The sequence below is a fragment of the Lolium perenne genome, chromosome 2 (genome assembly GCF_019359855.2).
Source record: "Lolium perenne isolate Kyuss_39 chromosome 2, Kyuss_2.0, whole genome shotgun sequence".
NCBI classification, from domain to species: Eukaryota; Viridiplantae; Streptophyta; class Magnoliopsida; order Poales; family Poaceae; genus Lolium; species Lolium perenne.
The window spans coordinates 79,885,054-79,957,142 of NC_067245.2; the positions used below are offsets into that span (position 1 = coordinate 79,885,054).

The 72,089-nt window shown below is 44.2% G+C and overlaps 1 protein-coding gene and 1 long non-coding RNA gene across 2 annotated transcripts; both read left to right on the forward strand.

Annotated features, from left to right (window-relative positions):
- The first annotated feature begins 25,235 nt into the window (after positions 1-25,235).
- LOC139835174 (uncharacterized) lies at positions 25,236-27,458 on the forward strand. The gene is made up of 4 exons (XR_011750907.1): positions 25,236-26,331; positions 26,423-26,504; positions 26,582-26,700; positions 27,133-27,458. It is a non-coding gene; the product is annotated as an uncharacterized lncRNA (long non-coding RNA).
- A 7,671-nt stretch (positions 27,459-35,129) lies between these two features.
- LOC127333064 (malvidin galactosylase UGT88C3-like) lies at positions 35,130-37,121 on the forward strand. Its single transcript, XM_051359383.2, has one exon. It carries the CDS (start codon positions 35,259-35,261, stop codon positions 36,702-36,704), a length of 1,446 nt encoding a protein of 481 aa, XP_051215343.1. The 5' UTR covers positions 35,130-35,258; the 3' UTR covers positions 36,705-37,121.
- The last annotated feature ends 34,968 nt before the right edge of the window (positions 37,122-72,089 follow it).

Here is a 72,089-nt window from a genome sequence, read left to right on the forward strand (position 1 = left end):
AAGCATCCGCAACTACAAGAAAGTAATTAAGATAAATCTAACCACAACCTTAAACTCTGAGATCCTGCTATCCCTCCTGCATCGATATACCAACGGGGGTTCAGGTTTCTGTCACTCCGGCAACCCCGCAATTAGCATACGAGTACAAGATGTATTCCCCTAGGCCCATAAAGGTGAAGTATCATGTAGTCGACGTTCACATGACACCACTACAAGAATAACACCACAACTTAAATATCATAACATTGAATATTACTCAACCATTATTCACTACTAACATTTAGACTTCACCCATGTCCTCAAGAACTAAACGAACTACTCACGAGACATCATATGAAACATGATCAGAGGTGATATGATGATGAATAACAATCTGAACATAAACCTTGGTTCAATGGTTTCACTCAATAGCATCAATAACAAGTAGAAATCAATACCGGGAGAGTTTCCCCTATCAAACAATCAAGATCCAACCCAAATTGTTACAGCGGTGACGATGTGCAGCGGTGGAGACGGCGGTGATGATGATGAAGATGATGGTGATGATGATGGACATGATCTCCATCTCGATGACGGTGACGATGGCGTCGATTTCCCCCTCCGGGAGGGAATTTCCCCGGCAGATTTCAGCCTGCCGGAGAGCTCTTTTCTCTCTGGTGTTTTCCACCCCGCAGAGGCGGCTGTGACTCTTCGCAACTATCCTCTGGAGCTTAGGTTTTCGGGACGAAGAAGTACGCGAAGGAGAGGAGGCCAGAGGGGGCTGTGGGCCCCCTCCCCAAAAGGCGGCGCGGCCAGGCCTGCGCCCGCGCCGACCTATGGGGGGGGGCATGGCGGCCCTCCTCGGCTCCTCCTTTTGGCTCTCTTCGTCTTCTGGAAAAATAGGATTTTTCATATAATTTCCGTCAATTGTTGATCTTCCGAAATATTGCATTCTGACGGCGCTTTTTCCAGCAGAATCCTGACTCCGGTGCGCGATCCTCCAATAATCATGAAACATGCAAAATAGATGAAATAACATAAGTATCACCTCTAAATATGAAATATATCAATGAATAACAGTAAATTATGATATAAAATAGTGATGCAAAATGGACGTACCATGCTTCCATTGTACTTTGCAGTTCTTGATTGTCCTATTCCTTAGCTTCTTCCAATTTTCTTCCAGTATCTTAGCTGGTTTTTCAACATAAGTTAAATCTTACTGCAGTTCTAATTCTTCATGTGAAAGTAGGTCATTTGGTGCTTTTAAACACTTCCTGAGTTGAGATACATGGAATACATTATGAATCAAGCTCAACTTCTCTAGTAACTCTAACTCAAAAGATGTCTCTCTGTTCTGATTGAGTATCTTGAATGGTCCTATATATCGAGGACTTAACTTTCCTTTCACTCCGAACCTCTTTAGTCCTTTCATCGGACTAACCTTCAAGTAAACCATATCTCCAACCTTAGGTTCCCATAACCTTCTTTTCTGGTCGGCATAACACTTTTGTCGACTCTGCGCTATTTTGAGTCTATCCCTGATAAACTCTATGACTCCTTGTCTTTCCTTGATATAATTCGGTGCTAACTCTTTATTTTCTCCGGTCTCAAACCAACAGATTGGGGATCTACACTTTCTTCCATAGAGTGCTTCATATGGTGCCATTTGAATACTACTTTGATAAATATTATTGTATGAAAACTATGCAAGTGGCAAATGGTCTTCCCATGAACCTCCGAAGTCTAGAACTCAAGCTCTAAGCATGTCTTCAAGTAGTTGATTCGTTCTTTCTGTCTGTCCTCCGGTTTTTGGATGATACGCCGTACTAAAATCCAACTTGGATCCTAGTGCTTATTGTAGTTGTTTCCAAAATGTCGATGTAAAGATTGAACCTCTATTTGAGACGATCTTCTTTGGTACTCTATGTTTGCTAACTATCTCCTTAATATAGATATCCACAAGCTTTTCCGAAGTATCCTTCTGATTAACTGCTAAGAAGTGTGCACTCTTGGTGAGTCTATCAATGATCACCCATATCATATCCTTTCTTTTACTGGTCATTGGTAGACCGGTAACAAAATCCATCCCAATGTCATCACATTTCCATTCTGGAATATCCAAGGGTTTAAGTAGTCCAGCAGGACTCTGATGTTCTGCCTTCACTCGTTGACATGTGTGGCATTCCAAAACATACTTGGCTATCTCTATTTTCATGTTGTTCCACCAGAACATTTCTTTCAGATCGATGTACATCTTGGTACTTCCCGGATGTATCGAATAAGGTGTCTCATGAGCTTTCTTGAGTATAATTGCCTTGACTACCAGATCATCTGGTACACACATCTTCTTCTGAAAGTACAATGAATCGAAGTCTCCCACTCAGAATTCAGATGGTTTTCCTTCCTCCATCCGCTTAAGTTCTTCTTGGATGAATGGATCATCTTCTTTTTTCTGGATAATCTCATACTTCAAATCAGAATACATCTCATCCATGATCCTCAAGGTTGCAATACTTCCTACTGTATCACCTTGAATGAGCAAAATTTGAGCTTCTTCTAGTTCTTTCCGAAGTTCCTTTGGAATTTCCCATTCCGTAGGTTGATTCTCTACACTCTTTCTACTCAAAGCTTCTTCTACCACATTGGCTTTGCCTGGTGTATAGTTGATTGTTAATTCATAATCCTTGATCAACTCTAACCATCTCTTCTGTCTCATGTTCAGATCCTTTTGAGTGAAGAAATATTTCAAGATTTTATGATCTGTATATAGCTCACACTTGGATCCATAAAGAAATTGCCTCCAACTCTTCAAAGCATAAACGACTGCTGCCAACTCCAAGTCATGTACTGGGTAATTGTGTTCATGTGGCTTCAGTTGTCTTGATCCATAAGCTATCACTTTACGGTCTTGCATCAGAACACATCCAAGTCGATTCTTGGAAGGGTCACAATATACCGTGTAATCCTTTCCTGGTTCAGGAACTGCTAGTACTGGTGCTGTGGTTAGTTTCTCTTTGAGCTTTTGAAAACTTGATTCACACTCATCAGTCCAAACAAATGGGGTGTTTTTCTTTAATAACTTAGTCATTGGTCCTGCAATCTTCGAAAATCCTTCGATGAATCTTTGATAACCTGCCATTCCAAGAAATCCTCTTATCTCCTTTGCATTCTTGGGTGAATTCCACTCCAAAACTGGCTGAACTTTACTTGGATTCACCGCTATACCCTCTTTGGTTATGACATGTCTGAGAAATTCTACACTGTCCAACCAAAACTTGCACTTGCTAAACTTAGCATACATCTGATGTTCTCTCAAGATTTGCAACTATCTTCAAATTCTTGGCATGTTCTTCTTTGTCTTTATACTATATCAAAATACCATCAATAAACACTATCAAAAACTTGTCCAAGTACTTCATGAATATCTTGTTCATCAAATTCATGAAATAGTTGGTGCATTTGTTAATCCAAATGGTACAACCAATTATTCATGGTGTCCATACCTCGAAACAAAAGCTATTTTCGGAACATCTTCCTTTTTGATCTTAGTCTGATGGTATCCTAACCTCAAATCTATCTTAGAGAAGACTCCTGATCCTTGAACTTGATCGAACAGGTCTTGAATTTTGGGTAAGTGGTATTTATTCTTGATGGTTACATTCTTGAGATTCCTATAATCTCCACACATCCTCTTGCCTCCATCTCTCTTATCCACAAAGATAACTGGAGTTCCCCATTGAAAGTTCAGAGATGGTAAACCTAGAGGGGGTGAATAGGTTTTTACAAATTTTAATTCTTTCTTTGCAATATTAGGCTTTGCGGAATATAAAGGTGAGCCTAATGCAAACTAGGTGAGGCAACCTATATGATGATACGGGTAATTAGAGCACGAAGGCTCTCACAGGCAATTATATCACAAGTAAGGAGTTCGGTTAGAGATAACCGATAGCACGTGAAGATGAGGGTTTATTCCCATGTTCCCTTCCTTTGCAAGAAGGTACGTCACGTTTGGAGGGGTGGAGGTCCCACGAAGGATTCCCCAACGCCACGAAGGCTCACCCTATTCTCTGGAGCCTATCCCACGAAGGAATAGCTCACTCACTTGTGGTATACTTTGAGGTAGCCTCCAAACCTTCACAATCTTGTCAGGAGCAAATCCACAACCCGGATGCTTCCGGACCTCTTTTGCGCACCTAGGGTTTCCAAGGAACCCTAGAGAGCAAGTATCTTGATGAATACAAATGGGAACAAGATTTGACTTGGTAGAACGGTAGATCAGGTCCTCCTCTATCTTTTCCCTAGAGGGATTTGAGTTTGGGTGGAGGAGGAGAGAGATCTAAGGCTTTTGGTGTTTCTAACAATGGAGTATGTGAGAGAGAGCTCAAGAACAGCTTGTAGTGTAGTGCCTAACTGTTCAGAGGTAGGAGAAGGGGTATATATAGTGTCACTTGAAATATGGTCGTTGATGACTTGCCACCTCAGCAACTTCTTCGAGGAACCCGATCAACCAAGCGTGGGACCAGGTCGGCCGGCGCAGGGACCGGTCAGACCGGGCTAGGGACCGGGCCATCCGGTCCAAATCGGAGCTGGCACTGGGCCTTGACCGGGGCAGGACATTGTCGTGCAGTAATGCCTCCGGATGTCATCAGCGTAGGAGTCGGTTGGCGTCGGGGCGTCCGGTCCACAACCCGGTTCGACCGGGCTCATGACCGGACCAGGCTGGTCCAAACCGTGCCAGCGACCGGGCCATGACTGGGAGGGTTCTGTGACTTACAGAAAATCCCCCGGTTGGCACCAGCCCAGGGGCTGGTCGGCGCCGGGCTGGCCGGTGCCAGGGCCGGTATGACCGGGCCTATGACCGGTGATACGTCTCCGACGTATCGATAATTTCTTATGTTCCATGCCACATTATTGATGATATCTACATGTTTTATGCACACTTTATGTCATATTCGTGCATTTTCTGGAACTAACCTATTAACAAGATGCCGAAGTGCCAGTTGCTGTTTTCTGCTGTTTTTGGTTTCAGAAATCCTAGTAAAGAAATATTCTCGGAATTGGACGAAACCAACGTCCAGGGTCCTATTTTGCCACGAAGCTTCCAGAAGACCGAAGAGTCAACGAAGTGGGGCCACGAGGTGGCCAGACTATAGGGCGGCGCGGCCCAAGCCCTGGCCGCGCCGACCTATGGTGTGGGCCCCTCGTGACGCCCCTTGACCTGCCCTTCCGCCTACAAATAGCCTTCGTCGCGAAACCCCCAGTACCGAGAGCCACGATACGGAAAACCTTCGAGAGACGCCGCCGCCGCCAATCCCATCTCGGGATTCGGGGAGATCGCCTCGGCACCTGCCGAGAGGGGAATCATCTCCGAGGACTCTACGCCGCCATGGTCGCCTCCGGAGTGATGTGTGAGTAGTCTACCCCTGAACTATGGGTCCATAGCAGTAGCTAGATGGTTGTCTTCTCCCCATTGTGCTTAATTGTCGGGTCTTGTGAGCTGCCGAACATGATCAAGATCATCTATCTGTAATTCTATATGTTGTGTTTGTTGGGATCTGATGAATAGAGAATACCATGTTATGTTGATTATCAATTTATATCTATGTGTTGTTTATGATCTTGCATGCTCTCTGTTACTAGTAGATGCTCTGGCCAAGTAGATGCTTGTAACTCCAAGAGGGAGTATTTATGCTCGATAGTGGGTTCATGTCTCCGTGAATCAGGAAGTGACAAATCTCTAAGATTATGGATGTGTTGTTGCCACTAGGGATAAAACATTGGTGCTATGTTCGAGGATGTAGTTATCGATTACATTACGCGCAATACTTAATGCAATTGTCTGTTGTTAGCAACTTAATCTTTGGAGGGGTTAGGATGATAACCTGAAGGTGGACTTTTTAGGCATAGATGCATGCTGGATAGCGGTCTATGTACTTTGTCGTAAAGCCCAATTAAATCTCACAATACTCATCATAATATGTATGTGCATGGTCATGCCCTCTTTATTTGTCAATTGCCCAACTGTAATTTGTTCACCCAACATGCTGTTTATCTTATGGGAGAGACACCTCTAGTGAATCGGACCCCGGTCCAATTCTCTTCTTGAAATACAATCTCGCAATCTTGTTCTCTTGTTTTCTGCAAACAATCATCATCCACACTATACATCTAATCCTTTGTTCTGACAAGCCGGTGAGATTGACAACCTCATTGTTTCGTTGGGGCAAAGTACTTGGTTTGTGTTGTGCAGGTTCCACGTTAGCGCGGAATCCTCAAGTGTTGCGCCGCACTACATCTCGCCGCCATCAACCTTCAACGTGCTTCTTGGCTCCTACTGGTTCGATAAACCTTGGTTTCATACTGAGGGAAAACTTGCCGCTGTACGCATCACACCTTCCTCTTAGGGTTTGATGACGCGTAAAGCACACGCTCGTTGGGAACCCCAAGTGGAAGGTGTGATGCGTACAGCAGCAAGTTTCCCTCAGTAAGAAACCAAGGTTTATCGAACCAGTAGGAGTCAAGAAGCACGTTGAAGGTTGATGGCGGCGGGATGTAGTGCGGCGCAACACTGTGGATTCCGCGCTAACGTGGAACCCTGCACAACACAACCAAAGTACTTTGCCCCAACGAAATGCTGAGGTTGTCAATCTCACCGGCTTGTCAGTAACAAAGGATTAACCGTATTATGTGGAAGATGATTGTTTGCAGAAAATGTGAGAACAAGTATTGCAAGAGATTGTATTTCAAGAAAGAGAATTGGACCGGGGTCCATAGTTCACTAGAGGTGTCTCTCCCATAAGACAAACAGCATGTTGGGTGAACAAATTACAGTTGGGCAATTGACAAATAAAGAGAGCATGACCATGCACATACATATCATGATGAGTATAGTGAGATTTAATTGGGCATTACGACAAAGTACATAGACCGCCATCCAACTGCATCTATGCCTAAAAAGTCCACCTTCAAAGTTATCATCCTAACCCTCCGCATTAAGTTGCTAACAACAGACAATTGCATTAAGTATTGCGCGTAATGTAACTAGTGACTACATCCTTGAACATAGCACCAATGTTTTATCCCTAGTGGCAACAAAGCACATCCATAACCTTAGAGGTTCTTGTCACCCCTCCGCATTCACTGAGACATGAACCCACTATCGAGCATAAATACTCCCTCTTGGAGTTACTAGCATCAACTTGGCCAGAGCATCTACTAATAACGGAGAGCATGCAAGATCATAAACAACACATAGACATAACTTTGATAATCAACATAACAAGTATTCTCTATTCATCGGATCCCAACAAACGCAACATATAGAATTACAGATAGATGATCTTGATCATGTTAGGCAGCTCACAAGATCCGACAATGATAGCACAATGGGGAGAAGACAACCATCTAGCTACCGCTATGGACCCATAGTCCAGGGGTAGACTACTCACACATCACACCGAAGCGACCATGGCGGCGTAGAGTCCTCCGGGAGATGATTCCCCTCCGGCAGGTGCCGGAGGCGATCTCCGGATCCCCCGAGATGGGATCGGCGTTGGCGGCGTCTCCGGGAAGGTTTTCCGTATCGTGGCTCTCTGTGACCGGGGGTTTCGTCACGAGGCTTTAAGTAGGCGGAAGGGCAAGTCAGGAGGGGGCACAGGGGCCCCAGACCACAGGCCGGCGCGGCCAGGGGGTGGGCCGCGCCGCCCTAGGGTTTGGGCACCCTGTGGCCCCACTTCGTTTCGTCTTCGGACTTCTGGAAGCATCGTGGAAAAATAGGCCCCCGGGGCGTTGATTTCGTCCAATTCCGAGAATATTTCCTTACTAGGATTTCTGAAACCAAAAACAAGCAGAAAACAAAGAATCGGCACTTCTAAGCATCTTGTTAATAGGTTAGTTCCAAAATGCACGAATATGACATAAAGTGTGCATAAAACATGTAGATAACATCAATAATGTGGCATGGAACATAAGAAATTATCGATACGTCGAGACGTATCAGCATCCCAAGCTTAGTTCTCGCTCGTCCCGAAAGGTGTAAAACGATAACACGTATAATTTCTGGAGTGACATGCCATCATAATCTTGATCATACTATTTGTAAAGCATATGTAGTGCATGCAGCGATCAAAACAATGTATATGACATGAGTAAACAAGTGAATCATAAAGCAAAGACTTTTCATGAATAGCACTTCAAGACAAGCATCAATTAGTCTTGCATAAGAGTTAACTCATAAAGCAATAATTCAAAGTAAAGGCATTGAAGCAACACAAAAGAAGATTAAGTTTCAGCGGTTGCTTTCAACTTGTAACATGTATATCTCATGGATATTGTCAACATAGAGTAATATAATAAGTGCAATAAGCAAGTATGTAGGAATCAATGCACAGTTCACACAAGTGTTTGCTTCTTGAGGTGGAGAGAAATAGGTGAACTGACTCAACATTGAAAGTAAAAGAATGGTCCTCCATAGAGGAAAAGCATCGATTGCTATATTTGTGCTAGAGCTTTGATTTTGAAAACATGAAACAATTTTGTCAATGGTAGTAATAAAGCATATGCATCATGTAAATTATATCTTATAAGTTGCAAGCCTCATGCATAGTGTACTAATAGTGCCCGCACCTTGTCCTAATTAGCTTGGACTACCTGGATTATCACCGCAATACATATGCTTTAACCAAGTATCACAAAGGGGTACCTCTATGCCGCCTGTACAAAGGTCTAAGGAGAAAGCTCGCATTTGGATTTCTCACTTTTGATTATTCTCGACTTAGACATCCATACCGGGACAACATAGACAACAGATAATGGACTCCTCTTTTAATGCTTTAAGCATTCAACAATAATTAATTCTTTTCTCATTAGAGATTTGAGGATGTTTGTCCAAAACTGAAACTTCCACCATGGATCATGGCTTTAGTTAACGGCCCAATGTTCTTCTCTAACAATATGCATGCTCAAACCATTCAACTCGTAGATCGCCCTTACTTCGCACAAGACGAACATGCATAGCAACTCACATGAAATTCAACAATGAAAAGTTGATGGCGTCCCCAAAGAACATGGTTATCGCACAACAAACAACTTAATAAGAGATAAAGTGCATAATTACATATTCAATACCACAATAGTTTTTAAGCTATTTGTCCCATGAGCTATATATTGCAAAGGTGAATGATGGAATTTTAAAGGTAGCACTCAAGCAATTTACTTTGGGATGGCGGAAAATACCATGTAGTAGGTAGGTATGGTGGACACAAATGGCATAGTGGTTGGCTCAAGTATTTTGGATGCATGAGAAGTATTCCCTCTCGATACAAGGTTTAGGCTAGCAAGGCTTATTTGAAACAAACACAAGGATAAACCGGTGCAGCAAAACTCACATAAAAGACATATTGAAAACATTATAAGACTCTACACCGTCTTCCTTGTTGTTCAAACTCAATACTAGAAATTATCTAGACCTTAGAGAAACCAAATATGCAAACCAAATTTTAGCATGCTCTATGTATTTCTTCATTAATGGGTGCAAAGCATATGATGCAAGAGCTTAATCATGAGCACAACAATTGCCAAGTATCACATTACCCAAGACATTAATAGCAATTACTACATGTATCATTTTCCAATTCCAACCATATAACAATTTAACGAAGGAGAAACTTCGCCATGAATACTATGAGTAGAAACCAAGGACATACTTGTCCATATGCTACAGCGGAGCGTGTCTCTCTCCCATAAAGTGAATGCTAGGATCCATTTTATTCAAACAAAACAAAAACAAAAACAAACCGACGCTCCAAGAAAAAGCACATAAGATGTGATGGAATAAAAATATAGTTTCAGGGGAGGAACCTGATAATGTTGTCGATGAAGAAGGGGATGCCTTGGGCATCCCCAAGCTTAGACGCTTGAGTCTTCTTAATATATGCAGGGGTGAACCACCGGGGCATCCCCAAGCTTAGAGCTTTCACTCTCCTTGATCATGTTGCATCATACTCCTCTCTTGATCCTTGAAAACTTCCTCCACACCAAACTCGAAACAACTCATTAGAGGGTTAGTGCACAATATAAATTAACATATTCAGAGGTGATACAATCATTCTTAACACTTCTGGACATTGCATAATGCTACTGGACATTAGTGGATCAAAGAAATTCATCCAACATAGCAAAAGAGGCAATGCGAAATAAAAGGCAGAATCTGTCAAAACAGAACAGTTCGTATTGACGAATTTTAAAATGGCACCAGACTTGCTCAAATGAAAATGCTCAAATTGAATGAAAGTTGCGTACATATCTGAGGATCACTCACGTAAATTGGCATAATTTTCTGAGTTAACTACAGAGAATTTTGCCCAGATTCGTGACAGCAAAGAAATCTATTTCTGCGCAGTAATCCAAATCTAGTATGAACTTTTCTATCAACGACTTTACTTGGCACAACAAAACACTAAACTAAGATAAGGAGAGGTTGCTACAGTAGTAAACAACTTCCAAGACACAAAATAAAAACAAAGTACTGTAGCAAAATAACACATGGGTTATCTCCCAAGAAGTTCTTTCTTTATAGCCATTAAGATGGGCTCAGCAGTTTTAATGATGCACTCGCAAGAAATAGTATTTGAAGCAAAAGAGAGCATCAAGAGGCAAATTCAAAACAAATTTAAGCCTAACATGCTTCCTATGAAAAGGAATCTTGTACACAAATAAATTCATGAAAAGCAAAGTGACAAGATCAGGAAGATAAAACAAGTGTAGTTTCAAAAATTTCAGCACATAGAGAGGTGTTTTAGTAACATGAAAATTTCTACAACCATATTTTCCTCTCTCATAATAACTTTCAGTAGCATCATGAGCAAACTCAACAATATAACTATCACACAAAGCATTCTTATCATGAGTCTCATGCATAAAATTATTACTCTCCACATAGGCATAATCAATTTTATTAGTTGTAGTGGGAGCAAATTCAACAAAGTAGCTATCATTATTATTCTCATCATCAAATATAGGAGGCATATTGTAATCATAATCAAATTTATCCTCCATAATATGCGGTACTAAAAGACCAATATCATTATCATAAATAGGAGGCAAAGTATCATCAAAGTAAATTTTCTCCTCAATGCTTGGGGGAATAAAAAGATCATGAAAACCAGCTTTCCCAAGCTTAGAACTTTCTATATTATTATCAACAATGGTGTTCAAAGCGTTCATACTAATATTACTACCAGCATGCAAATAAGATTCCATAGGTTTTTTAATTTTCGCATCAAACAATCCATGTTTTAAATCAGGAAATAGAAATAGAAGCTCATTCTTGTCCATTATGCCAAACTAGTGAAATAAAAACATGCATGATATTAAGTAAAGTAAAACAAGTAACTAATTTTTTTGTATTTTGATTTAGTGCAGCAAACAAAGTAGTAAATAAAACTAAGCAAGACAAAAACAAAGTAAAGAGATTGAGAAGTGGAGACTCCTTGCAGCGTGTCTTGATCTCCCCGCAACGGCGCCAGAAATTTAGCTTGATGACGCGTAAAGCACACGCTCGTTGGGAACCCCAAGTGGAAGGTGTGATGCGTACAGCAGCAAGTTTCCTCAGTAAGAAACCAAGGTTTATCGAACCAAAGAGGAGTCAAGAAGCAGGTTGAAGGTTGATGGCGGCGGGATGTAGTGCGGCGCAACACCAGGGATTCCGGCGCCAACGTGGAACCTGCACAACACAACCAAAGTACTTTGCCCCAACGAAACAGTGAGGTTGTCAATCTCACCGGCTTGCTGTAACAAAGGATTAACCGTATTGTGTGGAAGATGATTGTTTGCAGAAAACAGTAGAACAAGTATTGCAGTAGATTGTATTTCAAGAAAGAGAATTGGACCGGGTCCACAGCTCACTAGAGGTGTCTCTCCCATAAGACAAACAAGATGTTGGGTGAACAAATTACGCTTGGGCAATTGACAAATAAAGAGAGCATGACCATGCACATACATATCGTGATGAGTATAGTGAGATTTAATTGGGCATTACGACAAAGTACATAGACCGCCATCCAACCGCATCTATGCCTAAAAAGTCCACCTTCAAAGTTATCATCCGAACCCCCTCCAGTATTAAGTTGCTAACAATGTACAATTGCATTAAGTATTGCGCGTAATGTAACTAGTGACTACATCCTTGAACATAGCACCAATGTTTTATCCCTAGTGGCAACAAGCACATCCATAACCTTAGAGGTTCTTGTCACCCCTCCGCATTCACTGAGACATGAACCCACTATCGAGCATAAATACTCCCTCTTGGAGTTACTAGCATCAACTTGGCCAGAGCATCTACTAATAACGGAGAGCATGCAAGATCATAAACAACACATAGACATAACTTTGATAATCAACATAACAAGTATTCTCTATTCATCGGATCCCAACAAACGCAACATATAGAATTACAGATAGATGATCTTGATCATGTTAGGCAGCTCACAAGATCCGACAATGATAGCACAATGGGGAGAAGACAACCATCTAGCTACTGCTATGGACCCATAGTCCAGGGGTAGACTACTCACACATCACACCGGAGGCGACCATGGCGGCGTAGAGTCCTCCGGGAGATGATTCCCCTCTCCGGCAGGGTGCCGGAGGCGATCTCCTGGATCCCCCGAGATGGGATCGGCGTTGGCGGCGTCTCTGGAAGGTTTTCCGTATCGTGGCTCTCGGTACTGGGGGTTTCGTCACGGAGGCTTTAAGTAGGCGGAAGGGCAAGTCAGGAGGGGGCACAGGGGCCCCACACCATAGGCCGGCGCGGCCAGGGGGGGCCGCGCCGCCCTAGGGTTTGGGCACCCTGTGGCCCCACTTCGTTTCGTCTTCGGACTTCTGGAAGCTTCGTGGAAAAATAGGCCCCTGGGCGTTGATTTCGTCCAATTCCGAGAATATTTCCTTACTAGGATTTCTGAAACCAAAAACAGCAGAAACAAGAATCGGCACTTCGGCATCTTGTTAATAGGTTAGTTCCAGAAAATGCACGAATATGACATAAAGTGTGCATAAAACATGTAGATAACATCAATAATGTGGCATGGAACATAAGAAATTATCGATACGTCGGAGACGTATCAGGGTTCCCAACGGACGCGTGCTGTACGCGTATCAAGCTCTTTTTCTGGCGCCGTTGCCGGGAAGATCAAGACACGCTGCAAGGGGAGTCTCCACATCGCAATCACTTTTACTTTGTTTTTGTCTTGCTTAGTTTTATTTACTACTTTGTTTGCTGCACTAAATCAAAATACAAAAAAAATAGTTGCTAGTTTTACTTTATTTATTATCTTGTTTGCTATATCGAAAACACACAAAAATTAGTTACTTGCATTTACTTTACTTATTTCATCATGTTTCCTTTTAATTTTACCGTAAAAAACATGCCGGTAGGACGCGGGTCTATAATTGGGAGAAATAATATAGAAGAATTTTTCAACCATGTTAGTACCGTTGACGATTTTGAAGATAGACACTTGGTAGACCTTGCTCCTACTTATGAAATTACCGCTGCTGCTTTAGTTCGTATGATGGAAACTAAATTTGTTAATCGCAATCCTATAATCCAACACATGTTTCTTACACTCGGTGATATGGAAGAAGGGGAAAAGAAAGATTTTGTTTTAGAAACCCTTCTTAGAGAATTTGGTGGTATAGCAAGAGGGGCTAGAAAGGTCTTTGCTAAATATGATATGCTTGGTTCTTATACCAATTTTGTTAGTCTCCTTGAAAAGATGGATATGGATAGAATAAAGTACACTAATAATATTAATGATGGTGGGGAGATCAAAGCACCAATACCATGTAAGCTCCTAGCAATGCATGAAGCACTAGAAAATAACTATGCTTGGCTTGTTCCTGAAAATTTGTTTGATGAGAGTAGCAAGCCCAAGACTAATGAAAAGGGAGACGCTAAAACTTATGTATCCAGTATACTATGCTTGGCTGAGAAAACTCCAAACCCCGCTGTAGATGCACCATCCTTCGATAATACTTGATACACACTTTCTGCGCCTAGCTGAAAGGCGTTAAAGAAAAGCGCTTATGGGAGACAACCCATGGTTTTTACTATAGTACTTTGTTTTTATTTTGTGTCTTGGAAGTTGTTTACTACTGTAGCAACCTCTTCTTATCTTAGTTTAGTGTTTTATTGTGCCAAGTAAAGTCGTTGATAGTAAAGTTCATACTAGATTTGGATTACTGCGCAGAAACAGATTTCTTTGCTGTCACGAATCTGGGCAAAGTTCTCTGTAGGTAACTCAGAAAATTATGCCAATTTACGTGAGTGATCCTCAGATATGTATGCAACTTTCATTCAATTTGAGCATTTTCATTTGAGCAAGTCTGGTGCCTCGATAAAATTCGTTAATACGAACTGTTCTGTTTTGACAGATTCTGCCTTTTATTTCGCATTGCCAGTTTTGTTATGTTCGATGGATATTTCGATTCCATTGACTTTCAGTAGCTTTGTGCAATGTCCAGAAGTGTTAAGAATGATTATGTCACCTCTGAACATGTATATTTAGATTGTGCACTAACCCTCTAATGAGTTGTTCTAAGTTTGGTGTGGAGGAAGTTTTCAAGGATCAAGAGAGGGAGATGATACAACATGATCAAGGAGAGTGAAAGCTCTAAGCTTGGGGATGCCCCGGTGGTTCACCCCTGCGTATATCAAGAAGACTCAAGCGTCTAAGCTTGGGGATGCCCAAGGCATCCCCTTCTTCATCGACAACATTATCAGGTTCCTCCCCTGAAACTATATTTTTATTCCATCACAGCTTATGTGCTTTGCTTGGAGCGTCGGTTTGTTTTTGTTTTGTTTTGTTTGAATAAAATGGATCCTAGCATTCTTTGTGTGGGAGAGAGACACGCTCTGCTGTAGCATATGGACAAGTATGTCCTTAAGCCCTACTCATAATATTCATGGCGAAGTTTCTTCTTCGTTAAATTGTTATATGGTTGGAATTGGAAAATGATACATGTAGTAATTTGCTATAATGTCTTGGATAATGTGATATTTGTCAATTGTTGTGCTCATGTTTAAGCTCTTGCATCATATACTTTGCACCCATTAATGAAGAAATACATAGAGCATGCTAAAATTTGGTTTGCATATTTGGTCTCTCTAAGGTCTAGATAATTTCTAGTATTGAGTTTGAACAACAAGGAAGACGGTGTAGAGTCTTATAATGTTTTCAATATGTCTTTTATGTGAGTTTTGCTGCACCGCTTCATCCTTGTGTTTGTTTCAAATAGCCTTGCTAGCCTAAACCTTGTATCGAGAGGGAATACTTCTCATGCATCCAAATACTTGAGCCAACCACTATGCCATTTGTGTCCACCATACCTACCTACTACATGGTATTTCTCCGCCGTTCCAAAGTAAATTGCTTGAGTGCTACCTTTAAATTTCTATTCCTTCACCTTTACAATATATAGCTCATGGGACAAATAGTTTAAAAACTATTGTGGTATTGAATATGTACTTATGCACTTTATCTCTTATTAAGTTGCTCGTTGTGCGATAACCATGTTCACTGGGGACGCCATCAACTACTCTTTGTTGAATATCATGTGAGTTGCTATGCATGTTCGTCTTGTCTGAAGTAAGGGCGATCTACCACCTTATGGTTAGAGCATGCATATTGTTAGAGAAGAACATTGGGCCGCTAACTAAAGCCATGATCCATGGTGGAAGTTTCAGTTTTGGACATATATCCTCAATCTCAAATGAGAAAATTAATTGTTGTTACATGCTTATGCATAAAAGAGGAGTCCATTATCTGTTGTCTATGTTGTCCCGGTATGGATGTCTAAGTTGAGAATAATCAATAGCGAGAAATCCGATGCGAGCTTTCTCCTTAGACCTTTGTACATGCGGCATAGAGGTACCCCTTTGTGACACTTGGTTAAAACATGTGCATTGCGATGATCCCGGTAGTCCAAGCTAATTAGGACAAGGTGCGGGCACTATTAGTATACTATGCATGAGGCTTGCAACTTGTTGGATATAATTTACATGATACATATGCTTTATTACTACCGTTGACAAAATTGTTTCTTGTTTTCAAAATCAAAGCTCTAGCACAAATATAGCAATCGATGCTTTCCTCTTTGAAGGACCTTTCTTTTACTTTTATTGTTGAGTCAGTTCACCTATTTCTCTCCACCTCAAGAAGCAAACACTTGTGTGAACTGTGCATCGATTCCTACATACTTGCATATTGCACTTATTATATTACTCTATGTTGACAATATCCATGAAATATACATGTTACAAGTTGAAAGCAACCGCTGAAACTTAAATCTTCCTTTGTGTTGCTTCAATGCTTTTACTATGAATTATTGCTTTATGAGTTAACTCTTATGCAAGACTTATTGATGCTTATCTTGAAGTACTATTCATGAAAAGTCTTTGCTATATGATTCACTTGTTTACTCATGTCATATACATTGTTTTGATCGCTGCATTCACTACATATGCTTTACAAATAGTATGATCAAAATTATGATGGCATGTCACTCCAGAAATTATCTTTGTTTATCGTTTACCTGCTCGGGACGAGCAGGAACTAAGCTTGGGGATGCTGATACGTCTCCGACGTATCGATAATTTCTTATGTTCCATGCCACATTATTGATGATATCTACATGTTTTATGCACACTTTATGTCATATTCGTGCATTTTCTGGAACTAACCTATTAACAAGATGCCGAAGTGCCAGTTGTTGTTTTCTGCTGTTTTTGGTTTCAGAAATCCTAGTAAAGAAATATTCTCGGAATTGGACGAAATCAACGCCCAGGGTCCTATTTTGCCACGAAGCTTCCAGAAGACCGAAGAGTCAACGAAGTGGGGCCACGAGGTGGCCAAACTATAGGGCGGCGCGGCCCAAGCCCTGGCCGCGCCGACCTATGGTGTGGGCCCCTCGTGACGCCCCTTGACCTGCCCTTCCGCCTACAAATAGCCTTCATCGCGAAACCCCCAGTACCGAGAGCCACGATACGGAAAACCTTCCAGAGACGCCGCCGCCGCCGCCAATCCCATCTCGGGGATTCAGAGATCGCCTCCGGCACCCTGCCGGAGAGGGGAATCATCTCCCGGAGGACTCTACGCCGCCATGGTCGCCTCCGGAGTGATGTGTGAGTAGTCTACCCCTGGACTATGGGTCCATAGCAGTAGCTAGATGGTTGTCTTCTCCCCATTGTGCTTAATTGTCGGGTCTTGTGAGCTGCCGAACATGATCAAGATCATCTATCTGTAATTCTATATGTTGTGTTTGTTGGGATCCGATGAATAGAGAATACAATGTTATGTTGATTATCAATTTATATCTATGTGTTGTTTATGATCTTGAATGCTCTCCGTTACTAGTAGATGCTCTGGCCAAGTAGATGCTTGTAACTCCAAGAGGGAGTATTTATGCTCGATAGTGGGTTCATGTCTCCGTGAATCTGGGGAAGTGACAGAAATCTCTAAGATTATGGATGTGCTGTTGCCACTAGGGATAAAACATTGGTGCTATGTTCGAGGATGTAGTTACTGATTACATTACGCGCAATACTTAATGCAATTGTCTGTTGTTAGCAACTTAATACTGGAGGGGGTTCGGATGATAACCTGAAGGTGGACTTTTTAGGCATAGATGCATGCTGGATAGCGGTCTATGTACTTTGTCGTAATGCCCAATTAAATCTCACAATACTCATCTTAATATGTATGTGCATGGTCATGCCCTCTTTATTTGTCAATTGCCCAACTGTAATTTGTTCACCCAACATGCTGTTTATCTTATGGGAGAGACACCTCTAGTGAACTGTGGACCCCGGTCCAATTCTCTTACTGAAATACAATCTACTGCAGTACTGTTCTACTGTTTTCTGCAAACAATCATTATCCACACTATACATCTAATCCTTTGTTACAGCAAGCCGGTGAGATTGACAACCTCGCTGTTTCGTTGGGGCAAAGTACTTGGTTTGTGTTGTGCAGGTTCCACGTTGGCGCCGGAATCCCTGGTGTTGCGCCGCACTACATCTCGCCGCCATCAACCTTCAACGTGCTTCTTGGCTCCTACTGGTTCGATAAACCTTGGTTTCATACTGAGGGAAAACTTGCCGTTGTACGCATCACACCTTCCTCTTGGGGTTCCCAACTGACGCGTGTTGTACGCGTATCAACCGGCCAGGTGCTGAAGAGCCCTTCTTGATTGTTGTCGAAGTGGGGGCTCTCCCTTTACCTTCTTGTTCCATCGATACACCATTTATGCCTCTTTGGCTAATACCTGAGATTAACCTCATAGACATGTATTAGGCCAAATACTCTAGCACGGTATCATTGTTACCAAAATAATGGATAAGGGTAAAATACCCTTACAATCTCCCCCTTTTTGGTATACGATGACAAACCGAGCTAGGGTCACATATAGATATTATGATAAGCTTTAAACCTTGATTCCATATAATATATTAAGACAACTCCCCATAATGTGTGCACTTGGAGAAATTGCGTTTGAATGCAAAGTGTACCATTTGTGGAATATGAGAAGCTCCCCCAATATCTTTAGGTAACAAGCATGGTATGGACATGTGTATATCAAGATATATAAGCATAAAACATAATCATCCTAATATAGAGATTAAGCATACAAGTACTTGTCCATACACAAATTATTCAAAGTAGCAAATGGTTCTTGAAAAAGCAAGCAAATAAGCACAAGCCAAATAAGAAGCAAATAAAGTATCAATCATGGCTTGTGCAACCAAGGGACCCCGTGATCCTAGACTCTACTCTCTTCTCCCCCTTTGGCATCGGAACACCAAAAAGACGAAGAAAAGAGTAGGGATGCTAGCGCTCCCATCAGTAGAACTTTGTCCCAGTGGATGGAGATCCATCATCATCCTCGTCATCATCACCCTCATCATCATACTCTTCATTGTCTTCATCATCATCTTCTCTATATCCAGCAGCATCAGGGTCCTGAGCAGATCTAGGGGGAAGACCACCATGAGCATACATGGAGAAATCAAAGTTCTGGAGCATCTCATCATCAATGGGAGACATCTCCCAAGTTAGTGCAATCACAGACTCCATCTCAAGTCCAGGAGGAGGAACAGGGTTATTTCTTGCAGCCATGAACTCATTTTGGCGCCTCCTGGTCTCCTGGTTCAAGGCAAGACTTTGATGAGCAACATCATTGGTATTCCTGCACATCTACCACAGGCTTGTCAAGAAGCGAGAAGCACCGCGCTTGGGGCGCCTAGAGTAGCTGGAGCTAGCTGCAGGGTCATGTCTTTCCTTGGAACGGCGCTCAGAGGGCATCATTGCTGAGATTTTAGGTCTATTGTCCTGAGTAGGAAACTTGAATGGATCCATCTTGACCAGTTGATCTTTCTTATTGTTGGGGGAAGGCACCACCTTATTGATGAGCTGCTGAATATACTGAGCATAGTTTGGAGTCATGCGATCCCAAACAAAACGCCTCAGTTCACATTAGATGAGGTCACATCCATCAATTGTCCTAATGTTCTTAGGTCGGCAATAGTACATCAGATTAAGGTGGTAGGCACGGCATTCACTTGAGTCTCCTGACTTGCTGATGAGATTCTCACTGAATAGCTTGGTAAGCACAAGATAGGAGTAATACATCCCAGAGATAGTGGGAGGACTAGCTGTAGGTTCTGAAGGATAGCAAAAAGCTATGTCTCCATGAGTGAACTTATCGTGAGAGTGAATCTTAAATCCATGAGCACGGCCACCACCAAATCCCATGGCTTCACAGAAGTCAAGATAGTTGCAAGTGTACTTCTCTTTACCAGTCATCCAGGTCATAGTGCGATCAGGATCATCATGAAAGAACACGGTGCAATGGAATTGACAGACAAGGATTGGACAATAGGGCCCAACTCCCTTTTCATCACCGGGCTTCAAGCACACAAGATCATACAGCCCCATACTCTTCAAGGTATCAACCACAAAGCGGTACTTTGTGGCTTCATGCATGGTAAGCATTTCCTTGTTGATGGCCTTTGGCATCACAATGACACCATTCTTCATACACTCTCTAGAGTTGTAGAAATCTTCCCATATGCTCGCTTGAGGTGTTGGCACAGAATAACCTGTCCCCACCAGTGTAAGTTCGTTCCTCGAACCGATATGGATTTGCCTCTCTAACTCTTCTCCAATCAGCAAGATGTGTTGCGCCAACATTGAATGTTGGCACTCTCTCAATAAGATCATCATCTTGAGCTGCATGCTTGTCTTTCTTTCTCTTGGAAAATATCTTGCTTATGCCTCCAGCTGAACTACCTGGACCAGTATTCTGAGGTGCTCTAGAAGGCAAGCGAGAGCTAGTACGGCACCCTGGAGGCTTCTCATGCCTACCTCTCTTGGAAACAGTTCCACGACCATCATCACTTGAACCACCTGTGAATGAGCAAATAGAGCGAGGATGGCAGTGGGATAAGTGTACATGTCATCAGAAATAAAGTGGCCAAAGAGTATAATATATATTCAAGTGTTTTGACGGGATTGTGCGAAGAACTGGGCTACTGTGGTGACCCTGCATACCACTGCATGTTGTAGTATGCCAGTCGTTGACATAACATTCGCGAAGTACCAATCCGCAAATATTACATCCCTCGGAGTAGTACAACAGAAACATAGCTGGTCTCCAACTCATTCACATATTATTACAATCCATATATGTACATCAACTTGGAGCTCCTCCTGGGTCCATGGAGGTTTACTCCTAGGTTCGGGTTGAACCCTACTTAACTTACTTAATAGAAGTCTTAATAAGTTATACATTATTGAACTCGAGCAGCTATATGCTAAAGAGTTCGTGCTGCTCGATTACTACTATCACTACGGTGTTTCACACTTGTTCTCCTTCTGGAACCTCCCCGGTTCCATAGACGATTAGGTAGTCGACCCCCTCTATTCCTCCAGAGAGGTCTGGTTCTTCATAGCAGATCCCATCTGCTCCATTTGGTCCTTCGGTGGCCTCCTCAAGGTGATTCAGACAATCTAAGCAGGGAATTATAAGAGGTATGAGTACGAGCGTACTCAACAAGTTCATTATAGGAAAGAGGTTTTTAATGCACTAGCTACGACATTAGACCAGAAAGTCTAATACCAATGCAGGTTTTCATAATCATTTCTTCAAAAGGTTGCTTTTATTCAGAAGAACTATGTCTGCCAGCCTTCACCTACTTACTAGAACTTCATGGAGTTCCTTTCGGGCAACGTTCGCAGTTCCAAATCCTGGAACAAGGAGTGATAGGTCACGATTCATTACACTCTGCAGAGGTGTGTTGCTTTACCCATAAGAGATCTTAACCTTGGTGCCAACCGGGCAACTTTCCCGTCCACACTTCCGTGGTGTGAGGCCCGGTATAAGGTCCTAGCCAAATTATACTCCTTCGCGACCTCGCACACCCACCCTTTGTTGCAATTCCGACCTTGGGTCCTCGCCGGTCAGTGTACCCCTATGGATACCTTCCGACCTCGACAACAACCAGGTTCTCGACCTGATTCCTTCGCCGGTCGTTGCAACCCCTCATAGACCGCATTACCGTGGGGACTTAGGGCTCCCCAACCACTCCGCTTGTCCCTCAGGATTCAAGTGACTACGGTAAGCGCATCCGTTGATGTACGAGAGGAAGAGGCCGGTACAGTTGACTACTCCGTCCCACTCCAGATCTTATGGTTAACACGAGTTATACGGCACAAGAATCACTGGACGACATTGGTTGTTAATCCTAGATGGATATAAACCCTTGCAATGGAACCTCCACCATACTCATACCATGGTTCCATTTCCCACCACATAGTCATATTCATAGTTATGAAATTAATTCTTTTGCTTTTCATGCAAGAGTGATAATCATAGTACTTTGCAAGTAATTTGGTAAAAATACTCAAAGTAACATGAGCAAGTGATGAACTTGCCTGAAGACTGCAAAGTATTGCAGTTGGATGGTGTAGACTGACCCTTGTCCTCTGTTTTTGAAAGATAGCATCATTGTCTGATAAGGGCAATGGTTAAAGATTCAAATATGCATGCTTTCCATTTTTAGGGTTTGGTTCCCCCTTCCCGGTGTTTTGTTATTTCATGTCGGAGGTGTCGAATAAGAACAATTTATGATTTCTCCTTAAGAGTGAAAACATTAACTTGGAATATTGCCAAGTTATTTTGAAGTCCTTTTTAATTTATAGACTTATTTAATCATTAGAAAATATGATCTTATTTTTAATGATTCTTTATTAATCCTTTTTCTTTGAATTAAATAATGATTCAAAGTTTGTTGTCTCAAAAATTCTATCTCATATTTTATTTGGATAGAGAATAAAATTTTAAGTCATTTGCATATTTTTCTCTATTTTTTTAGAGTTATATTCAATTTTTTTAAATTTGATCAAAGTTTCAGTTTAAGGAGAATTTGGAAATGACCAAATTGCCCTTGGGCCCACCTGTCGGTGTAACCCAGTGGGTTAGGTTGAACCGACCTCACTTCTCTCCCCTCTCTCGCGCGACTGAACCCTAACCCTAATTTCTCTCTCGCGACGCCTGCGTCGCCCTGGCCGTCGCCGACCGATTCCTGCTGACTCCGGCGGTGTTGGCCCTCACCATGGGGCGCAATCAACGTGGCCCGTGACGGTGCATCGATCTATCCGCATCGATCTGGCGCTTGCGTCCTGGTTCGCTCGTCCTCGACCCTCTCTGATGCTACAATTGCGGTCCTCGCCGGCGATGCGTGTCAGCAGACGCTCCAGGCCTCCGTGGGGCTGCTCGACGGCTTGCGAGTGGTGCGATGGGTGCGGTGGCGCTCGGCGTGGCCTGGCCTGGCTGCGGCTTGGCGCTGTCGTGGCCTGGTCTGTGCCGCTGTGGCTGCCATGGTTGCGTCAACGGCTCCTGCTCCCAGGTATGTTCGCCTCCTTCACTCTCTTATGTGTTCTTCCTCCTCTCCTTCCTCTGAATGCCTTGGCATCCATATCCTTGGTGTGCTGGCTTTGCCAGTACACCAGCACTTGCTGCTCCGCTGTTGTGTTGTGTTCATGGCCATCCTATGCTCTTGCTATGGCTGCTGCTGCTGTGTGATTAGCCCTGCCTTGCTACTGCCATGGTTGCTGCTGATGTGCTGCCTTGCTCATACTTGTTAAGCTGTTCTACCGCTGCTACTACTGCTACTATGTGTTCTGTGCTGCTGCTGTGGCTTGTGTGCATCAGCTCATGAGCATGCTATGATGCTCATGGCTTGCCATGTTGCTCTAGCTGCTGCTGCTGTTTGATGGATGCTCCTGTGTGTTCATAATCCTATCTCTGGCTTGATTACTGTAACGGCCCCGGGTAATACCCCTACTAGATTTGCTTGTTCTTTTTATTTTATGCATCATCATGACATCATGCATGCATCATATCATCCATGTTTTTACAAAATAAAATTATTTTATAAACCCTAGCTATTTTGCGTTTTCCCTCTCATATGGTTTAATAAAACCTATCCCTCCTCCTTTTCATTTAATAAAACCTTCCCCTTCTCCCTTGGCCCTCTCTCTGGTTCTTCTCCTTCCCACCGACCGGCCCAGCCCACCTTGCACCTCTCGGCCCGTACCTCTTCGAGTGGAGACGCTCTCCACTTTTCCTTTGTTGTCGTCTTCTTCATCTCACAAGAAGGACGTGAGCGAGCAGCTCATCCGGTCCGCACCTGCTCCCCTGGTCCCCTCCATTCCCTTCTTTTTCTAGCCACCGAGACGCCCAAGCCAAACCCTAGCTCGCCCCTCCTCTTCCTCCCCACGTGCCGCCATTCCCTCCGCTTTCCCCCACCTTTTTATCTTCTCCTCTATAAGCAAACCAAGGAGAAAAACAACCCCCACCGCACCTCCTCCACCTCTCCATGGCGCCGCCGCTGCAGACCATCCCCCGCCGTTCCGAGGGCACCGGCGGATGCGCCTCGTTGTCCTCTCCATCCTCCTCGAAGGAATCGACCAGGGGACGCTCCAATCGTCTCCAAAATCGCCGATTCCGTTCCCGACCTGTCGTCGAGTTTCTTCAATTCCGACCACTGTGGTGTACCTCTGGCCTCACCAACTCCTTCAATGGCTTCCTGGTGATGTTCTTGTTCCCTATGACCTCTCGCTCTTCTCGCTCAACTTCTAGACGCGGCTGCCAACGGTGACCATCTTTTTGCCCCGCAGGACCTCGTCGTCGGCCGTTCCTCAGTGGTGCCCCGGTCTCACCTTCGCCCGCCACAGGTCCTCCATGTTGTGGCGCACCTTCGCCTCCCTCCCCCGAGCCCCGGTTCTTCCTCCCTCGATGGATTCCCGGTTGACCAGATCGTCCACCAAGGCCATCATTCACGGTGGGCATAAAAACCGACGAACCGAACACCTAGCCGAAACCGATACCGAATATACCGAATTCTCGGTTTTACTGTTCATGTGTTAAATTTAGGTTTTTAGGATTACTAACCGAACTTAATTCGGTCGGTTTGGTATTTAGCTCGGTTAAACCGCGTTAACCGATATATGGAGTGTCAAACCCGCACGACACGACCGTTCTAATTTCGATGCGTTGCGTCAAACTCGAAGAGACACCTCGTTCTCAACTTCTCATTGAATACGCCAGAGTCAGACCTCTCCTCTCGTCTCCCCAACCTGGAAAGCGCACAGCACACGTCTTATTTATCTACCCCTTCTCTGCTCCCGCTCAGCGCTCAGGGCAGGCTCTCGTCTCAGGGTCTCCAGCTCTCCGCGACTTCGCGGCCGCGGTACAGACTCAGCCCGCCGCGCCGCCTCCCACCCTCTCCGACCATCTCTGTCCAGCCGCCCACCGCCGTCCAGCACCCGTCGCTGTCTAGACGCCCGCCTCCGTCCAGCACCCGTCGCCGTCCAGACGCCCGCCTCCGTCCAACACCCGTCGTCGTCCAGCCACCCGCCGTCGAGCCGCCCACCGTCGAGCCGCCCACCGTCGAGCCGCCCACCGTCGAGCCGCCCGCCGTCGACCCATCTCTCCACGACGGCATCTACTGCCCAGCTCTCCACGACGACATCTACCGCCGACACAGAGCAATCAGGCAATGTAAGTTTCCAATTAATCACTCAAATCCTCTATGAAAAATGGAATTGATGAATAGATGGCAGAAAATGTAATTGATGAATAAATGACCCGATCTAAATGTTGTCTCTTTTTATATATATGTATAGATGGCAGAAAATGATGTTGAGATGACTGAAGAGGAGATGTGAGTTTATGAGGAAGAAGAAAAGAAGAATGAGGAGTATGAACGGAATAAAAGGGAGAAAAAAGGGAAGGGTAATGATGGACCAGCAAGAAGGAGGCAAATGGCGAAGAGATCAGAGATGTGGATTCATTTCAGCGAAGTGGTAATTGGTGGTATTCTGCAGAAAGGGAAGTGCAACTACTGCAACCATGAGATCAAGGCCCATCAAACAATTAATGGTACATCTGCTTTGAAAAGTCATTTTAGCACTTGCAAGTTTAATCCTCACAACAAGAAAAATGTGAATCAAAGTATTTTGCAAGTTAGACAAGGGGAAACTCCTTTAGTAAGCAAATTTGATCCCGAAGCAATAAGGAAAGCTATTGCTGAAATGATTATAGAAGATGAGCTTCCCTTTGCAACATCTGAAAAGTCAGGTTTCAGAAAATTAATGTCAATAGCTTGTCCTCATTTTTCTATGCCATCTAGAAAAACGACAACTAGGGATGCAGTGGGTATTTACTTTGAAGAGAAAGCGAAGCTAAAACTTTTTATGAAACAATCTTGCCAAAGAGCTTGTCTCACTACTGATTGTTGGACATCTCAACAACAAGATGGTTATATGACAATCACGGCACATTTTATTGATGGTGATTGGAAATTGCACAAGAAGATTATTAGTTATTGCATGGTAAAGGGTCATAAGGGAGATGGCATTGGGAAAAACTTAGAGCAATGTCTGATGGAGTGGGGCATAGAGAAGGTTATGACAATAACAGTTGATAAATACTTTATGGGAGAGAATGAAGAGGACAACATCAAGTTTGATATTCTAGCATGGTGGAAGTTAAATGCATCTAGATTTCCAGTATTAGTAAGATTGGCTCGTGATGTCTTAGCAATCCCGGTATCAACGGTTGCATCAGAATCGGCATTTAGCACAGGTGGACGTGTTCTAGATGATTTTAGGACCTCGCTTACTCCCTTCATGGTTCAAGTTCTTGTTTGTAGCCAAGATTGGCTAAAGCGTTCTACTCCTATCAATATTGAAGAGGATATGGAGGAATTAGAGATCTTGGAAAAAGGTAGCATATTCTCTAAGAAATTTCTTCTAATTGTATTTGTTACATGCTAGTATGCTTAATTGCTCATTACATGGTTCTTTCTATATTTCAGAATTACTAGAAGAGTACGCTACTGCAAAGTCTGCCAAGTCGAAGACATCACAAGCTAGCAATACTTGTTCAGCTTAAACTTGGTGAGTTCCCTGTTCCATAGTTAATATTTTTGCTTATGTACTCAAGTGTCAAGCTCATGGTTTCCTTACTGTCGCAGGTGAGCACAAATGCTTAATCTTCTATATGGGCAGAAAGTTTAGTATGACTGGTTTATACAACCATTGGTTTCCAGGATGTTTTGATACTGGGTTTAGATCTCCCTTAGATGATATTGTGGTATAATGCTTTTCTAATGCTCCTCTGATTATTTTCACATCTCCATGACATGAATGCACATTCTTGCCCATCAGAAATAATAAAGAAGCATGACATAATGTTTTCATTAAAGAATCTAATAGTGAAAGGGTGCCCCTGTAAAATCATGTGTTTAGGCTTATTTACCGGTAAACAAATGGTCTGCATCATGTCTGTTATCCATATCATTCAATGATAAGGGTTTGCTCTTGTTCTTAGAAACCGTTGATTAATGATACAAGTCATTACATTGGCCAACCGGCCAGTACCTCATTGTCCCAATGTAAAGAACCTTGATGCCATATGAGGGGGAAAGATAGGGTGAACTAGCCAGTATATTTGCAGCTCCATGTTGTGGAAGTTTTTTCGCTATTTGTAATCTCGTGCTTATTATATCTGCCAATTTTCTCTCAGGGCAAGGAAGCAAGGAGTATGTCTTTGTTGCCAACTCAGACAACTTGGGTGCCAATTTTCTCGTCGCTGGCTTGTTAGGCTGTTTACTGAATGCTGACTGTTCATGGTTTCATGGCTTGCTGTTGTTGATGACAACTTGATGTTGCTACTGTCAAGTGCCGGATCGCTGGTTTTCTTCAGATGACTGTCATGTGTCAAGTGTCAAGCTTTTTTCTGTTACATATGGATTCTAATTCTATGTATGCGTCACTGAAGTCTCAACTATCAATTGTCAAGTGTGTTAACTATAATCTATATATGTTGTCAGATTTTACTATTCCTTGCAAGTTGCACTGTGTTGCAAAAGTTCTTGTTTTGGGTCGTTTTGCTATCATTTATTATAGATCTCTGTTTGAAAATGTTGATGCATCTGCCATATGTATTAGGATATTCTTCTATTCGGTTTATACCGAAAACCGAACCGAATGCACCGGTTTTCTGAATTTTAGATGCTAATTCGGTTGTCAGTTCTGGAAACCGAATTTGTTTAAACACCGAAAATACCGAACCGAAATTTCGGTTTAAACCGAACGCCCAGCCTGAGCCATCATTCCCGAACTCCGCCCAGCTTGTTCTAAAGGTCTCGTGGCCCAATACTTTCAACAACAGAAGCATCAGTGTAGTGGTAATCCCATTGCTTCCTAACCCGATAGATCCTAGGTTCAAATCACCGCTCTTGTGATTTAAGCCTATTTTTGTTCTGGACCAGATCCGGCGCTGTTGATGGGCCAAGCCAAGATCCGCCGGCGCAGCACATCACCCGCGCGGCCTGAAGCTATCCGTCGCCGACACATACCAGATCCAGCCCAGGACACGGCAGGTCCATCCCCTTCCCGTTTTCTTTTCTTTTTGCAAAACTTGTAAAATTAATATCTTCCAAACTATAACTCGATATAAAAGGTGTTATATATGAAATTTGATCAGAAAAATGTGCTGAGCATAAATATGCCATCCATACATCTGTTTGCATCTTTCTAACCCCCTGCCTGTTTCCTTTTCTTTTTGCAAAACTTGTAAAATTAATATCTTCCAAACTATAACTCAATATAAAAAGTGTTATATATGAAATTTGATCAGAAAAATGAGCTGAGCATGAATATGCCATCTATACATCTGTTTGCATCTTTCTAACCCCCCTGCCCATTTCCTTTTCTTTTTGCAAAACTTGTAAAATTAATATCTTCCAAACTATAACTCGATATAAAAAGTGTTATATATGAAATTTGATCAGAAAAATGTGCTGAGCATAATTATGCCATCCATACATCTGTTTGATCATAAATGTACTTTCAACAACAGAAGCATCAGTGTAGTGGTAATCCCCCTGCTTCCTAACCCGACAGATCCCAGGTTCAAATCGCCACTCTTGCGATTTAAGTCTATTTTTGTTCTGGACCAGATCCGGCGCTGTTGATGGGCCAAGCCAAGATCCGCCGGCGCAGCACATCACCCGCGCGGCCTGAAGCTATCCGTCACCGACACATACCAGATCCAGCCCAGGACACGGCAGGTCCATCCCCTGCCCGTTTCCTTTTCTTTTTGCAAAACTTGTAAAATTAATATCTTCCAAACTATAACTCGATATAAAAAGTGTTATATATGAAATTTGATCAGAAAAATGTGCTGAGCATAAATATGCCATCCATATATCTGTTTGCATCTTGCATCATATCGTGACGTGATAGTTTGTGCATTTCACCTCACATAAGATGCGGAGTATTTCAGAACACCACCTAGGTTTTCCCGCTCTGTTTAACTTTGAAGTAGCTCACCCTTGCCATGTCTATGCCATGCTAATCAACACTTAAAATTGACGGTAGAAATGCAACTCCAACCTAATCTGCTTGTTCGGGGTTCCGACTCCGCTTAATTTGGATAAATTAGCATCACCTTTGCCATGTCATGCATATCATCTTGATCATGCTGGATCTTCTTTATCCGTAGTAGTAAGAATTGCTTACGGTGTGTCTGTTCCAGCATTTGCTTCTTCCCGGATAGGATCGCGAAGTGGTGTTGTGAGATACGACAAGTTCTCCAGATGTTCCTCGACAAGCTTTAACAGGCAATCATTTCCTATACTCCTGCCCCTGCAGGAGTCGATCACCTATTTTATTTTGTCTTCTCCCTCATGCTAGCCTTTAGTTGCGTTCTTGTCACGTGTCCTATCCACTTGTTACCTCAAGCAGCCAATATTTGCCACCACCACCCCCTACAGCTGTTGTTTGGTTATCGAGTCTGCCCTTGCGAGTCTTAGTGCATGCTAGTGCTGTCTTATCTCGTTACCGTTGTTGTTATCTTATCGGGTTATCTGTTGGGAATCATGACACATGGTTTATGGATATATTTTTTGGAGTTACACATGCTTCTTAATTGTTAACAACTAAAATTGTAAGCAGAGGCATATGTGAGCCCCTTTGCGAAAGCATCGGAACTTTGACTCGCTAATGTCCCCTAGGACCCGAGTTCTTGTTATCTGTTCCGAGATTGAGCGCTCTACCCGTACGTGGGGACGATTATCGGGACCCTCCTCACCCATTACCTTTTCTCAAGTCAGTTGAAAAGGGGGCCACAACCTTGGTTTTATTTGCCTATGCCATGTATTCCATGCTTTACTTACTGTTGTCTTCGGGTGTTTACTTCTTGTTGCCTTCGGGTGTTTATATTCTGTGTTGTACCCCGCGGGACATTTAGCGAAGCGTGTGGTTCGCACGCCTAGCCGCCGTCGCAAACCCTGAGTCCGCTTCGGAGTACGACCGAACTTCGATACAGGTAGCTTAGACGGGTGGCCCCCTAGATTTTCTTGTTGAACTAGGAACGGTCTTGTTGTGAGACATCCACCTGTCGTAAGTGGGTCGAGCATGCGTATGGTTACATTTGGGCAACCCTTGCAGGGTGTACATCTTATCGATAAGCCGTGTCCGCGGTTATGGGCGACTTGGAATTGAATAGCTCGATCATAGAACAACTTACACCTTTATGCCGATGTTAATAATTTGCTAATAACTTGCGTAGTAATTTAGCATTACTACAATGGTTACCTAATAAAACTTGTCCACCGTGTGATTGCCTTTGTAAGTACTTCTTTGCGAGAGGGGAACGAATTGGTTTTGTTATGTTTGCAGAGTATAGAACTGTTAGTTTATGCGCCCTCTCATCTTCTCTGATTAGACGAATGTTGTAGAGTGCCTCTATAGGTTTTTTAGTGCTTGCGCGCTGCCGCTTAACCTCACCATATTGCCTATGACATTCCTCTTGCGTCCTCTAAGTCCCCTGCATGCCTAAAGTACAAAGGACGACTGGTTGACGAATGCTTATACGTCTTGAAGTCTCGTTAAGTACGAACCCGTACTTATTACTGCTTCTTTGGGACATAACCGGGCAGGTATGAAGTTATGTTCGATGAAGATGACGTTACCAAGATTACCCTTCCGACTTGGCCTGGGCAGGGTTATGGACACCATCGTTTATCTTCAGGACTTTTAGTCCAATTTGTATCTTGTCCGTACTCGGAAGCATTCGACATTTCTGTATGATTTGGATCTTTGTATTGTATATTTGTATCTTGACTCGTTGGAGTCGTTGTTGTAATATATATGTTTTTTTTGTGGGCTCTATTGTAATCCTGTTATAATGTTACCGCTCGTGTTAATTCCTCTGTCATCACGTGTGTGATTCGTCGCGCACGTCGTGTCGGAGGGCGTCTCTGAATCGATATCGTGCGGATTTCGGCTTGATCACTGGAATCCTCATGGTACCGGTTCCGGGACGTCACAAGTTGGTATCAGAGCTCAGGTTGACGGTACCTCACTAGTCCAGCCTGTAGGATAGCCTTGCCAACGGACGTTGTTGTGTCTAGTGTCAAAACTATTTTCTAAAATTCGTTTGATAGATCTGATTAGCTCTGATTTTTATCCTTACCTATATTCTTTCTCCTCTTACCTTTGCGAGTTTTGAAACTTCTCTTATCTACTTCTTCGAGTCTTAGGTTCCGACGCGGGTTGGACGATCCTTGCCTTATCCTAATAGGTTCCGACGCGTTGTTTAAACTCCTTTCGGAGGAGGGTACGTGGCACTAATTGTTACATATAAATACCTCAAAAATAAAACTCTGTCACAAGTTGAAGCTAAGCCTAATGATTCACCCTTTTGGAAGAGTCTTATGCAGGTTAAGAACGACTTTTTTTAACCGGGGGTTCTTTAAACTGGAAAATGGAACGACTCTTAGGTTCTGGGAGGATGTTTGGTTGGGGAATGCCCCTTTGTGTCAACAATACCCGACATTATATAATATTGTTCAACATAAAAATGTTCTAGTATCAACGGTGTTGGCAACTACGCCTTTGAATATCTCGTTTAGAAGAGGTTTGAATGACAACAAATGGTTAGAATGGTTGAACTTATGTCAGCAGCTAATGACAATTACTTTGAATACTGAACCCGATGTGTTTGTTTGGAAACTCACGGATTCCGGTCTATTTCCAGTTAAGTCTATGTATCTTGTTCTGATGAATGGACATATTATTTTTCTTCGTAAATATCTGTGTTAATTAAATATCCCCTTAAAAATTAAGATATGTATGTGGTTCCTTAGTAACAAAGTGCTTCTTACTAATGATAATCTAGCTAAACGGAAGTGGAATGGGTGTTAAAAATGTTGTTTTTGTGATTCTACTGAAACCGTTAATCATTTGTTCATTGGCTGCCTTTTTGCAAAAATTATTTGGCGTATGGTTTATCTTTCTTATAATATACCCCCACCGGCTAATATTACTAATATGTTTGGTAAATGGCTTAATGGTGTACGCAAGAATGATAAATATAAGATTAATATTGGAGTTTCTGCTCTATGTTGTTCCATTTGGAGGACTAGGAATGATATCATCTTTAACAAATATAGTGGAACTAATTTTTTGCAGGTTATCCGACGCGCTGCTCATTGGATTCAACAATGGGTTTTGCTTCTCCCACCAGAACAACGGGAGGATATGATTACTGGATGCAACCGGATGCTAGTGGTTGCTCAGGACTTCTTTTTCCAGACTACTGGATAGCGACATATTAATAGAATAGAAAATGGATAGGCTTTCTATGTGTTGCATCTTCTTATGGTCGATTCATGTGTCGACCTTAGCATTTCCTTGATTGTAATAATGAAACTTTTGTAAACTCATACTTTACTTTGGTTAAATAAAGCTAGCCGTGTGCATCTATTGATGCAGAGGCTGGGATGATGCTCCCATATCTAAAAAAATATGTTATTTTGTTTGGTTTCACTGATTTTTTGTATGGAACGATTGGGGAGTGGTGAGCATCCCTGGGGGATCAAATCCTACGATCCCCCGGGTGGAGAGGCTGACACGTGTCCTTTTCATTAGAAAAAAAATCCACACAGAATAAATGAGAAACTGCTCCTCCCACATACAGTGCTGCCACTCTTTCCCCCTGGTCTTCCCGTGACCCGCAAACAACACCGGAGCCGTCACCGCAGAGCTCGTCGCAAGCATATCCGGAAAACCCCGTCGCGGGCGCCGATGGAAAACCTCGTCAATGGCGTCGCCAGAGAACTTGTCGTAGGCATCGCCGGAGAACCTGTCGTGGGCGTCGCTGGAGAACTATTGCGGAATCTTCTCCCAGCGCCGCGCATCTCCTCCACCGTCAGAGAAACCCGGTGGGACGTCAGCGGTGAAGCAACAATGCCATTGGAACTTTGTAGCACGACTGCACCATTCCGGTAGCATCACCTCCACGCCACCACGCGATGGGTAGCAGCGCTGGAAGCTCCATCTAGCAACGCCGTTCGCTCCTTGGAGCAAAACCAACGGCCGTTTGTAGCAAGGTCAGCCGCCCCTTGTAGAAACGCCGCCACACCATGGTAGCAAAGCCGCCGCGCCATGGTATCAAAGCTCGTCGCCGTTTGTAGCAAGTTCGGGCCACCCTTGTAACAAGCATGTCAGCTCCTGGGAGCAACGGCGTCCGCCGCTCGGAGAAATTGCGTCCATTGCTCGAAGCAACAGTGCTCGCCGCTCGGAGCAATCGCGCCCGTAGCAATGGCTTCCGCCGCTTGGAGCAACGGCGTCCGCCACTGGGAGCAAGGCCCACCTCCCACCGCCCACCTATGCAGCATATTCCATGCAGCCGGCTGGTGAGCCTGGGTATGGAACACACGTGCGCGGATATGGAGGGCAGCGGTGGTTCCCCGACGGTCGATCTTTGCTGCAGTGACCTGGGCTCTGACGTCGGCCTCGCGCCCGCCGTACCACGCCTTGTAGGCGACAAGGGCCTAGATTGACGCAGGCAAACTCCGGGCGGCGAGACTGCCTTTCTGAGGCGACGAGATGGAGGAGCTCCGGGAGGTGGGAGGTGGACGAGGCGGAGGAGTCTCGGGAGGAGGAGGCCGGTGGAGGTGGAATTGGGGAGGTTTTATCACTTTACACCGTAAGTTGGAGACTTTTTATCACAGAACCACAACCTTAGTTTTTTTTTTCACAAAACACCAGTCTTTGAGGTAATTGTTTGCACAAAACACATAATCTCTAATTAGTTGGGTTTACAAATATTTAGTCCAGTTAGACACCTAGCGTCATCGAGAAAGAAGGGCATGTGAGGGATACTCGTAGAAGTTGAACTATTCTTTTTTCCCATGGAATCCTAAAAGACTGCTTCTAAACACTCTCAACCCACATAGCAAGCATGTACAAGAATCAAAACATCATTTCTGCCCACCGTTATAAGAAAATCATGAATGATGCACTTTGATTCTTTTACACTCTAGCAATTGATTGGTTGCCGCAATCAGTGACTATATGTCACCTTACCCACAACTATATGTTTGTCATGGGCTAACAAACCAGCTAATTATAGATTATGTGCTATGTGCAAACAATTACCCCAAAGATTGGTGCTTTGTGAAAAAAATCTTAGGATTGTGGTTTTGTGATAAAAAGAAAATCCACAACTTGTAGGGTAAAGCGATAAAACCTGGAAATTGAGTGAGGCTGGACCGCTGAGGAGCTCCACGATAAACGAAATCGAGGCGGAGGAGCGATCCCGCGAGAGAGAGAACAGAAGAAGGGCAGAAGATAACGTGGGCCCGGGTGACACGGGTCGTCGCACGGAGGCGGATGATGGAACGGATGTGATCCCCCGGTTGATCCACATGGTTTTTCTTTCCGAAAGCTCCCCAAACGTCTTGCACATAATAGAAAGATTCTCCTAACAGAAGACGTTTGGTATGATCGTGATGGTAGTCGATCTTGCGTGCAGGCGTATGTGCATAAAAAGAAATGGACTAGTGCACGTCCTCTTTCTGATTGAGAATTTGAGATGGTATATTGACGTGTTTGTGCACACTATCCGAACGAAAAGAATGAACCAGTTCTTTCCTTTCCCACAAAAGGCAAAAAAAACTTGTGCTTATCTGTAAAAAATTGATTTATGTTTATCGAACTTGTGGCCGCAAGCACTTGACACCAAGCTTCCTGGTTCATGAGAAAGTTCCAAGATACATACATTTCAGCAGAACAGAGATTTCAATATATCTTTTTTTAGGAAACCGGGGTCCTGTTTCAACGCATAAAAATTTCACAGCCATTTGAACATGGTATTTTGGTTGCCATAGGTTTGATTTTTTTGAAACGTTTCAAATGTTAGAAGAAAATGAAGAAGAATCAGTGGTGAGTAGGTGCACTTCCATGAAATTGCCGATCAGCCTACAAGACAAATTCTTCAAATCGAAAACAAAAAGACAAATCCTCCAGCCTCCAGGAACGCTCCATCCTGTGACCGTTACCATGACGTCGTCTGTATTGTCATTTCCTGGTGAAGAAGACGTGCATGATCACTCAAGAGCATTCGGCACGCCAATAGCGTTGGGAAGGAGTAGCTATCGGTGCCAAACCTGATGCCATTTGGATGAGAATCGAGGACAAGAAAGCTCTTTAGATACGTATACGTTTTGGGACAATCTCTTGATTCCATAAAAGCAAGGTTCAGGCGTGCAGCAGTTCAATTCCGTCAAGGCAGATCTCGCCATTGTTGGCAAATTTTCCAAATCCCACTGTGCCCACTCTAGTCCTTCTCCTTCATCAATGGCGTCTCGCCCTACCGTCGTCCTCATCCCGCTCTGGGGATCCGGACACTTCATGTCCGCGCTCGAGGCCGGCAAGAGGCTGCTGGCCGCCGGCGGGGGCGCCTTCTCCCTGACCGTGCTCGTCATGCACGCGCCGACGCAAGCCAAGGCGTCGGAGGTCGAGGGCCACGTGCGCCGGGAGGCGGCTTTGGGCCTAGACACCCGCTTCCTCCAGCTCCCCGCCGTCGAGCACCCCACCGACTGCGTGGATCCCGTGGAGTTCGCGTCCCGGTACGTCGAGCTCCACACGCCCCACGTCAAGGCGGCCATCGCCGGCCTGGCTCCGTCGTCCCGGGCGGCCGCGGTCGTCGTCGACCTCTTCTTCACGGCCCTGTTCGACGTGGCCCACGAGCTCGCCGTGCCGGCGTACGTGTACTTTGCCTCCCCCGCCGCGTTCCTCGCGCTCATGCTGCGCCTGCCGGCGCTCCGCGAGGAACTGACAGGCCCTGGGTTTGCGGAGATGGAAGGCGCGGTGGACGTGCCGGGGCTGCTGCCGGTGCCGCCGTCGTACATGCCGGCCTGCCTCGTCAAATCGAAGATCCAGAGCTACGACGCGTTCGAGTACCACGGGCGCCGCTACATGGAAGCCAGGGGCATCATCGTGAACACCACCGTCGAGCTCGAAGCCTCGGTCCTCGCCGCAATTGCGGACGGCCAATGCGTGCCCGGTCGCCCTGCTCCGGCGCTCCACGCGATCGGCCCCGTGATCTGGTTCGAACCCAAAGACGACGACCAACGCCGGCACGAGTGCACCCGGTGGCTCGACGCCCAACCGCCGGCGTCAGTAGTGCTCCTCTGCTTCGGAAGCATGGGGTCACACGACGCGGCCCAGGTGACGGAGATCGCAGCGGGCCTAGAGCGCAGCGGCCACCGCTTCCTGTGGGTGCTGCGAGGCCCGCCCGTCGCTGGCACACGGTTTCCAACGGACGCGAACCTCGATGAGCTGCTCCCGGAAGGGTTCCTGGAGGCGACGGCGGGGAGGGGGCTGGTCTGGCCGGCGTGGGCGCCGCAGAGCGAGATACTATCCCACGCCGCCGTGGGCGGCTTCGTGACGCACTGTGGCTGGAACTCCGTCCTGGAGAGCCTGTGGTTCGGCGTGCCGATGGTGCCATGGCCGCTGTACGGGGAGCAGCACCTGAACGCGTTCGAGCTCGTGGCCGGCGTGGGCGTGGCGGTCGCGCTGGAGATGGACCGGAAGAAGGGGTTCTTCGTGCAGGCGGCGGAGCTGGAGCGCGCGTTGCGGAGCCTGATGGACGGCGGGTCGGAGGAGGGGAGGAAGGCGAGGGCGAAGGCATTGGAGACGAGCGCCGAGTTCAGGAGGGCCGTCGGGGATGGCGGCTCGTCGTGCGCCGCGCTGCAGAGGCTGGTGGACGAGATTTTGGATTTGCCGGACGGAAGAAAATGACTCGGCAAAAAAATCGATTCTTTCGATCCGATGCGTTGTCTTGATAAATTTTAGGAGCATCACAGAGGATCGCGGCACCTGAACTTCAGTTATACTTGTCATTTGCCAACAACAATGACGATCTCTGTCAGTGAGCAGGGGATCGTCTACAAGTGTTGAACCATGCTGAACTATGACGATCTCTGTCAGTGCACAGGGGTCAGTCTACGACTACAAATGTTGAACTATGCTGTCGTTTCTATTTGGAGAAATCTTGTTCACTTGCTGCACTTTGTCCCAGTTCCATACATGAATAATATGCAACCACTTTGGGCAAGATGCATTATTCATGGGCCATATGTATTTCCTGCAAGTTTTGAGATTAGCCCCAAAAAGAAATGGGATGATATCCATTGGACATGGAGTGCAAAATTTTAATCGCATTGCATGATTTTACAGCTAGGTTACAAAGTATGTAATGACCTTTGCTAATTCCTTTTGCTTCAACTATTAATACTCCCTCCGTTTTAATGAATAAGACTTTTAAGTTTTATCAAAACTTAACATCCTCTGAGTTCGACCAATTTATAGGCAAAAATAAATATTTACGATATCTAAATAATATTAAGTAGATTCATTGTAAAATATATTTTCATAATCTATATGTTTCATGTTGTAGATGTTTATATTTTATCTTTTTACGTTTGATCAAACTTAGTAAGCTTTGTTTTTTAACTAAATTTATTAGTCTTATTCATCACAACGGAGGTAGTAGCTCAGTACAAATTGACATCTCTATTTTCTAAAAGCCATTGGTAAAGAACAAGGATTGCAAATTAACAAAACAACCCACATGTCGAACAAACAGCTCTCGTGCAGTGGTAAAGGAGCATTATTGAGGCATTCCTCGGCAAAATGGGGCATTGATATGTAACCAACGAGGCAATAAATGATGCTTTATTTGTATAGCTTAGGTACAAGAGAAATCGGCTACTACGTAAACCGTATTAGTTAGCATATCTCTCGTAGATGGTAGCTGTAGATATGTATCAATCAGTCTTTATTGTTTAGATTGTAAACTTGATGTAAAGGCTATGTCAATATAAATACACCGGAGGCTGACCTATTTGGGTACGGCAAACACAATATTTATCTTGGTATCAGAGCCACGATCTTCTTCTCCACCTTCCGCGCCGCCGCTCCATGGGTACCGACGCGCCGCCGCTCCATGGGTACCGAAGGAACTCTGGCGACCTCCTCCGCCGGTGCTCTCGTGGCAGCAGCGATGACGTCCGTGCCATCTGCAACATCCTTCTCTAGCATCATCACCATCGAGCTCGACCGCACCAACTTCTCTCTTTGGAGGGCCCAAGTCGTGCCGGCCATGTCCGGCGCCAGCCTCTTCGGCCACCTCGACGGCACCATCAGAGCTCCTCCTAAGATGGTGGCTGAGGGCGAGGGCAAGGAGTAGCGCCAAGTCTCCAACCCTGAGTACGAGGTCTGGTATCGTAAGTACCAGATCGTGCTCGGCGCGCTTCTCTCGCACATGCACGTTGACATCCTCGCGCAGATGACGTCCTACACCACCGCGCGCGACGTGTGGGCATCGCTCCACGCCATGTTCTCCGCCCAGAACAGGGCGGCCATCAACAACATCCGGTGCCAGCTCTCCGGAACAAAGAAGCACGACCTGTCCGTTTCCGAGTACTACCAGAAGATGAAGGCCCTTGGACGATGACGAGATCATCGGCTATATTAGCGCCGGACTCGGCGAAGAGTTTGACTCGCTCATGGCATCCCTCACTGTGTACAACACACCTGTGACTCTCACCGATTTTTATGCCTTTCTCCTCGGCTATGAAGCTCGACAGGTTCTCAGGCAGACCCAAGCGCCTGAGTACAACTCCTCCGCCAACAACGTCAATCGCATTGGCGGCTCCTCCGGCTCTTTGGCGGCAACACTTCTCGTCCGCCTATTCCGCAAGGTGGGGGCCAAGGCGGAGGCTACCGTGGTGGCCGCGATGGTGGCCGTGGCCGCGGTCGCAACAATGGCTGGCAACCAGGGCCGGCCCTAATGGGTGGGCAGGGTGGGCAGCCGCCCAGGGCCCCAAAAATCCGAGGGCCCCAACCCAGGGGTACATGTATGTATATATGTATACGTATAGCGTTCGCTCTTCGTAAAATCTACGTTAGGATTTAGGAACCGATCGATCGGGACAGCTGAAAGAAAGCCTATTGGCTCAGCCTTCCGGCCTTGACACGATCGACTAAACTGAACCTGAACGCAGAGAATGCGAAGGAACGCGAAGGAATCTATCGATCCGGCCAGGAGGACTGGGTGAGTAGTTCCTGATCGCTCGCTAATACGTCTCCGACGTATCGATAATTTCTTATGTTCCATGCCACATTATTGATGATATCTACATGTTTTATGCATACTTTATGTTATATTTATGCATTTTCTGGAACTAACCTATTAACGAGATGCCGAAGAGCCAGTTGTTGTTTTCTGTTGTTTTTGGTTTCAGAAATCCTAGTAAGGAAATATTCTCGGAATTGGACGAAATCAACGTCCAGGGGCCTATTTTCACACGAAGCTTCCAGAAGACCGGAGAGTCAACGAAGTGGGGCCACGAGGCGGCCAGACCACAGGGCGGCGCGGCCCAAGCCCTGGCCGCGCCACCCTGTCATCTGGGCCCCTCGTGACGCCCCTTGACCTGCCCTTCCGCCTACAAATAGCCTTCGTCGCGAAACCCCCAGTACCGAGAGCCACGATACGTAAAACCTTCCAGAGACGCCGCCGCCGCCAATCCCATCTCGGGGGATTCAGGAGATCGCCTCCGGCACCCTGCCGGAGAGGGGATTCATCTCCCGGAGGACTCTACACCGCCATGGTCGCCTCCGGAGTGATGAGTGAGTAGTCTACCCCTGGACTATGGGTCCATAGCAGTAGCTAGATGGTTGTCTTCTCCTTATGTGCTTCATTGTCGGATCTTGTGAGCTGCCGAACATGATCAAGATCATCTATCTGTAATGTTATATGTTGTGTTTGTTGGGATCCGATGAATAGAGAATACTATGTTATGTTGATTATCAATTTATATCTATGTGTTGTTTATGATCTTGCATGCTCTCCGTTATTAGTAGAGGCTCTGCCCAAGTTTTTACTCTTAACTCCAAGAGGGAGTATTTATGCTCGATAGTGGGTTCATGTCTCCGTGAATCTGGGGGAGTGAGAGAAACCTCTAAGATTATGGATGTGCTGTTGCCACTAGGGATAAAACATTGATGCTATGTCCGAGGATGTAGTTATTGATTACATTACGCACCATACTTAATGCAATTGTCTGTTGTTTTCAACTTAATACTGGAAGGGGTTCGGATGATAACCTGAAGGTGGACTTTTTAGGCATAGATGCATGCTGGATAGCGGTCTATGTACTTTGTCGTAATGCCCAATTAAATCTCACAATACTCATCATATCATGTATGTGCATGGTCATGCCCTCTCTATTTGTCAATTGCCCAACTGTAATTTGTTCACCCAACATGCTATTTATCTTATGGGAGAGACACCTCTAGTGAACTGTGGACCCCTGTCCTATTCTTTACATCCGAAATACAATCTACTGCAATTGTTCTACTGTTCTCTGCAAACAATCATCATCCACACTATACATCTAATCCTTTGTTACAGCAAGCCGGTGAGATTGACAACCTCACTGTTTCGTTGGGGCAAAGTACTTTGGTTGTGTTGTGCAGGTTCCACGTTGGCGCCGGAATCCCTGGTGTTGCGCCGCACTACATCTCGCCGCCATCAACCTTCAACGTGCTTCTTGGCTCCTACTGGTTCGATTAAACCTTGGTTTCATACTGAGGGAAAACTTGCCGCTGTACGCATCACACCTTCCTCTTGGGGTTCCCAACGGACGCGTGATGTACGCGTATCAAGCTCTTTTTCTGGCGCCGTTGCCGGGGAGATCAAGACACGCTGCAAGGGGAGTCTCCACATCGCAATCTCTTTACTTTGTTTTTGTCTTGCTTTACTTTATTTACTACTTTGTTTGCTGCACTAAAACAAAACACAAAAAAATTAGTTGCTAGTTTTACTTTACTTGCTATCTTGTTTGCTATATCAAAAACACAAAAAAATTAGTTACTTGCATTTACTTTATCTAGTTTGCTTTATTTATTATTGCTAAAATGGGTACTCCTGAAAATACTAAGTTGTGTGACTTCACAACCACAAATAATAATGATTTCTTATGCACACCTATTGCTCCACCTACTACTACAGCAGAATTCTTTAAAATTAAACCCACTTTACTGAATCTTGTTATGCGAGAGCAATTTTCTGGTGTTAGTTCTGATGATGCTGCTGCCCATCTTAATAATTTTGTTGAACTTTGTGAAATGCAAAAGTATAAAGATGTAGATGGTGACATTATAAAATTAAAATTGTTCCCTTTCTCATTAAGAGGAAGAGCTAAATATTGGTTGCTATCTCTGCCTAAGAATAGTGTTGATTCATGGACTAAATGCAAGGATGCTTTTATTGGTAGATATTATCCCCCTGCTAAAATTATATCTTTGAGGAGTAGCATAATGAATTTTAAACAATTGGATAATGAGCATGTTGCACAAGCTTGGGAAAGAATGAAATCTTTGGTTAAAAATTGCCCAACCCATGGACTGACTACTTGGATGATCATCCAAACCTTTTATGCAGGACTGAACTTTTCTTCGCGGAACCTATTGGATTCAGCTGCTGGAGTTACCTTTATGTCCATCACTCTTGGTGAAGCAACAAATCTCCTTGATAATATGATGATTAATTACTCTGAATGGCACACGGAAAGAGCTCCACAAGGTAAGAAGGTAAATTCTGTCGAAGAAACCTCTTCCTTGAGTGATAAGATTGATGCTATTATGTCTATGCTTGTGAATGGTAGGACTGATGTTGATCCTAATAATGTTCCATTAGCCTCATTGGTAGCTCAAAAAGAATATGTTGATGTGAATTTCATTAAAAATAATAATTACAATGATTCTAGGCCATATCCTGCTAATGGTAACTCTTATGGTAGATATGTTTCACCTAATGAGGAAAAGATGTTAGAAATTGAAAGATCCACCAAGAGCTTTATGCAATCTCAATATGAGCAAAATAAATTGTTTACTAAAACTATGAATGAATAATCTACCTTGTTGAAGAATATAGGAAATCAACTTGAAAATCTGAATATGGTGATTTCTGGGTTGCAAACTAAACTTGCAAATGCTGAAAAACGAATCTCATACATGTCTGCGTCACAATCTTCTTTAATTAATAAAATGGCTGCTAAACATGAGGATATTGATAATAAAATTGTTACTACAGCAAATGCCATCCAAGTTAGAATTAATGAGAATATAAGATTGATGGCCGAATTGCGTGCTAGGTGGGAAAGAGAAGAAAATGAAAAAGAAGATAATATAGCTAAAGTTTGGACTATTACCACCACTAGTAATGCTAATGCTACACAAGTTGCTGCACCTCCTACTAATAATGGTAAAAGAATAGGTGTTAGCAATGTTTCTACTTCAAATGCAAAGCGCTAAAACTAGGAAGCTACTAAAATCGCATTGAAACCGTCGTGATAAAACTGCTGAAATTTTTTCCAACATTGGGGATGATGATCCCATTGCTTTAGATTATAATGGTTTGGATTTTGATGATTGCCACATCTCTGAAGTTATAAAGTTCTTACAAAAACTTGCTAAGAGTCCTAATGCTAGTGCTATAAATTTGGCTTTCACAAAACATATTACAAATGCTCTCATAAAAGCTAGAGAAGAGAAACTAGAACGCGGAGCTTCTATTCCTAGGAAGCTAGAGGATGGTTGGGAGCCCATCATTAAGATGAAGGTCAATGAATTTGATTGCAATGCTTTGTGTGATCTTGGTGCAAGTATTTCTGTTATGCCTAAGAAGATTTATAATATGCTTGACTTGCCACCATTGAAAAATTGTTATTTGGATGTTAATCTTGCTGATCATTCTACAAAGAAACCTTTGGGGAAAGTTGATAATGTTCGCATTACCATTAACAATAACCTTATCCCCGTTGATTTTGTTGTCTTGGATATTGAATGCAATGCATCTTGTCCCATTATATTGGGAAGACCTTTTCTTCGAACTGTTGGTGCTATCATTGATATGAAGGAAGGTAATATTAAATATCAATTTCCTCTCAAGAAAGGTATGGAACACTTCCCTAGAAATAGAATGAAGTTACCTTTTGATTCTATCATTAGAACAAATTATGATGTTGACACTTCGTCTCTTGATAACACTTGATATACACTTTCTGCGCCTAGCTGAAAGGCGTTAAAGAAAAGCGCTTATGGGAGACAACCCATGTTTTTACTACAGTAATTTTATTTTATATTTGTGTCTTGGAAGTTGTTTACTACTGTAGCAACCTCTCCTTATCTTAGTTTTGTGCATTGTTGTGCCAAGTAAAGTCGTTGATAGTAAGGTTCATACTAGATTTGGATTACTGCGCAGAAACAGATTTCTTTGCTGTCACGAATCTGGGCAAAATTCTCTGCAAGTAACTCAGAAAATTATGCCAATTTACGTAAGTGATCCTCAGATATGTACGCAACTTTCATTCAATTTGAGCATTTTCATTTGAGCAAGGCTGGTGCCTCAATAAAATTCGTCTTTACGAACTGTTCTGTTTTGACAGATTCTGCCTTTTATTTCGCATTGCCTGTTTTGATATGTTCGATGGATATTTCGATTCCATTGACTTTCAGTAGCTTTGTGCAATGTCCAGAAGTGTTAAGAATGATTATTTCACCTCTGAACATGTATATTTTGATTGTGCACTAACTCTCTAATGAGTTGTTTTGAGTTTGGTGTGGAGGAAGTTTTCAAGGATCAAGAGAGGGAGATGATACCACATGATCAAGGAGAGTGAAAGCTCTAAGCTTGGGGATGCCCCGGTGGTTCACCCCTGCATATATCAAGAAGACTCAAGCGTCTAAGCTTGGGGATGCCCAAGGCATCCCCTTCTTCATCGACAACATTATCAGGTTCCTCCCCTGAAACTATATTTTTATTCCATCACATCTTATGTGCTTTGCTTGGAGCGTCGGTTTGTTTTTGTTTTTGTTTTGTTTGAATAAAATGGATCCTAGCATTCTTTGTGTGGGAGAGAGACACGCTCCGCTGTTGCATATGGACAAATATGTCCTTAGGCTTTACTCATAATATTCATGGCGAAGTATCTTCTTCGTTAAATTGTTGTATGGTTGGAAACGGGAAATGTTGCATGTGGTAGTGTATAATAGAATACTTGTAGAACATTGAGCTTTGATAACTTGATTCTTTGCAAATGTTTTGAGGTATTTAGATGGTAAGGCTTGCTGGATAAATAAGTTAAAATTAGTAGTGGATTGTTGTCTTTAAGCTTGTGCCGTACTACAAACCTTATTTAAATAGTTGAAGGCGTAGTTGGACTTGATAGCTTTCCATGTCTGAGAGTTCATCGTAATAACTAAGTTGTGCTGAAGGTCGAGGGAGCTAGCGGGGTACTTGTGCCACCGTGAACGGCCCTCCTTGGAGTAAATTTTAATCATGCTCTTAATGTTGAACCTGTTAGATGTTTGCAATAAGCTTGTGAGTTCTTTTTGACTAATGTTAAGCTACGGTTTTTGGCACTTCCACCATCCAAATTTGCTAGCCTCTTCGGTACTGTGCATTGCCTTTTGCTCACATTGAGAATTGTGCATACTTCGCCAGTACATCCAAACCCGTGGGAGGACTTTCTCTTGTTCTCCTACACATAAGCTCATACATCTCCTCAAAACAGCCACCATACCTACCTACCACAGCATTTCCATAGCTGTTCTGAGATATATTGCCATGCAACATCCATTTTACATTACATGCCATGTTGTCATTTATTATTTATATATTTCTTTGCATGATCATATACAGCTGATGTGTGGTTTACCCATGTTACGCTAGATCATTGCACATCCTGCTACATTGGCAGAGGCATACAGTTTCATACATCATGTTTCATTCATTATGAGTTATTTGTACCAGAAAGTGTGTTGTCATATTAGGATGTTGCCCCTAAAAATGAAAAGAGCCATGGAGGCCATCAAAAAGAAAAAAGAAAAAAGAGAAAAGAAAAAAAAGGAAAAAAAGGAAAAAGAGAAGAAAAAAAGAGAATAAAGAAAAAGGGGCAGCATTACTATCTTTTATCCACACTTGTGCTCATGTTTTAGCACCCGCATTATTCATAGTCATCATTTGTGCTCATGTTTAGCACCTACATTCATATGAGAGAGTTTTCATGTTTTACTAGTATAACTATGTGGGGAATTTGCACTATAGAACTTGGGTTGTATATTCCAATGATGAGCCTCCTCAAAAGTGCTCTAGGTCTTCGTGAGCAACCAAGTTGGATGCACCCCCACTAGTTCCATTGGAGAGCTTTCATACACATATAGCTCTATGTGCATCCGTTGCATGGCAATCACTACTCCTTGCATAGCTTCGATCATAAGGCTTCCTCTTGTCTAATGGTCATTTACAGCTTTGCAAGCCTTTCTTCCATTTGGCCTTCCAAACCCCCATTAACGTTCTTTATGCCATAACATCCTGGTGCTAATACCAAATGCTTGCGCTCACCGGTTGAGTAGACTTCGAAACAGTTGATTCATGACGTTCATGTTTATGTTTACTTGACTGAATCCTTCTTATGTTGTGAAAATTTACTTGATGCTTGGAATGAAGGATAGAACTTCTATGCTGAATACTTAACACATCCTTAATGAACTTTGTACGGTTGCATGTCTTTAAAGCAATAGTTTATGAAAACTTCTAGCTTGTTTAACTCTTGCATTATCATCTCTTATATCAATATAGATACTTGCTTTGAATGATTTGATCACAGCTCATATGCTTTACAATAGTATGATCAAGGTTATGATGGCATGTCACTCCAGAAATTATCTTTGTTATCGTTTACCTGCTCGGGACGAGCAGAAACTAAGCTTGGGGATGCTGATACGTCTCCGACGTATCGATAATTTCTTATGTTCCATGCCACATTATTGATGATATCTACATGTTTTATGCATACTTTATGTCATATTTATGCATTTTCTGGAACTAACCTATTAACGAGATGCCGAAGAGCCAGTTGCTGTTTTCTGTTGTTTTTGGTTTCAGAAATCCTAGTAAGGAAATATTCTCGAAATTGGACGAAATCAACGCCCAGGGGCCTATTTTCACACGAAGCTTCCAGAAGACCGGAGAGTCAACGAAGTGGGGCCACGAGGCGGCCAGACCACAGGGCGGCGCGGCCCAAGCCCTGGCCGCGCCACCCTGTCATCTGGGCCCCTCGTGACGCCCCTTGACCTGCCCTTCCGCCTACAAATAGCCTTCGTCGCGAAACCCCCAGTACCGAGAGCCACGATACGGAAAACCTTCCAGAGACGCCGCCGCCGCCAATCCCATCTCGGGGGATTCAGGAGATCGCCTCCGGCACCCTGCCGGAGAGGGGATTCATCTCCCGGAGGACTCTACACCGCCATGGTCGCCTCCGGAGTGATGAGTGAGTAGTCTACCCCTGGACTATGGGTCCATAGCAGTAGCTAGATGGTTGTCTTCTCCTTATGTGCTTCATTGTCGGATCTTGTGAGCTGCCGAACATGATCAAGATCATCTATCTGTAATGCTATATGTTGTGTTTGTTGGGATCCGATGAATAGAGAATACTATGTTATGTTGATTATCAATTTATATCTAAGTGTTGTTTATGATCTTGCATGCTCTCCGTTATTAGTAGAGGCTCTGGCCAAGTTTTTACTCTTAACTCCAAGAGGGAGTATTTATGCTCGATAGTGGGTTCATGTCTCCGTGAATCTGGGGGAGTGAGAGTGATGCGGGGTGGCCTTCGGTCACCTCCACACCAAGACCAACAAGTCCCCCAAGTGGACCGATGACACGAGCCCGAGTCAAGGCTCTACATGATGAGGTGAACTCGCTCCTCACCACCCTTGATCTTGGTACCCCTTTGGATGGATTGCTACCTCATGCCGACGTGCTATGTGTCATTAGGTACAAGGCGCACCAAGACCCCGGAGCGGAGGAGACGCCAAGGTCAAGGGAGGGAGAGAAGCAGCTGGACATGGAGATGATCATGAAGCCGAAGCCGACGTCGCTCGAAGCGCTCCAAGGAAGAGACGGACGCTGGCCGGTCCAGAACCCGGTCAGACCGGACCCACAACCGGACGCCCCGGTCACAGGCCCGGTCGACCGGGCGCAAACCGGGCCAGCTCCCTCGTACCGGACGACGACCGGACCCAGGACCGGATTCTTCGCAGATTCCCGGTTGGCGACCGGTCGACCGGACCCTTGACCGGACAGCCCGGTCCCAGGCCCGGTCCGACCGGACCCCTGACCGGACAGCCCGGTCCCAGGCCCGGTCAGACCGGACCCCCAACCGGATCTGACGGATATGCCCCACCAAACTGCCTTAACTTATCCATTCGCGTACCTGTTCGCCCTTGCTGGCCATGTGTGACTATATAAGTAGCTGGAACCCCTCCTTAGCTCTTTAGACTTGTTTTGAACTCAAACCTACCTTTGAGCTTAGTCTCCCTTGGGTATCATCCCTCTGTAATCAAGGCCATCCTTGTTGTTGATTTGGATATTGTTGAGTGAGATTCTAGTACAAGCTACTCTCTCTCCCTCACCAATCTCTTCTTCTCCAACACCAATCTCTCACCGGGAATTCTGCCGCGCGCCTCTTCCGGGTGATTCTATTGGCGTGGTCCATCGAGCCACGGGGGTAAGTATCGGGTGTATCGGGTTGGTGTGCGTGCGTGAGTACCGGTGTTCCTCGTGTTCCTCGCGTTCTCCCATCTCCACCCTTGGTTTCGAAGTCAATCCGCGAGATCGGGCCACACACGGGGTCTCAGACCTCATCATATGGTATCAGCAGCTCTTGGTTACCGCGGATTTGACCTCCCACCCACCCGATTTCGTTCCTAGAAAATTTTCCAAAAAATCCCCAAAAATAGCCCCAAATTGCCTCTTGACCGATCTGTGATTTGGTTGCGTTTTGAGTGGTTTTGGTCCATGGATCTGGTGTTGTTGTGCTTGATCTACTATTTCCCCAACTTTGAGCCTCCGATTCCATCGTTTCCCTTCGTTTTGGTCGATTTGGATTTGGTTTGGGGAAGAACAGGAGAGAGAAAGCTCCAAATCGTGAAACCCGGTTTCGAACCCGGTCAACCGGGCCACCGACCGGACGAGCCAGCACAGAACCCGGTCGACCGGGCGGCAACCGGACAGGCCGGTCCAGGAGCCGGTCCAACCGGACCCCAGACCGGGCGCATCTTCGCGCCCTCCTTCGACCTCGACTTCCGGCGATCTCCACCACCACCACCACCACCACCACCACCATCGCAGGTATAACTTGCAGCTTTCACCTTGTAACCCTCTTCCTTTTGCGATCTATCCCATTGAGCATTGCTTGTCTAGTGTTGCGAGACATTGCACGTGGCCCCGCATTGTGAGGTGTGTGTGTCGCGTTGAGTAAGGCATCCAAGCAAACACTCGTGTGGCAAGATAGCAAAAGCGAGGCTAACGCTAACATAGTGCGTGAAAAAGCCCCAAAAACACAAAAAGAGTGCGAGTAGCACCATACATCCATACATCCATATGCCCATACATACAAAAGTGTCCACGTGCCACCAAAGATACAAACGAGTGAAAGTGCCACCATATACAAAAGAGAAAAAGCTTTTAAGCAAAGAGAGATACGAGAAGAGAGGCCGCGTGTGAATCTTGTTGTCTCTTCCGTTGCAACCGATGCTTTGGCTCTCCTTGTGTTACTGTGACACCGAGCACTTATACATACACTTTTCCGCTCACTTTTGGTTGCACTAACCCCGCTTATCTCGTGTGTGTGTTCCACAACTTTTTCCGTGTTTATAGTGATCTTCACATTGACATTTGGATTTTTGGACCTCACCCACTTTTAACAACATACTCGATCTTGGATTTGTCTTTTGGCTTTCCACAACACTCGCCTAACACCATATTTGCTAGCTTTTGCGTGTGGTTTTGCGTGCGTTCCCGATACACTTGATCTTGCTTTCGGCTTGGTGGATTGCCTCAATACTATCTTACCTTGGTAAGAGTGCGAGGTAGTCTCCTTCCACTAACATACACAACATAGTTCTTGTCTTTCCATCATGGATAGGAACGGAGATACCAATAGGGATGAAGAGATCCTCCGCAACACCGAGAGGTTGGCTACTCAACACAACCTATGGACGCAACGACAAGAGTTCAAGGAGCAACTCACCCTCTTCGAGACGCGCATCGATGAGCAATACGATGAGGTGGCTCACAACTTCTCCACCGTGAACCAAGACTTGGCTCTTCTTCGTGAAGCTACGGACAACTTGAATGGCCAAATGGCGGCCAATGATGCCAACATGGAGCGGCGCATGGATAGCCTCGAGCGCGCCATCACCAACTTGGGACGTCATCGCCGACACCGCTCTACGTCCTCTTCATCAAGCTCGCCACAAGATTACTATTCTCATGGTGGCCTTTCGTCCTCAAGCTCCTCTTCAAGGCATGAAGACCATCATCGACCTCATCGCCCACAAGCTCGTCATGAAGACTCCCGCTCCAACTCTAGGCGTGGAGAAATACATCGCCATGCTCGTCCACATGAGCGTCCTCCACAAGACCAAGACTTTCCTCAAGATCGTTACCAAGCGGATCGCCATGCCCACCATGGGCGTGCTGGCCATCCCCTAGACCAAGGTCCTCAAGATCAACCTCGGCGAGATCTCCGTCGCCACCCTCGCCATGACCAACGTGGACGAGGAGAACCACAACATGATCAAGATGAGAGACCCAACATTGAGCATCGTCCTCAACCGCGACAAAATCTTCAACCACATCCTCACCGTGAACCAAGTGAAGCAAGCGTTCATCTTCAACGCCAACCCAATGCTATGGTTGGCCGTAGAAGACCTCCTATTCCTCCTCAAGCCGCAAGAGATGAAGTCGCCCCTCCTCGTAGAAGAACCTTGGAGGATGAAGAGAACATGTTTGGAAGACTCAAGTTCACCATGCCAAAGTTCAAGGGAGAAGAAGATGCCGAGGCCTACCTCTCATGGGCACTCAAGGTTGACAAGATATTCCGCATCCACAACTACTCCGGTGCCAAGAAGGTAGCTATGGCGTCTCTTGAGTTTGAAGACTACGCTAACACTTGGTGGGAGCAAGTCCTCACTCTTCGAGAAGAGAAGGGTGAACCTCCTATTGAAACTTGGGAAGAAATGAAGAAGGAGATGCATGCTCGTTTCGTCCCCACGCACTACATGACCGACCTCTTCAACAAGCTCCAAAAGTTGAAGCAAGGCACCAAGACCGTTGAGGAGTTCTACAAGGAGATGGAGCTCACTGATGCGTGTGGTTGGCACGTCCGTTGGGAACCCCAAGAGGAAGGTGTGATGCGCACAGCGGCAAGTTTCCCTCAGTAAGAAACCAAGGTTTAATCGGACCAGTAGGAGTCAAGAAGCACGTTGAAGGTTGATGGCGGCGAGATGTAGTGCGGCGCAACACCAGTGATTCCGGCGCCAATGTGGAACCTGCACAACACAACCAAAATACTTTGCCCCAACGAAACAGTGAGGTTGTCAATCTCACCGGCTTGCTGTAACAAAGAGTTAACCGTATTGTGTGGAAGATGATTGTTTGCAGAAAACAGTAGAACAAGTATTGCAGTAGATTGTATTTCAGTAAAGAGAATTGGACCGGGGTCCACAGTTCACTAGAGGTGTCTCTCCCATAAGACGAACAGCATGTTGGGTGAACAAATTACAGTTGGGCAATTGACAAATAAAGAGAGCATGACCATGCACATACATATCATGATGAGTATAGTGAGATTTAATTGGGCATTACGACAAAGTACATAGACCGTCATCCAACTGCATCTATGCCTAAAAAGTCCACCTTCAGGTTATCATCCGAACCCCCTCCAGTATTAAGTTGCTAACAACAGACAATTGCATTAAGTATTGCGCGTAATGTAACTAGTGACTACATCCTTGAACATAGCACTAATGTTTTATCCCTAGTGGCAACAGCACATCCATAACCTTAGTGGTTCTTGTCACTCCTCCAGGTTCACGGAGGCATGAACCCACTATCGAGCATAAATACTCCCTCTTGGAGTTACTAGCATCAACTTTGCCAGAGCATCTACTAATAACGGAGAGCATGCAAGATCATAAACAACACATAGACATAGCTTTGATAATCAACATAACAAGTATTCTCTATTCATCGGATCCCAACAAACGCAACATATAGAATTACAGATAGATGATCTTGATCATGTTAGGCAGCTCACAAGATCCGACAATGATAGCACAATGGGGAGAAGACAACCATCTAGCTACTGCTATGGACCCATAGTCCAGGGGTAGACTACTCACACATCACACCGGAGGCGACCATGGCGGCGTAGAGTCCTCCGGGAGATGATTCCCCTCTCCCGGCAGGGTGCCGGAGGCGATCTCCGAGATCGGCCGAGATGGGATCGGCGGCGGCGGCGTCTCTGGAAGGTTTTCCGTATCGTGGCTCTCGGTACTGGGGGTTTCGTCACGGAGACTTTTTATAGGCGGAAGGGCAGGTCAAGAGGCGGCACGGGGGCCCCACACCACAGGCCGGCGCGGCCAAGGGGGGGGGGCGCGCCGCCCTATAGTGTGGCTCCCCTGTGGCCCCTCTTCGTCTCTCCTTCGGACTTCTGGAAGCTTCGTGGAAAAATAGGCCCCTGGGCTTTGATTTCGTCCAATTCCGAGAATATTTCCTTAATAGGATTTCTGAAACCAAAAACAGCAGAAAACAGCAAGAATCGGCACTTCGGCATCTTGTTAATAGGTTAGTTCCGAGAAAATGCACGAATATGAAATAAAGTGTGCATAAAACATGTTTATATCATCAATAATGTGGCTTGGAACACAAGAAATTATCGATTTGTCAGAGACGTATCAGCATCCCCAAGCTTAGTTCTGCTCGTCCGAAGCGAGTAAAACGATAACACGTATAATTTCTGGAGTGACATGCCATCATAATCTTGATCATACTATTTGTAAAGCATATGTAGTGAATGCAGCGATCAAAACAATGTATATGACATGAGTAAACAAGTGAATCATATAGCAAAGACTTTTCATGAATAGCACTTCAAGACAAGCATCAATAAGTCTTGCATAAGAGTTAACTCATAAAGCAATAATTCAAAGTAAAGGCATTGAAGCAACACAAAGGAAGATTAAGTTTCAGCGGTTGCTTTCAACTTGTAACATGTATATCTCATGGATATTGTCAACATAGAGTAGTATAATAAGTGCAATAAGCAAGTATGTAGGAATCAATGCACAGTTCACACAAGTGTTTGCTTCTTGAGGTGGAGAGAAATAGGTGAACTGACTCAACATTGAAAGTAAAAGAATGGTCCTCCATAGAGGAAAAGCATCGATTGCTATATTTGTGCTAGAGCTTTGATTTTGAAAACATGAAACAATTTTGTCAACGGTAGTAATAAAGCATATGCATCATGTAAATTATATCTTATAAGTTGCAAGCCTCATGCATAGTATACTAATAGTGCCCGCACCTTGTCCTAATTAGCTTGGACTACCGGATCATCACAATGCATTGTTTTTACCAAGTGTCACAAAGGGGTACCTCTATGCCGCCTGTACAAAGGTCTAAGGAGAAAGCTCGCATTGGATTTCTCGCTATTGATTATTCTTCAACTTAGACATCCATACCGGGACAACATAGACAACAGATAATGGACTCCTCTTTTATGCATAAGCATATAACAACAATTAATAATTTTCTCATTTGAGATTTGAGGATTATTGTCCAAAACTGAAACTTCCACCATGGAGCATGGCTTTAGTTAGCGGCCCAATGTTCTTCTCTAACATATGCATGCTTAACCCTATGGTGGTAGATCTCTCTTACTTCAGACAAGACGAACATGCATATCAACTCACATGAAATTCAACCAATGAAAAGTTGATGACGTCCCCAGTGAACATGGTTATCGCACAACAAGCAACTTAATAAGAGATAAAGTGCATAATGACATATTCAATACCACAATAGTTTTTAAGCTATTTGTCCCATGAGCTATATATTGCAAAGGTGAATGATGGAATTTTAAAGGTAGCACTCAAGCAATTTACTTTGGAATGGCGGAAAAATACCATGTAGTATAGGTAGGTATGGTGGACACAAATGGCATAGTGGTTGGCTCAAGTATTTTGGATGCATGAGAAGTATTCCCTCTCGATACAAGGTTTAGGCTAGCAAGGCTTATTTGAAACAAACACAAGGATGAACCGGTGCAGCAAAACTCACATAAAAGACATATTGAAAACATTATAAGACTCTACACCGTCTTCCTTGTTGTTCAAACTCAATACTAGAAATTATCTAGACCTTAGAGAAACCAAATATGCAAACCAAATTTTAGCATGCTCTATGTATTTCTTCATTAATGGGTGCAAAGCATATGATGCAAGAGCTTAATCATGAGCACAACAATTGCCAAGTATCACATTACCCAAGACATTTATAGCAATTACTACATGTATCATTTTCCAATTCCAACCATATAACAATTTAACGAAGGAGAAACTTCGCCATGAATACTATGAGTAGAAACCAAGGATATACTTGTCCATATGCTACAGCGGAGCGTGTCTCTCTCCCATAAAGTGAATGCTAGGATCCATTTTATTCAAACAAAACAAAAAACAAAAACAAACCGACGCTCCAAGAAAAAAGCACATAAGATGTGATGGAATAAAAATATAGTTTCAGGGGAGGAACCTGATAATGTTGTCGATGAAGAAGGGGATGCCTTGGGCATCCCCAAGCTTAGACGCTTGAGTCTTCTTGATATATGCAGGGGTGAACCACCGGGGCATCCCCAAGCTTAGAGCTTTCACTCTCCTTGATCATGTTGCATCATACTCCTCTCTTGATCCTTGAAAACTTCCTCCACACCAAACTCGAAACAACTCATTAGAGGGTTAGTGCACATTATAAATTGACATATTCAGAGGTGACACAATCATTCTTAACACTTCTGGACATTTCATAATGCTACTGGACATTAATGGATCAAAGAAATTCATCCAACATAGCGAAAGAGGCAATGCGAAATAAAAGGCAGAATCTGTCAAAACAGAACAGTTCGTATTGACGAATTTTAAAATGGCACCAGACTTGCTCAAATGAAAATGCTCAAATTGAATGAAAGTTGCGTACATATCTGAGGATCATGCACGTAAATTGGCATAATTTTCTGAGCTACCTACAGGGAGGTGGACCCAGATTCGTGACAGCAAAGAAATCTGGAACTGTGCAGTAATCCAAATCTAGTACTTACTTTTCTATCAACGGCTTAACTTGGCACAACAAAACACAAAACTAAGATAAGGAGAGGTTGCTACAGTAGTAAACAACTTCCAAGACACAAAATAAAAACAAAGTACTGTAGGTAAAACATGGGTTGTCTCCCATAAGCGCTTTTCTTTAACGCCTTTCAGCTAGGCGCAGAAAGTGTGTATCAAGTATTATCAAGAGACGAAGTGTCAACATCATAATTTGTTCTCATAATAGAATCAAAAGGTAACTTCATTCTCTTTCTAGGGAAGTGTTCCATACCTTTCTTGAGAGGAAATTGATATTTTATATTACCTTCCTTCATATCAATAGTAGCACCAACGGTTCGAAGAAAAGGTCTTCCCAATATGATGGGACAAGATGCATTGTATTCAATATCCAAGACAACAAAATCAACGGGGACAAGATTATTGTTAACGGTAATGTGAACATTATCAACTTTACCCAAAGGTTTCTTTGTAGAATGATCAGCAAGATTAACATCCAAATAACAATTTTTCAGTGGTGGCAAGTCAAGCATATTATAGATTTTCTTAGGCATAACAGAAATACTTGCACCAAGATCACATAAAGCATTACAATCAAAATCTTTAACCTTTATCTTAATGATGGGCTCCCAACCATCCTCTAGCTTTTTAGGAATAGAGGCTTCGCGCTCTAGTTTCTCTTCTCTAGCTTTTATGAGAGCATTTATAATATGATGCGTGAAAGCCAAATTTATAGCACTAGCATTAGGACTTTTAGCAAGTTTTTGCAAGAACTTTATAACTTCAGAGATGTGGCAATCATCAAAATTCAAACCATTATAATCTAAAGCAATGGGATCATCATCCCCAATGTTGGAAAAAATTTCAGCAGCTTTATCACAGGCAGTTTCAGCTTTAGCGATTTCGAGCAATTTTTCGCGCTTTGCATCAGAAGTGGAAACATTGCTAACACCCATTCTTTTATTAGTATTAGTAGGAGGTGCAGCAACATGTGTAGCATTAGCATTACTAGTGGTGGTAATAGTCCAAACTTTAGCTACATTCTTCTCTTTAGCTAGTTTTTCATTTTCTTCTCTATCCCACCTAGCACGCAGTTCAGCCATTAATCTTATATTCTCATTAATTCTAACTTGAATGGCATTTGCTGTAGTAGCAGGTGGAGCAATAGGTGTGCATAAGAAATCATTATTATTTGTGGTTGTGAAGTCACACAACTTAGTATTCTCAGCGTTGGCCATTTTAGCAACAGTAAATAAAACAAACTAGATAAAGTAAATGCAAGTAAACTAATTTTTTTTGTGTTTTTGATATAGCAAACAAGATAGCAAGTAAAGTAAAACTAGCAACTAATTTTTTTGTATTTTGATTTAGTGCAGCAAACAAAGTAGTAAATAAAACTAAGCAAGACAAAAACAAAGTAAAGAGATTGAGAAGTGGAGACTCCCCTTGCAGCGTGTCTTGATCTCCCCGGCAACGGCGCCAGAAATTTATTGCTGGCGTGTAGTTGACGTGGGAGTCAGAAATCTCTGTGGTTTAATTTTCCTTCACGTCCCCGGCAACGGCGCCAGAAATTTGCTTGATGCGTGTGGTTGGCACGTCCGTTGGGAACCCCAAGAGGAAGGTGTGATGCGCACAGCGGCAAGTTTCCCTCAGTAAGAAACCAAGGTTTAATCAGACCAGTAGGAGTCAAGAAGCACGTTGAAGGTTGATGGCGGCGAGATGTAGTGCGGCGCAACACCAGTGATTCCGGCGCCAACGTGGAACCTGCACAACACAACCAAAATACTTTGCCCCAACGAAACAGTGAGGTTGTCAATCTCACCGGCTTGCTGTAACAAAGAGTTAACCGTATTGTGTGGAAGATGATTGTTTGCAGAAAACAGTAGAACAAGTATTGCAGTAGATTGTATTTCAGTAAAGAGAATTGGACCGGGGTCCACAGTTCACTAGAGGTGTCTCTCCCATAAGACGAACAGCATGTTGGGTGAACAAATTACAGTTGGGCAATTGACAAATAAAGAGAGCATGACCATGCACATACATATCATGATGAGTATAGTGAGATTTAATTGGGCATTACGACAAAGTACATAGACCGTCATCCAACTGCATCTATGCCTAAAAAGTCCACCTTCAAAGTTATCATCCGAACCCCCTCCGGTATTAAGTTGCTAACAACAGACAATTGCATTAAGTATTGCGCGTAATGTAACTAGTGACTACATCCTTGAACATAGCACTAATGTTTTATCCCTAGTGGCAACAGCACATCCATAACCTTAGTGGTTCTTGTCACTCCTCCAGGTTCACGGAGGCATGAACCCACTATCGAGCATAAATACTCCCTCTTGGAGTTACTAGCATCAACTTGGCCAGAGCATCTACTAATAACGGAGAGCATGCAAGATCATAAACAACACATAGACATAGCTTTGATAATCAACATAACAAGTATTCTCTATTCATCGGATCCCAACAAACGCAACATATAGAATTATAGATAGATGATCTTGATCATGTTAGGCAGCTCACAAGATCCGACAATGATAGCACAATGGGGAGAAGACAACCATCTAGCTACTGCTATGGACCCATAGTCCAGGGGTAGACTACTCACACATCACACCGGAGGCGACCATGGCGGCGTAGAGTCCTCCGGGAGATGATTCCCCTCTCCGGCAGGGTGCCGGAGGCGATCTCCTGGATCCCCCGAGATGGGATCGGCGGCGGCGTCTCTGGAAGGTTTTCCGTATCGTGGCTCTCGGTGCTGGGGGTTTCGTCACGGAGACTTTTTATAGGCGGAAGGGCAGGTCAAGAGGCGGCACGAGGGCCCCACACCACAGGCCGGCGCGGCCAAGGGGGGGGCCGCGCCGCCCTATAGTGTGGCTCCCCTGTGGCCCCTCTTCGTCTCTCCTTCGGACTTCTGGAAGCTTCATGGAAAAATAGGCCCCTGGGCTTTGATTTCGTCCAATTCCGAGAATATTTCCTTACTAGGATTTCTGAAACCAAAAACAGCAGAAAACAGCAACTGGCACTTCGGCATCTTGTTAATAGGTTAGTTCCAGAAAATGCACGAATATGACATAAAGTGTGCATAAAACATGTAGATAACATCAATAATGTGGCATGGAACATAAGAAATTATCGATACGTCGGAGACGTATCACTCACTATGATGCGAGCCAACATCCAAGAGTCCGAGGAACAAACCATTGATCGCTTCTTCAATGGCCTTACTTACCCCATCAAGAGGATCGTCGAGTTCCAACCCTACTCCAACATGGTTGAGTTGGTCCACCAAGCATCAAAGGCCGAGCGCCAAGTGATTGAGGACATCAAGTACTCCAAGGCCAAGACCTATTTCTCCTCCAAGCTCGCTACATCGACTACTCCTACTACATCAACTCCTCATGCTACAAGTGCCAAGGCCGACGCATCCTCTACACCTTCCAAGAAACCGACTATCCAAAGTCGCATGAAGCAAACGGTCTCCTCCACCGCCTCCTCTAAGGCATCCACGGGACCCTCTAGTGTCACTTGTTTCAAGTGTGGCACCCAAGGTCACAAATCGTTCGAGTGCAAGAACACCAAGGTTATGATCACTATGGAGAATGGTGACATCGAGACACTAGATGAAGAAGAATACGAGGCCCTTGTGCAAGCCGCCGTGGAAAGTGAAGAAGCTTATGAGCAAGAATGTGGAGAAGATCCTCTCTTATGTGAGCATGACCCAAGTCCCTCACTTGTGGTCACAAGGGTGCTAACCACACAACCTCATGATATGGAAGAACAACGTTGCAACATCTTCCAAACTCGTGCCGGAATTGGTGGAAAATCGATCAAGGTCATCATCGATGGTGGAAGTTGCCATAACCTTGCGAGCACCGAGTTGTGTGAGAAGCTCAACCTCACTCTCCGCAAGCATCCTCACCCTTACCATATCCAATGGTTGAGTGACAAGGGCAACGTCAAGATACAACATACCGTCACCATCACTTTCAAGATTGGACCTTATGAGGACACTATCGAGTGTGACGTGGTACCCATGACGGTGTGCCACATGTTGCTTGGCCGCCCTTGGCAATATGACAAGAAGGCTATACATGATGGACTCTCCAACACATACACCTTCAAGGTCAACGACAAGAAGTTTGAGTTGCGCCCGATGACTCCTAGCCAAATCATCGCGGATAATGCGAAGGCTTTAGCGAGGTGATGACCCACAAGTATAGGGGATCGCAACAGTCTTCGAGGGAAGTAAAACCCAATTTATTGATTCGACACAAGGGGAGACAAAGAACACTTGGAAGCCTTAACAGCGGAGTTGTCAATTCAGCTGCACCTGGAAACAGACTTGCTCGCAAGAATTTATCAGTAGTAACAGTTTTATAGCGATAGTAGTGAAATAACAAAGAAGAAAGTAACAGAGACAGCAGTAGTGATTTTAGTAAACAGCAGGATTAAAATACTGTAGGCACGGGGACGGATGACGGGCGTTGCATGGATGAGAGAAACTCATGTAACAATCATAGCAGGGCATTTGCAGATAATAATAAAATGGTGTCCAAGTACAAAGCAATCAATAGGCATGTGTTCCATATATAGTCGTGCGTGCTCGCAATGAGAAACTTGCACAACATCTTTTGTCCTACCAGCCGGTGGCAGCCGGGCCTCAAGGGAAACTACTGGATATTAAGGTACTCCTTTTAATAGAGTACCGGAGCAAAGCATTAACACGCCGTGAACACATGTGATCCTCACATCGCTACCATCCCCTCCGGTTGTCCCAATTCTTGTCACTTCGGGGCCATTGGTTCCGGACAGCGACATGTGTATACAACTTATAGGTAAGACCATAAACAATGAATATCTTGATGAAGCAATAACATGTTCAGATCTGAGATCATGGCACTCGGGCCCTAGTGACAAGCATTAAGCATAACAAGTTGCAACAATATCATCAAAGTACCAATTACGGACACTAGGCACTATGCCCTAACAATCTTATGCTATTACATGACCAATCTCATCCAATCCCTACCATCCCCTTCGGCCTACAGCGGGGGAATTACTCACACATGGATGGGGGAAACATGGTTGGTTGATGTAGAGGCGTTGGCGGTGATGGCGGCGATGATCTCCTCCAATTCCCCGTCCTGGCGGAGTGCCAGAACGGAGACTTCTGGCTCCCGCGACGGAGTTTCGCGATGTGGCGGCGTTCTGGAGGGTTTCTGGCGACTTCGACTTCTCCCCGTGCGTTTTTAGGTCGAGGCCGATAAGTAGTCCGAAGGAGGGCGTCGGAGGCCGGCCGAGGGGGCCACACCACAGGCCGCGCGGGCCCCACGGGCCGCGCCGCCCTATGGTGTGGGGCCCTCGGGCCTCCACCTTAATTGTCCTTCTCGTCTCCGTCATTATTCGGGAAAATAGGGCCTTCTCGCATAAATTCCGAGGTTTTTCCCGAAAGTTGGATTTCTGCACAAAAACGAGACACTGTATCAGTTCTGCGTAAAACAGCGTTAGTCCGTGTTAGTTGCATCCAAAATACACAAATTAGAGGCAAAACAATAGCAAAAGTGTTCGGGAAAGTAGATACGTTTTGGACGTATCAACTCCCCCCAAGCTTAGCTTATTGCTTGTCCTCAAGCAATTCAGTTAACAACTGAGCGATAAAAGAACTTTCACGAACACATTTGCTCATATGATGTATATATTCTCATGCTATGGCCAATACTTAAGCAATTCATAATGAGATACATGCAAATAAGATCATCTAACAGCTATGTCAATCATGGAGAGGTACCAACAATTAATAATAAGCATCATGAATCATGTATATAAGCAGGATTGCAATGTTCATAAGAGAGTATGATAAAGTGGTATCTCGCTTGCCTGTATTTGATTGGCAAAACATAAATGCCCGGGCACCTCTGGAGTTCATAGAAAGACTAGAAGTAGTGATTGTCAAAAGATAAATGCATCAAAGTTATACCACAATCAATCATATTTTGAGACAAGCATATTATACTAAGAATGACAGTTGTGCTCTCAAGATAGTGCTCAAAGAAATAATGGAGACACAACATAAAAGTAAAAGATTGACCCTTCGCAGAGGGAAGCAGGGATTAACATGCGCTAGAGCTTTTCATTTTTGAAATCAGGAGTAAAGTTATTTTGAGAGGTGTTTGTTGTTGTCAACGAATGGTAATGGGTACACTAACTACCTCGCCAACCGGACTTTCAAGAGCGGCTCCCATGAATTATTGCATATTTATTTGGCACTCCTTCCAACCTTTCTTACACAAACCATGGCTAACCGAATCCTCGGGTGCCTGCCAACAATCTCATACCATGAAGGAGTGCCTTTTTATTTTATTTTCATTATGATGATGACACTCCCCCCAACCTTTGCTTACACAAGCCATGGCTAACCGAATCCTTCGGGTGCCGTCCATCAATCACAAACCATGGAGGAGTGTCTATTTAAGTTAATTAATTTGGGACTGGGAATCCCATTGCCAGCTCTTTTTGCAAAATTATTGGATAAGCGGATGTGCCACTAGTCCATATGAGAGTCCGTCAAAAGTAAATGACAAGGTTGAAAGCTAAACACCACATACTTCCTCATGAGCTATGAAACATAAACACAAATTGAGAAGCATTTTGAAGGTTTTAAAGGTAGCGCATGAGAATTTACTTGGAATGGTTTGAAATGCCATGCATAGGTATTTATGGTGGACACTTTTGGAACAACTTGGTTTTCAGGTGTTTGGAAGCACGAGCAGCGTTCCCGCTCAGTACAAGTGAAGGCTAGCAATAGACTAGGGAGCGACAAATCAAGAGAGCAGTAACTGTCATAATCATGCTTGCGGCAAAATAAATTAACGGAGGCATAAAAGTGATACAAGAACTCTGAAGCAATATAGATCATCGAGGCTTAATTGACTCTTGTTCAGTCATATGCATGCGTGAGCATGTGCCAAGTCGATATAAATGAATTATTCAGAGGAGGATACCACAATGCCATACTTACTTATGAATAAAACAATGCAAACAAACATACATGACATGCTACTCATATTAATAAATTGGAGCTAAACATGAGAGATCATGAACTACTAGACTTTCTCAAATAACATATACTTCACATGAACCAACTAAGCATGCTCATATGGATGAGTATATGTACAAAAATGAAAACAAATAGAGTTCATACCAGCCTCTCACCACAATCAGATTGTCGTAGATCGTCATTATTGCCTTTTCACTTGTGCAGCTTGGATAATATGAAATGAAAACCACGCTCCAGCCACCAAAGACCATTGAACTCATAAAGAACTTTACAAAACAAAGAAGAACAGCAAATGTTTTTGGTGTTTTCGAATTAGAAACAAGAACAAGAGGAAACAAACAAACAAAGCAAAATCTTTTTGGGTTTTCTTATAGCAAACTAGCAATAGCAAATAAAGTGAAACAAATGCAAGAAACCAAAGCAAACAAATGGTGAAGAGAAACAACAGAAATATTTTTGGTCTTTTTGTGTTTTGGGAAAGAAACAAAGCGGAAACAAGAAATAACAAACTAAAAGAAACGCAGAAAAGCGAGATGGCAGAAATCTGCCAAAACCTGACAGCAGTACAGAAATCGATTTTTACAAAAATCTTAAGTTGCTCAGATCGAAAAGTGTTCAACTAATGAAAGTTAGATAACAACCTGGGGAACCTGCACAAAAATTGGCAGCTCACAATGACGCTCTGGCTATTTTTGAGAATTTTTACGGTAACGTTCCAGAATCTGTTTTCAGGCAGCACTTCCCCAAATATCATCTTCCTCTCATTAGAAAACCACTCGAACGAACAAAACAAGTATGTACAAGTATCCAGCAACCATAATGTGCAAAGAATGAGTGATGCCGGTATACCTCCCCCCAAGCTTAGGCTTTTGGCCTAAGTGGAGTTCAATCCCATCGATCCCATGAGGTAGTGTCTCCGTAATATGACGAAGATGGATCGTATTCCGGGTATGTGCTAGAAGAAGCACCCGGATATGTGACGGTGTGGTCGTAGGAGGCCCCGACGTCCTCGGAGTCATGTTGCTGGTGGAAGTCTTTTATCTTCAAATGCTCATCCACTTCCTCCTTAGTGCACGACCATGATTGCCTGTCAATACTTAACAAACCTGGTTGGGGAAGAGGAATTTCTTTCTCATCCCCGTCAGAAAACAACATTCTATACACCATATTATCTAAAGTAGAATCAGTGGTAACAAAATGAAGACTCTTCATAGCAAAAATATCAAGTTTCCTAGGGGCCAATGGCACATCATTAGGATCAATAGGAAGATTTAGATATGTTAAAACGCGCAGTGCAATGGTTCCTCCAAAAATAGGCCCCCTGGTAGTCAGGCGGCGAGCAATAAGAGCACCAAGGTGATAAGATGTTTGACCAGTAAGTGCAATATTCAAGAAAGCAAGATGGTAACTAGAAATGTTGCTAGTGTTCTCCCTACCAAGAATGCTAGTAGCAATGTAGTATGCAAAATACTTAATAGCGGGGAGTTGAATGTTCCTTATCTTGCCCCGCTGAATGGTGCGACAATCATCATCGGTGATCCCTCGGTAGAGCTCCAACAAGTCCCGGGGGTTGTCATCAATCCTACTTGCTGTACCTACAGGGGCAATATCCAATGCACGACAAAAATCCTTCAATTGCATAGTAACAAGATACCATAGATCCCGAATGCAACCGTCGGCTCATATTGTGGGTGGTGGAACTGGAAACTCTCGACGAAGATCTTGGTGAGCATGTAGTATTGCTCCCTTTCATCGCCCACATAGGTGGTTAACCCTGCCCTGTTGACAAGGGTGAAGAAATCCTCCAATATCCCTGCATTCCTAAGAAAATCATAGCATGGAAAAGACGAAGCATTAGGAGCCCCGTTGTCCTCTTCGGGCGCGAAGCTAGGCGCGAGGATGTCTTCATTGTATGATCGCCTAATCCGGGTGGCGGCCCTAGAAGGCCTCCCGGTGCTGGTTGTCCCTTTCTTGAACAACTCTCCAAAGTTGAACTTCTTCATAGCTTCTCTGAAATTTTTAACAAGTGATATAAAATTTGATTTGGTGACATATAATTGAGGGAAACTACCATAGGGACTTGCTAGAGTACTAATCATGCATCAAAACTAGTTTCTACCACTTAGAACAAGCATGCAAGCTCACTAAACATGTTACCTACAGCAGCAAAATATTCAAGATATACTCAACCAAACAAAATTCTACTTGGATGGGTGGAGGAGTCACATACCGAAGAGCAAATGTGCCAAATTTCAGCAGGAAATCTGGGCTGAGCAAAGAGATCGAGAAATCTGGAGCACTGGAGCAAAAACGCGAGAGAGAGGAACTTGGTACGAGTTTTTTCGGGAGAGAGAAGGTGCTGGGAGAAAGAGATGACAAAGTGGGGCAAAGGGGGGCCCACACCACATGGTGGCGCGGCCACCTCCTTGGCCGCGCCGGCCTGTGGTTTGGCGCCCTCTGGTGCCCCACAGGTCATCCTCTGGTGCTCCCAGGTGCCTCGTCGAAAAATAGGACCAACGGTATAATTTTTTTGTGAATTTTTGAAAACTTTGAAAAACGCACATTTCTGGGTATTTAGTTTATTATTACTGGCCAGGAAATTTTTTGAAATCTTCAAATAACTAAGGAACTTTGCAAATTAAAAGTGCTACAGCAACTAGAGCAAGTGGAGGAAGAAAGAGATGTTGTTTACCCTCTCTATGCATGTAAAAGGTATTTGTTAACAAGGTTGATCAAGTCTTGTCACCAAATAACTTTTTCATAACATAAGAAGAAATAAACCTCAAATCAATCATGTTACCTTGAATTGTATTGATATGGATCCAATCACGAGGGTTTGATATTCTTCTTTAGGCTCATATATAGGACAATCAATAGTTCCCACTTTGATAGTTCTCACATTAGAAATAGTATTAACTCCACACGCTTTCTCAATCCTCTTGGGAAAATAAACGGTATGCTCCCTATCATCAACATTGAAAGTAACCTTTCCTTTGTTGCAATCAATAACAGCCCCTGCGGTGTTAAGAAAAGGTCTCCCAAGAATAATAGACATATTATCATCTTCAGGCATTTCCAACACAACAAAATCGCTTAATATCAAGCGGTTAGTAGTAACTTGAACTCGGAACATTCTCACATATACCAACAGGAATAGCAGTAGATTTATCAGCCATTTGCAAAGATATATCAGTAGGTATCAACTTATCTAAGTAAAGTCTCTTATAAAGAGAAAAAGGCATAACACTAACACCGGCTCCCAAGTCACATAGAGCAGTTTTAACATAATTATTCTTAATAGAACAAGGAATAGTAGGTATACCTGGGTCGCCCAACTTCTTTGGAATTTTGCCATTGAAAGAGTAATTAGCAAGCATAGTGGAAATTTCCTCATTGGGGATTTTCCTTTTGTTAGTAACAATATCTTTCATATACTTTGAATAAGGTGGCAATTTAATAGCATCGACCAAAGGGATTTGCAAGAATAAAGGTTTCATCCAATCACGTAATTTATTATAGTGTTCTTCTTCCTTTGATTTTAGTTTCTTAGCAGAAAAGGCATTTTCTTTTGCACCCAAGGTTCTCTTTCATTACCATGTTTCTCAGCAATAAAATCTTCTTTAGTATACTTTTTATTTTTAGCATGCTTCTCAGGTTCTTCTTCAACCTCTTCTTTATCAGGAGTATCATTCTTATCATTATCTTTATCATTATCATGTTCATTACCACTTTCAGTTTCAGCATCAAAAATAGAAATACTATTAGGATCATTAGCAGGTTCAGAGGATTCTACAACATTTTTATGTTTCTTCTTCTTTTTCTTCTTAGAATGAGCACTAGGTTCAATGCGTTGAGAATCTTGTTCAATTCTTTTGGGATGCCCTTCAGGATATAGAGGATCCTGGGTAGAGACACCACCTCTAGTTGTTACTTCATAAGCATGTTTCTCTTTAGAATTATTCCCTAACAAGTCATTTTGCACTTTAGTGAGTTGATCAATCTGAGTTTGAATCATATGAAAATGTTTAACAAGCATCTTAACATCATTGGAGGTTCTCTCCACAATATCATGCAATTCACTAATAGCTCGAGAATTTTCCATTAAATGATCCTCTACTCTCATATTAAAATTTTCTTGCTTAACAATATAATTATCAAACTCATCTAAGCATTGTGCAGGAGGTTTCGAATACGGAATATCTTCCCTAGTAAAGCGTTGAAGGGAGTTTACCTCAATCATGGATGAAGGGGGAATTATCTCACATATATCTTCTATAGGAGGTAGATTCTTCACATCTTCAGATTTAATACCTTTCTCCTTGAGAGACTTCTTGGCTTCCCTCATATCTTCATCATTCAATTTAATTAAACCCCTCTTCTTCAATATTGGAGTTGGAGTTGGTTCAGGCATAGTCCAATCATCATGATTCCGGCTTATTTTAGCCAATAATTCTTCAGCGTCGTCTGGAGTTCTTTTCCTGAAAACACAACCAGCACAACTATCCAGGTATGCCCTAGACTCAATGGTTAGTCCACTATAAAATATATCAAGTAAATCATGCTTTTCCAGATCATGCTCAGGCCGAGCTCTAATAAGAGAGCAAAATCTCGCCCAAGCCTCAGGCAATTTCTCTTCATCTCCCTGGTCAAAATTATAAATTCTCTGCAAAGCAACATGTTGAGCACTAGCAGGAAAGTATTTGCGGAAGAAAACATCAAGCAGTTCTTTCGGACTTTTAATAGAATTAGGTGGCAAATTATTATACCAAGTTTTAGCGTCATCCTTTAATGAGAATGGAAAGATTTTAGCAACAAAGTAAGTACGCATCTTGACATCATCAGAAAACAAGCTACTCAGAGTAGATATCTCAGTCATGTGTTCAACAAAGACTTTCTTTTTCAAGACCACAAAAGGGTGTTTTCTCAACAATAGCTATATGAGATAAATCAAGAGAAAAATCATAATCTTTATCCCTAATGTTTATAGGAGATGTGGCAAACTTAGGATCAGGAGACAGTTTATATCTAACAGCATGTTCTCCAAGCAACTTTTTAATTTTTCTTGCATCAGTAGTAGCATTACATTTTTCAATAAAATCATCATTAAGCTCCACATAATCTTCATCAGGATCATCACTAAAATAATCAAGTTCAGGTGAACTAACAGGTGTAGTAACATTAGGAGTTTCAGTATTTTCAATTTGTCTAGACTTAGCAATTATAGCATCTAGAAAGGATCCCAAAGAACCACTATCATCAAGCACAGTAGAAATATTATCAATATTATGAGAGTGTTCAGATTCAGCAGATGTAGCCGCATGCGAAGCATGTGGCGGTGAAACAAGTTTATCAATCACAGATGGTGAATCAAGAGCAGCAGAGGTATTCAGAATTGTACCTTTTCTTGTAGTGGATGGTAATATGGCGATCTTAGTATCGCGAGGTTTACCCATGATGGAGAATTTGCAGCGAACAATATTAATCCAAGTGAACTTCCAAATAAAGCTATGCTCCCCGGCAACGGCGCCAGAAAATAGTCTTGATGACCCACAAGTATAGGGGATCGCAACAGTCTTCGAGGGAAGTAAAACCCAATTTATTGATTCGACACAAGGGGAGACAAAGAACACTTGGAAGCCTTAACAGCGGAGTTGTCAATTCAGCTACACCTGGAAACAGACTTGCTCGCAAGAATTTATCAGTAGTAACAGTTTTATAGCAGTAGCAGTAGTGAAATAACAGCAGCAGAGTAACAGAGACAGCAGTAGTGATTTTAGTAAACAGCAGGATTAAAATACTGTAGGCACGGGGACGGATGACGGGCGTTGCATGGATGAGAGAAACTCATGTAACAATCATAGCAGGGCATTTGCAGATAATAATAAAACGGTGTCCAAGTACAAAGCAATCAATAGGCATGTGTTCCATATATAGTCGTGCGTGCTCGCAATGAGAAACTTGCACAACATCTTTTGTCCTACCAGCCGGTGGCAGCCGGGCCTCAAGGGAAACTACTGGATATTAAGGTACTCCTTTTAATAGAGTACCAGAGCAAAGCATTAACACTCCGTGAACACATGTGATCCTCACATCGCTACCATCCCCTCCGGTTGTCCCAATTCTTGTCACTTCGGGGCCATTGGTTCCGGACAACGACATGTGTATACAACTTATAGGTAAGACCATAAACAATGAATATCTTGATGAAGCAATAACATGTTCAGATCTGAGATCATGGCACTCGGGCCCTAGTGACAAGCATTAAGCATAACAAGTTGCAACAATATCATCAAAGTACCAATTACGGACACTAGGCACTATGCCCTAACAATCTTATGCTATTACATGACCAATCTCATCCAATCCCTACCATCCCCTTCGGCCTACAGCGGGGGAATTACTCACACATGGATGGGGGAAACATGGCTGGTTGATGTAGAGGCGTTGGCGGTGATGGCGGCGATGATCTCCTCCAATTCCCCGTCCCGGCGGAGTGCCAGAACGGAGACTTCTGGCTCCCGCGACGGAGTTTCGCGATGTGGCGGCGTTCTGGAGGGTTTCTGGCGACTTCGACTTCTCCCCGTGCGTTTTTAGGTCGAGGCCGATAAGTAGTCCGAAGGAGGGCGTCGGAGGCCGGCCGAGGGGGCCACACCACAGGGCCGCGCGGGCCCCCCTGGGCCGCGCCGCCCTATGGTGTGGGGCCCTCGGGCCTCCACCTTAATTGTCCTTCTGGCTCCATCATTATTCTGGGAAAATAGGGCCTTCTGCATAAATTCCAAGGTTTTTCCCGAAAGTTGGATTTCTGCACAAAAACGAGACACCAGAACAGTTCTGCTGAAAACAACGTTAGTCCGTGTTAGTTGCATCCAAAATACACAAATTAGAGGCAAAACAATAGCAAAAGTGTTCGGGAAAGTAGATACGTTTTGGACGTATCACGAGGACACAACTCCGCACCCACCATAGTGAGATGAGAGGAGAGGGAGCGACCCACCACAAAGATAGTGAGCGCCACAAGCCATATATGAATGAGTCCAAGAGTGTCCTTCTAGCCACCAAGAGTGAGTGGAGAGAGCTCCAAGAGAACCCATCCACCATATTGCACTATGTGCTCATATGCAAGGGACCCTCGTCGGCGACTAACGACTTAACCAACATTCCTCCGTCTTTGTTGTCTCTTTTGCAGGAATTTCAAGACGTCTTCCCCGACGAGCTCCCTCATGGACTACCACCACTCCGAGGCATAGAACACCGCATCGACCTCATACCCGGCGCTCCGCTTCCAAACCGTGCCGCCTACCGCACCAACCCCGAAGAGACCAAGGAGATCCAACGCCAAATTCAAGATCTCCTCGCCAAAGGGTACGTCCGCGAAAGCCTTAGCCCTTGTGCGGTTCCCGTGATTCTTGTGCCTAAACCGGATGAGACGCAACGGATGTGTATGGATTGTCGCCCCATCAATGCCATTACCGTCCGTTACCGCCATCCCATTCCGCGTTTAGATGACATGCTTGATGAACTTAGTGGTGCCACGATTTTCTCTAAAGTCGATTTGCGTAGTGGTTACCATCAAATCCGCATGGCTATTGGTGATGAATGGAAAACGGCATTCAAGACCAAACTCGGTCTCTATGAATGGCTCGCTATGCCTTTCGGTCTTTCCAATGCTCCATCAACTTTCATGCGCCTCATGAATCACATCTTGCATCCTCTCATTGGCAAGAGCGTGGTTGTCTACTTCGATGATATTCTTATTTATAGCAAAAACCTCGAGGACCATGTGCAACATGTGAGAGAGGTCTTGTGCATCTTGCGACATGAAAAGCTTTATGCTAACCTCCCTAAATGCACATTTGCTCAAAACAAATTGGTGTTCCTTGGTTTTGTGGTTTCCGCTAATGGGATTGAAGTTGATTCTTCCAAGGTAGAGGCCATCCACAATTGGCCTACTCCTACAAATGTTGGTCAAGTCCGAAGCTTCCATGGACTTGCCGGTTTCTATCGTCGCTTTGTGAAAGATTTTAGCACCATTGCTTGCCCTTTGAATGAGCTTACCAAGAAGAATGTTCCGTTTGTTTGGGGCAAGGCCCAACAAAATGCTTTTGATGAGTTGAAGAAACGCCTTACCGAAGCTCCCCTTCTTGTTCTTCCAAATTTTGCCAAAACTTTTGAGATTGAGTGTGATGCAAGTGGGCTTGGTATTGGTGGTGTTCTTATGCAAAAGGGCAAACCCGTGGCATACTATAGTGAGAAGTTAGATGGCGCACGCCTCAACTATCCTATATATGACAAGGAGCTCTACGCTTTGGTTCGTGTTCTTGAAGTTTGGCAACACTATCTTTGGCCAAAAGAGTTTATCATTCATTCCGACCATGAGTCCTTGAAATATTTGAAAAGCCAACACAACTTGAACAAACGACATGCAAAGTGGGTCGAGTTCATTGAGTCCTTCCCATATGTGATCAAATACAAGAAGGGCAAGGACAATGTTGTGGCGGATGCTCTTTCCCGCAAAAACACCCTTTTGCTAACTCGTTTGGATTTTCATGTTTTGGGACTTGAAGAGATCAAAGAACTCTATCCCTCCGATTCTTTCTTTGCTCCAATTTTTGAGAAGTGCTCCATTGAACGAGGAGTGGATGATTTCTATTTGCATGATGGCTATTTGTTCAAAGCTAACAAGATTTGCATTCCCGAGTCTTCGCTTCGAAAATTGCTTTTGCAAGAGTCACATGGAGGTGGTCTTATGGGACACTTTGGTCGAGAGAAGACATATGCCATGCTCTCAACCCACTACTATTGGCCAAGAATGTACCGCGACGTCGAACGCCTTTGCCGCCGGTGCACCACATGCTTACAAGCTAAGTCTACCTCCAATCCCTATGGTCTTTATACCCCGTTGCCTATTCCATATGCGCCATGGACCGATATTAGCATGGATTTCGTTTTAGGCTTGCCTCGCACTAAGCATGGTCATGATTCTATATTCGTGGTAGTGGATAGATTCTCTAAGATGGCTCACTTCATACCTTGCCATAAGAGCGACGATGCTTCACACATTGCTTCGTTGTTTTTCAGGGAAATTGTTCGCTTACATGGAATACCGCAAAGCATTGTGTCGGATCGAGACGTCAAGTTCATGAGTTATCTTTGGAAGTCGATCATGGCAAAGTTTGGAGTGAAGCTCTTATTTTCATCATCCTCGCACCCGCAAACGGACGGCCAAACGGAAGTGGTCAATCGAAGCCTCTCCACCCTCCTACGCATCCTCGTGAAGAAGAACTTGAAGTCATGGGAGGAATGCATTCCACACGCGGAGTTCGCCTACAACCGCACCAAGCACTCGACTACATCAAGGAGTCCCTTCATGGTCGTCTACGGGTTTGAGCCGCTCACGGCACTCGACATACTACCACTTCCCCTTCATGAGCGGACGAACATGGACTTCGCCAAGCGCGCCGCCGACGTGAAGAAACTTCATGAAGAAACAAGAGCTACCATTCAAGAACATGTGCTTCGTCAAGCTACCCGCCTCAACGCCAAGAAGAAGGAAAGGATATTTCAAGAAGGAGACCTCGTTTGGATCCACCTCCGGAAGGAAAGGTTCCCTCATGAGCGCAACTCCAAGCTCAAGCCAAGAGGAGATGGCCCCTTCAAGGTCCTCAAACGCATCAACAACAACGCTTACATCATCGACATCCCCACCTCCAAGTACTTGGTGAGCAACACCTTCAACGTTGCGGACTTGTCGCCATATCATGAAGATGAGGAGGAACAAGAGTCGAGGACGACTCTTTCCCAAGGGGGGGGGAGATGATGCGGGGTGGCCTTCGGTCACCTCCACACCAAGACCAACAAGTCCCCCAAGTGGACCGATGACACGAGCCCGAGTCAAGGCTCTACATGATGAGGTGAACTCGCTCCTCACCACCCTTGATCTTGGTACCCCTTTTGATGGATTGCTACCTCACGCCGACGTGCTATGTGTCATTAGGTACAAGGCGCACCAAGACCCCGGAGCGGAGGAGACGCCAAGGTCAAGGGAGGGAGAGAAGCAGCTGGACATGGAGATGATCATGAAGCCGAAGCCGACGTCGCTCGAAGCGCTCCAAGGAAGAGACGGACGCTGGCCGGTCCAGAACCCGGTCAGACCGGACCCACAATCGGACGCCCCGGTCACAGGCCCGGTCGACCGGGCGCAAACCGGGCCAGCTCCCTCGTACCGGACGACGACCGGACCCAGGACCGGATTCTTCGCAGATTCCCGGTTGGTGACCGGTCGACCGGACCCTTGACCGGACAGCCCGGTCCCAGGCCCGGTCCGACCGGACCCCTGACCGGACAGCCCGGTCCCAGGCCCGGTCAGACCGGACCCCCAACCGGATCTGACGGATATGCCCCACCAAACTGCCTTAACTTATCCATTCGCGTACCTGTTCGCCCTTGCTGGCCATGTGTGACTATATAAGTAGCTGGAACCCCTCCTTAGCTCTTTAGACTTGTTTTGAACTCAAACCTACCTTTGAGCTTAGTCTCCCTTGGGTATCATCCCTCTGTAATCAAGGCCATCCTTGTTGTTGATTTGGATATTGTTGAGTGAGATTCTAGTACAAGCTACTCTCTCTCCCTCACCAATCTCTTCTTCTCCAACACCAATCTCTCACCGGGAATTCTGCCGCGTGCCTCTTCCGGGTGATTCTATTGGCGTGGTCCATCGAGCCACGGGGGTAAGTATCGGGTGTATCGGGTTGGTGTGCGTGCGTGAGTACCGGTGTTCTTCGTGTTCCTCGCGTTCTCCCATCTCCACCCTTGGTTTCGAA

Coding starts and splice junctions, on each gene's coding strand:
- LOC127333064 (XM_051359383.2), top strand. CDS start 35,259: ATGGCGTCTCGCCCTACCGTCGTCCTCATCCCGCTCTGGGGATCCGGA.